Genomic DNA, 70,578 nt, shown 5'->3' on the forward strand with positions numbered 1-70,578 from the left:
GCCATAAAGGTTTGGGATACAAACCTAAGGATAAGAAGGATGCAACTTCTTAATTACCAGATGGTTCCATATAATTATGGAACTAACCCTAGGTCAAATGGTCAAGTCAACAATACTAGGGAGGTTATTCCTAAGAGTATTTTTGCAACAAACGTGACTAAGACTTCTAGGAAGTCCAAGAAAGTCACAAAGAATGTCACAAGGGAAGAAATCCCTAGAGTTGACCTAGGAGATGTGAACAAGGCTTCTAAGAAATCTAACAAGATCACTAGGAAGGTATCTAGGGAAGTTATCCCTAGTGAATACCTAGAGCATCCAAAGAGCACTAATAGGTTTTGGGTTCCTAGGAGCATTTTCTCTACCCCTTAGATGGGTTAGAGAGTGTCAACTCCAAATTGGGAGGGTAGTTAACCCAACTTTGATGAAGTTGACACTCGAAGAGCATTTTCAAGGTTATTATCAACCTTTGAAAATGAAGTGAAGTTTCATTTACTCTTTGGAAGAGTAAAATGTGTCATAATTTGAAAGTTCAATTTAAGTTAAATCGGCACAATTGGAAAAATCATAAAGAACTACCAAGTTGGAATTTTGGTATGTTCTTAAGGAGTAAGGACAAAAATTTAGAATTTGATCTCAATGATTACTCCTTGAAGGAGAAAATTGTGTTAAAATTTGAGGAATATACTTAATTTGAATTGACACAAATTAAGAAGAGCAAAAGAAATGTCAAAATTGAATTTTGGTATTTTCTTGGGAAATATAGTGGGCAATCTAGGGTTTACATTTTATTTTAGCTAAGGATTAAGGATACTTAAATAGATAATCTAGGTATTTCTTTTATGCTAATTTACCATGCGTTGTTTGCCCATGATATGTCATGACATCATATCTTGCACTCATGTTTTATTATGAAAAACACAAAAATACCATGTCATGTCATACATACATCATGTAGTTCTAGGAAATTTTCTTTTGAAAATTATTTATCTTTGATGTATGTCATATGGCATCATGCATAACTTTTAAATTCCTTGCAATCAAGGACAAATGACATTTATTCACAAATTACATCTTTGGTGGTTGTTCCTAACCTCAAAATGTCTAGATAGATATGCACGATCCTTAGATTAAGGCAAAACCAAACTTTACATCTCACAAAAGAACTATAAGGTGACTTGTATGTGGCTTCGTACACATTAAATACAAGTGAGATGTTAGGATGATGAACAAAACTCAAGATATTGATTTAGTGCATTCTTTTGAGTTTTAAGTTCATCAAAACACATAGTTATGTGTTTTCCAATCATTGGGAAAGCTAATGTACAAGTCATGTGCATCAAGCCCAAGGAACATGGTTGGATATTAGTTTTGAAAATTATTTTAAAATTCTTTTAGAAAACCTTGATGAAGACTATCTTTTGATAGTAATTATCATGGAAATGTTAGACACAAACTAGAAGAAAACACTAAAGTTTTTACAAGTTTTCAAGTTTGTGTCAATCTTGGAAAATAGAAAGTATTTTCATAGAAAACTCTTTTTTCTTGAATTTTCACGATTTTCAGAATTTTGTAGAATTTTTGGGGAGTTTCTGAAGTTGACTGAAATGGAATTTCAGCAATTTCAGAGCTTCAATCGATCACCCGATCGATTGGAATGCCTCAATCGATCGGGCGATCGATTGAGAAGGCATTTCTCGCGAGCAGAAGCTCGCTGGATCGATCCACACTAGCTGAATCGATCAGTGGATCGATTCAGGAAGGTTCAATTGATTAGGACCCAACTCCAATCGGTTGGGGATGCTGATTTTGGCTGGGAAAGCTTGCTTTCAGCATTCTAAACCATTTTTAGTCTATAAAACCACTCCTAACCCCTCAAAACACATTTGTATACATTTAGGGGGAGTTTTCATGATGAAAACAATGATGGATTGATTAAGGAAGACTAAGTAGAAGTTTAGATTGAGGTTTGGTTTCAATATTGAATTTTTGAACCTCAGAACTTCTAAATTTAAACATGAAAATTTATTTTTCATACACCTTAGAAGGTGTTAACCTTCTTTTAGCGAAAATGCTCACGGTTGGGCATTGGAATATAATAGAGAGTGGATATCTTCATTATTCAAGTGGTGTATGCTCACGGATGAGCATTTGATGGTAATGAAGGGTATGGGACCTTCATTTGAATCGTGTGTGAATATACCATGTGGTATATGCTCAAGAATGAGCGTTAAGAATAATGAAGGGTATGGGACTTTCGTTATTGTGTTGTGAACAACGAGTGAAGTTGCAAACAATGTTGGGTAACTCTTCATAGGGAGAGATTTTGATGTGTGCCAATAGGGGGAGAATGTGTGGTTAAGTTAGGCCTTCATTATCTAAAGAGGGAGTTTTGCCCTCTAAGAAAGGGAAGAATGAAGGAAACCATCATTCATGTATTGGCATGAAGGGAGTTGAGACTATGGGATTAGCCTAACTTACAAGTGGTATTGTCAAACATCAAAAAAGGGGAGATTGTTGGTGCAATATTCCCTAGGTCAAGGTTGACCTGGTTGACTGAGCTTGAATTGGTTCAAGCTCGAGTCTTGATGTTTGGGTTTCGATATTTCACAATACATGGAGACAAGACATGGAGATTGCAGGTGCAATTGTTCATGTGGAAGATTGTGAAGGAGAGTCAAGTAGGTCAAGGTTGACCGGATACTTGATTAGAAGTCCTGGTGAGTGAAGTCATGCAGTTGTGGAAGTCCTGGTAAGTGAAGTCAGGCAGTTGTGGAAAGTCCTAGTGAGTGAAGTTAGGCAGAAAGAAAATCTTGGTGAGTGAAGCCAGGTGAAAGACCTAGTGAGTGAAGCTAGGCAGTATGAGAAATCTTGGTGAGTGAAGTCAGGTGAAAGTCCTAGTGAGTGAAGCTAGGCAGAAGGAAAATCCTAGTGAGTGAAGTCAGGTGAAAGACCTAGTGAGTGAAGTTAGGCAGTATGGGAAATCTTGGTGAGTGAAGCCAGGTGAAAGTCCTAGTGAGTGAAGCTAGGCAGAAGGAAAATCCTGGTGAGTGAAGCCAGGTGAAAGACCTAGTGAGTGAAGCTAGGCAGTATGGGAAATCTTGGTGAGTGAAGCCAGGTGAAAGTCCTAGTGAGTGAAGCTAGGCAGAAGGAAAGTCCTGGTGAGTGAAGCCAGGCAGATGAGAAGTCCTAGTGAGTGAAGCTAGGCAGAAGGGAAGTCTTGGTGAGTGAAGGCAGACACGGGAAAATCCAGATGGGTTAAAGTTGACCAGACATCCGGTGAAAGTCCAAGTAGGTCAAAGGGATTGACTGGATACTTGGCACGAGAAGAGAAAGACCAAGTGGGTCAAAGGGATTGACCGGACACTTGGTGAGGGAGACTTAGCAGGTCAACAGTGACCGGATGCTAGGCATGATGGACCAACAAGTCATGGATGACCGAATATTGGTCTAGGGGGCTTTAGACTTGATTTTGGGCGAAATCATGAGCTGGATCGATCAGCCGATCGATTGTCTCATGCCTAATTGATCAACTGATCAATTGGGCGAGTCTTTGCGACAAGCCCCCTCCCAATCGATCAGTGGATCGATTGGGAGAATCACGCGATCACACAGAACAGCTCTGGATCGATCGGCCGATCAATCCAGAGCCTCTAATCGATCGGGTGATCGATTGGGAGGTTCTATTTTCGCACGATAAGGGTTGGATCGATCAGCCGATCTATCCAGGCAATTCCCAGGAGCACAGAGGCGCTCTGGATCGATCGATCGATCCAAAGCCTCCCCGATCGATTGGGAGCAATCCAATCGATTGGGATCCGACCGTTGGCTCAGGATATAGCTGTTGGCGTGCGTTCGTCTTCAGAAGGACTCACGATTCTCATCTCAGATCTTCACAGCGCTTCCACAGCTTCTCAATAGAGTTCTCACGGCCAGTTCTTGAAGTTCTTGGAGGTTTTTCCAAGTCAAGAGGCGGATCTACAGCAAGAAGAAGAAAGCTAGGGTTAGGATTTTCTTGTGCAAACTTGTAAGCTTTTGCTTATATTTTATTTCCTTTCCCTTTCTTCTTGTAGTGTGAACTTGTAGGGCTTCTCCGCCTTCGGTAGTTACCGTAAAGGAGTGTTTTATTAGTGGAGGGTGCGTGAGTGTGTGGATCCTTGGACTAGTCACCTTTTCTTGAGGTGGATACCAAGTAAATCCTCGAGTTAGCGTTGTGTGTTTATCTCTTTGTATTTTCCGCTGCATTTCATCACAAGAAACAAGCAACGACGAGCACGAGATCGCGCCGAGCTATTCACCCCCCCCCCCTCTAGCTACATTTTGGCCCCAACACCTGTCTCCACGAGACCAAGATCTAGTCAAGATCTCAACTTAGGTTTTTCAAATGGACTTAAGTTGGATCGATGTCTACAATTCCCTCAACGGAGAATGCGTCCTCACTAGATCTTTCCTCTAGTTGCTTACATTCACTTACCAACTACAGTTACTTGACTTGCCTCTGACCCACCAGGTCTTTCCACTAGTTGTCAGGTTCGTTGACCCAACTGGACTTTGGTCGGTTGTCAAGTCGCACAGACCCAACCGGACTTCCCGCTAGATATCAGGCCCTGCGGGCCTATCTGGACTTCGCACCAACTATTGGGCCTCGCGGACCTAGCTGGATTTCAGCCTGGTGTCAGGTCCCTCAGACCAGTTAACTCCTGCACACTTGGTAGAAAAGGTTAGGCAAACATCACATTTGGTTTAGGGGAATAGGAGTGGGGAATAGGAATGAGAATCATTGATTGTCATTGTTAATGTTTGGATTATAGGAATAGGAATACAAATAAGTGAATGAATCCTTGAAATTGGGTAATAACTCATTCTCATGTACCTCCCCTTCAATGAATCATTACCCTATTTTCATCAATCAAAATATTCTCTTATTCCAAAAATACCCTTGACCTAAAACTAAAATTTTCTCCCTTAATATCAAATATCAAAATTTATTTATTTATTTTTTCTTCATATCACTTCTCTCTCCTTATTCTCTCTCATCATTTTATCACACACTTTCTCTCTCCTATCACACTCTCTTTCCTTTTTTCTCATTATACTTTCTCTCTCCTCAATCTCTCCCATCACACTCTCTTTTCTCTTTTTTTTCTCATCACACTTTCGCTCTCATCACACTTTCTCTCTCCTCACACTTTCTCTCTCCTCAATCTCTCTTGTCACACTCCCTCCTTTTTTTTCCTCAACACACTTTCTCTCTCATCATACTTTATCTCTCATCATACTTTCTCTCTTCTCAATCTCTCCCATCACACTCACTGTTCTCTTTTTTTCTCATCACACTTCCTCTCTCATCATACTTTCTCTCTCCTCAATCTCTCTCATCACACACTCTCTCTCCCCTCATTTTTTCTCATTACATTTTCTATCTCTTCATCCTCCCCCATCATAATTTCTCACATTATATTTTATCTCTCATCTTCTCTCATCATGCTCTCTTCTATCACACTCTCTTTTCTCATTTTCTCTCATCACACTTTCTCTCTCTTCATTCTTTCTCATCACACTTTCTCTCTCATCATACTTTCTCTCTCATCATTCTCTTTCATCATATTTTTCTCTCACATTCATCTTTCTCTCACATCTAATTTCTTCTCTTATTTTCCTTTAAAGGTAAAAAAGAAAATATTGATTTATTCCGATAGAAAGTATGCAACTAACCAAACATTGCTTTTAAGAGTGATATCCATGCTCATACTCATTCCCATTCCACAATACAATGATTCTCATTCCGATTCTCATTCCCATGCTCATACCAAACACCCCCTAACTATAATTTTGTAAGGGATATTGTTAACAAGAAAAAGATAGTTCTTGAGTACATCCATACACGTAATATACTTATAGATCTTTTTACTAAGTCATTGACTAAAGAGTCATTTCAAGGATATGTGAAGTCTTTAGAAATTCAAAAAATGTAATATATTGTAAAGACAATTAGATATATGAAAATGTCATGATCTATTTAGTGTATATATCTATGTTACATTTGATTAAAGTCTCGATAAGCGTGTTGATAGGTTGAGATTGGTTTACTCACATAGGACAATCATCTCTATTTGTTAAGTATAAATAGAGGTAAGACTGTACTTATGAGACAACTTTTGTAGTTGTGAATAGAGATATACCCATAAGTTAAGGTCGCCTTGATAATTGTATCAAGACGAAATCATTTATGTAATGATTAGAGTAAGTGAACCCACTAATTACTGAATCTGCTTAAGGCCAGATTGAAATTTATATGTTGAATTCAGGATTAGACATTAGATATGTCTAGATCGAAATCTGTACGATATTAAATTTTGAAAGAAAAAAAAACATGTGCTCTTTTTAATAAAGAAAAAAACATCATAGCATATGATTCATAATATGTGCGCTATGACGACAATAATGGTAGTAGGAGAATGAATCCATGTTTCTCTAATATGTGAGACCCTGGAGATTATAAGTTAATCTCAATCTTACCCTAAGTGAATATTTAACTATCTACTTGAAGTTTTGATCAGTGTTTGCTACTTTAGCATGTTTCCTATTAGCTATAGGTGATTCAATTTATGAAGCATAACTAGGAAAACGACTTATTATAATGAATAGATTCTAGCTAAAAAGGAAGATTAATATTGATTTGCATCTTTGTCATTTATTCATTGATACCAGTTACATTTTGTTGAGTACATAAAATGTAATTATGAATAATTGTATTCATTGGAGATATTGAATATTCTCTTGACATAATAGTCATTATGAAATATTAGAGATATTTATGATGATATAAATGATTTAATCTATGATAAAGGTAAGATATTGATATCTTAGATTCATTCTATAGAGTAGCTAAGTAAAGTGTAATAACTTTCTTAGCAGCAATTGTTCATTATGCTTGCTGTCGCACGAATCATTTTCCCTGACGTATGAATTGAATGTTCTTCATAGTCTTTGTAACTAGATGCCTTTTTGAGGATTGACTTGGACGAGTGGAAAATGTTTGATGTTGAGGAGATGAAGGGACGCCCCTTCCCCTTTATCTTCCTCAAGTCTCCTATATAGGAGCGTCCAAGTGCATCAGTGAACAACACGAGTGGGATTTGGTTTGTGATATTTTTGACAAGGTTCCAAGGTGATCTTCTCGGCGACAGTGAGCCTCACAGTAGCAGGCATCTTCTCTAGTGTCTTCTCCGAGTTCTTCTCCTCCAAAAGATCATTGTAAGTCTTTTGTTCAGTACAATAGATTAACATGATAGATCATCAGTAGAGAATGTAGAGGATTGGTGTGAGTGGGACGAAGAAGAGGAAGAAGTGGAGTAAGGCGACGAAGATTGATTCAGTGATGTGTGGGAGGACGGTAAGGGTAGAGAAGTAGTAGTTGGATGAGGTGAGAAGGAGAGAGGGTAAGTCTGAGGCTTGGAGGATGATGGGGCTGATGGGAATGTAAGTGGTGAAGTAGGAGACAGAGGAAGGGTTGAGGGAGAGGAAGAACAAGCAGAGCGTCAACTTCGGGTCGGATCATAGAAGATTGAAGGAGTCGGAGTTGATCGACCTGAGTGAGTGCCGGTTGGAGTTGTCGGAAGTGACAGAGGAAACCACTGATGTAATAGAGAGCTTCAGGGCCGGCATCCTATTGGTGTTCGACGGTGACTCCCCATGGCACAAGCATAATGTTGCTAGATTTACAATGTGGTTGATCATTCTGATTCTTTTTGCCCTAGCGGTCGCAAACGGGGTGTTGAAATGACTGAAAAATTGGAAATGCATGTTGCCCGTTGAATTATAATTGTATTTGTATTAAGGATTAATTTCGACTAATGTATCTTGTGCTCCTTATTATATTTGTATTGAGGATTAGTTTCGACTAATGTATTATGCTCACGAGTCTAGTATTAATTCTGACTAATGTATTTTGTGCTCCTTGGATGATTGGATTGTCATTTCATTTATAGCTAGTAAGGATTAGTTTCAAGTAAAGTATTTTAATGCTTCTTAGAATGAGAACATTTTGACATGATATTTTTGAGTGAGATATACGCTAAAACTTTTACTTTTGGATGATTTAAAATAATTTATTTTGATCAACGCATGCATGACACGAATAATTTTGTTCAAAGTTATTTTTATCAAGATTTAGCTTATAGATTAATTTTATATTTCAAATTTCGAAGGATATAATTTTATGAAACGATAAAATGACCTCGAGCGCCTAGATTGAATCCAAGCATCTAGAGTTGAATCCAGGTGTCTGGATTCAATCTAGGCTCATGGATTCAATCAAAATATTTTTTTAATTTTTTATTTATTTTTTAGATATATTATATATATTTACGGTTCAAAATTTTAAGATTTAAAAGCTGAGTTATAATGAGTTTGAGTCAATAAAATTTTTCTTCTATAGTTCAATTTTCCTTCTTGGGTTAGTGTTCAAAATTAAAAATTTTAAATAATCACAAGATATATTATATATATTTAGGATTTAAAATTTTATGATTTAAGGATTAGGTTATAATGGATTTAAGCTAAGAAGATTTTTCTTACAAGGTTCAGGCTTCCCTCTTGGATTATCATGTTTAGATGTTTACGGGATATAATATTTCTTTAAAAAAATGTAGTTAAAAAAAAAATTCAAGCACCTAGACCACTATTGTAATATATATACACACACACAAGAGGCTCATTCTAATTTTAATTTTTGGATTTATCCATGCGTCCTACATGAGTTTTGAACCCTCATTATATGAGAGTTCTATCCTATCTCCTAAATTTTAAATCTCGTTATAGTAATTGGATTTGAGTATTTTTGGATTCATATATATAGAGATGAATATGATAAAATTCTATCCATATCCTATCCAATATATATAAATCTATCTGCCTCATTGTTATCCCCGGTGTTTGGAGGGCGTCATCCTTACTTTACCATAAAAAAAAACAGAGGTCGAACCGATGGCATGGCACAATCCAACAATAGAGTATTTAAATTCCTTTAAAGGTCATTTGATCCTATGAACTGACTCACCCTTTTCATTTTATTAGCTATGAAAACTTGCAGTAAACATGAACATAGGATCCCATTTGATTCAGCTCCCTAACCTTACTAATCGAGTTCAAAGGCAACGAGATGAAGCTTATTGCAGAAATTTTGATAGTCTCTGCTCAAGAGGATCTTGATCAGGTGAGGTAATTGATAAACTCGGCGGCAGTAGCTACTGCACCAGCTGTGATAGCATCCTTGAAAACCTTGTCTCTGTTGTTGTTGCTGACCGCAGAAATGAGCAATCCGGTAAGGGCTCCACCAAGCATTGCATTCTTCTGCAAAGAGTTGAAACTGGTTAAACACAATTCGGGAGCTATGATAGCAGATGTCGATATCCTAGTAATGTAGTCAATGTTGGTCCCAAGTGTAGGTGGAAAATGTTTGAAGCATTACAATAGACCTCATACTTGGGATGATAAAAAACTATCGATGCAAATTCTACAATCTCATCCCTTAAACGCTCAATCATCTCTTAACATACTAACAGTTTGATCATGTTGGACAGATGCCTAAGGTTCCAGACCAAAACTAATCTTCAGAACTCAACCGAATATGCCATTTCATAAAACCATATTTAACAAAAATAAACATGAGCTGGTCGGTAAGATGATTTGTGGATACAAACTTGAGGATTTCAGCATCAATCCCCCATGATTGAAAACCTTAATGCTAATTTAAGATGTGTGAACGTTTTCCTAGTTCGCTGTGTAGCATCATTATCTAGGCTCTTTCTATGATTGCCTATCTTGTATATCAGTACTTATCAATCCAGAAATAAAACCGCAAACGTCAGTCTCAAGCCTAGATGAACTAGGTTGAGGGTTGCATTACATAAACAACCAACATTAAAATTTGCCTAAAATTTTAGGTAAGACTAACCTTGCATGGAGGTTAATGAAAGGACAAAATTCATGTACCCCAAATAGTTTGGACACACACACATTGTCGATGATGGCAACTATGATGACGGCGACAACTTACCAATATAAATATGGCGGCGGGCTTTCGGCCATCCACTTAATCAAAAAGATATACATTTCCATAAATGTAAAAAACCTCAATGTCCATGCACTCCAGGGTTAATCGTGTGGAAGTGGAAAGTAAATCATAACAGAATTAAAGAAAATCATAAGTTATCACAGAAACAAGACTTCGACAATCTTGAAGGTTTGAATAGTTGTGCTTTGCTAACAGTGTATGGTATAGATAGACAACCTACCACAAAGCATTTTAGACTTAGTTCACTTTGTTGAAGCTCGAGTAATAGATCAAGAGAGAAAATATTAGGCGGAAACCACACTTGTATCATGATACCAAGGAACCACAATAAGATAGGTGGCAATCAAAAAATGATAACATGTTCTAACAATGGCAGACAACTTGCTCAGATTGTTGAGTTAGTGAAATAGATAGGTATACAGTAATATGTAACTTGGACATTATAAGATGGTGACTATTATCAAATGGGTGATGCAAATTCAGGAATCAAAACACAATATAAGAGAATCAACTAAAACCAAATAAATCCAGCATCAAGGAGTCAGAAATGTTACCCAATCTTTTGTACCACGGGCTCTTTCCATGCCATATTCCACTCCTACGTATACTCCAGCAACAGTTCCTTCAACAAAATGAATATCTATGACGAACAGACACAGATGTACAGCAAAATGAATATCTATAATGAAATGCAAGTAAGATTACCCCAGTAAGCTCCTTCTTTACACATTCTCTTAAGCTGCAATGGAATCACAAGGTCAGTGAAACTATAAAACAGTCCTGCTATTGGGATAAAGGACCTAAGGAGACACCAATTTTGCAAAACAAATAAATGAGGAAAGGTATTGAGAGAACTTGCATATTTAGTATGTGAAAGCTATTTATCAAAGTACTTTGATAGGTTTCGTAAACAATGCAACATAAAGAACATTAAACTTCAGTTGCAGCTAAATCTGTCAGGATTCTTTTTCCTGACAAACAAAGGAGTTAATTAGTGAGATAAACTAACCAAACTTGCATGCAATAGTTACATGCTACATGCATCAAGCTTTTTTCTAAACCAAGTAGAAGATATTGTTAATGGTGTGAAAAGATAGAAGATAAAGAGAGCCAAAACTAATTGGGCAGGTTAATACAGCAACAATTATTACCAAGTAGGAAAAAGACCAGAAGGAAGTGACAAAGCATCAAAATGTTATATTTTGATCATCTGAATTCGGATAGTTTTACCCAGAAGAATAATGCATTCATGCTTTTTTCAAAATCTTATTGAGAAAGAAAAGAAAAGGTGTCACACAAAATTTCAGTTGAGCATTATTCTATTTTCATGACGGCTTACTAACTTTATGCTGTGACAATATAAAGCATGCACCAAATGTCGCTGAACTTTAACATTAAAAGAATAGTATTTAGAACATACAGCATCCTCGATTTTGCCTTTGCTGATACTCCCTGCAAAATTTGTAATTGCATGTCACATTTGTCCAAATAATCAGATTGCACTTTGAAATGTAAGATATCTCCTAGTTACATTCAAGAGTGGGAATAAGGTCCAGCAAATCACTGTAGTAAAATAAGTCTTTCAAGAGTTTTCACTAAACGCATAAATATATAAAGGCGGAGAAGCTCGTTAATAATAAGTTGAAGACAATAGGACAAATCCACAAATTATACAGAACTATTCAATTACATAGCACTCAAATTTTCATAAATTCCTCTTCCAAAGAGGCAATGTTAAATCAAAGAATAGAAACAAAGCAAAGAATAATCGAAAAAACTATAGTAACTGAGAATCTTCATGGTAGATAAGGAACTTCTTATTATCTTCCTGAATAAAAATACACGAATAGTAATCCACACAACTGCAGAGCCTCGCCTTGATGATAAGTGCTCAAATTGTGTTCTCTTGTCTTTTTATGTGAATCATTAATAATGTCTAATGATACTTAATGGAGAGTCTATCCAACTTCTGACACAAAATCCAAAATATAAACAATCATGTAATAGGTGTGAATAAAAGAAGGAACATATCAAAAGCAACACAAATGCTAATTGGTCCAGCTGTTCAATTAGTTCGGCAATACTTCTTAGACAATGTTGCAATGGACAATCCTAGGCGAAGGTTATCATTAGTCTGTATCTACATTCCCTAAGGCTTCTAATAGTTTGTTTCGCTGCTCACGTACTAAGCTATGCAAGTTGAATTGACGGGAGTATAACAGGCAACAATGCATCAATTCTAGTGCAGATCTATTTTTTTTCATCACATTCACCTAAGTTCAATAATAATATCTGTATCTTATTTCTGATCACAGTAAATGAAAGTAAAATAATAGAATTTTCTTTCTGGTATCAGATTTCTGAGACACATTCCCACAACGGATCAAAGAGAAGAGCAACAAGGCAACCTTTATGCACAAAGTGAAAGGTTTCCTCCGCAGCGACCCTGGAGGCAGCTACCTGGATTAACAATCGAATCAGAAACGAAATCCATAGGAGCAAACGAACCGAAAGTGCGGATTCGATACTCGCCGTTCCGATCTTGAGGAAGCCGTCGACGGTGCGGTTGAGGAAGGGGTTCCCCATGTCGATAGCCACGTCGATCCTGGGGGAGCTAATGGAGCCGGAGAACACATTCCTCGGCATTTTCTCCGGATCTAATCGGCGATCGCTCGATGGAACACGAAGCGGAGGAGAGAGGGAAGAGCTCACGAGAACGATGAGTGACACGGGAAAGCAAATGGACGGAAGGGAGGAGCTTTAAAGAAGTGGACGAGATGATGGAATGACCAAAACACCCTCCACGTGTAATTCAATTCCCCCGTAAATAATTATTATATGAATAAAAAATGTAATATTATACATTCAATCCAACCATCATTAACAAACCCTTCTTATTCTGTTCTACTTTTCTTGCTTACAAGAAAACAAAAGAACTAAAACTCAAGGCGGATGGGGACCCACTTGGGGTGGGCTCCAGCGGCTTCTATTTTTTTTAAAAAAAATAATTTAATAATTTTTATTTTTTTTTAGTCCCATCACAAATTCCTTAATTGTTTAGTTCGACAAATTTTTAAATACAAATTTAAAATAATTTAATAAACATATTAATTCTATCACTTTTTTTTTTTTTCAAAAACACCGTCTCAAACCGATATAAAACGACTACTTTGATCAATTATGGAATTAACCAAACTTTTCTCAGTAAATTAATATATCAACGGCTTACAATATAATAGACGAGATTTATGATATTTGGATTTAATTAATTTATAAAAAATCAAAATCCAAATTTAAATGAATAAACCAAAAACAGTAATATATTTTTAAAAAAAATCAAATTAACTTCTAAATTCAATAAGTTAATTCAATTTAACCAACCCCAATTCCAATATTAATTGCAATTGAATCTATTGTAAAATTATAATCATACTGTTATATTCTTTGCATCATGATCGAACACAGAAATACCATAGAATTGTAATTGCGTAAGCCATGAAATACTCAACAATAATAAAGATATTTTAAAAAAAAAAAAACAGAATTAGAGGTTTATCTATCAATTAGTTTCGACTAAGTCTGGTACAAAAGCAAAGGAAAAGATGATAGAATTGACGAGTGCAAACAAGAAACTAGCAACATGTAACCAAATGAAGGGTAAACTTCATGGCCCAAGAGAACTCGAAGCAAACTAAACATACACGTCGCATGGAGAGCGAATGAAATCATCAGATTGTGGCGAGTCAGTTGCTATCTCGGCCGCAGATTCTGCAAAATGTGAAAGAGCATAGCAAGTACTTTAAGGTTTGCTCAAGGCTTACTCTTTTAGTAATGGTAAGAAAAAGCAATTGAGATCTGATTTTTCCACGCTCAGGCACGATAAATCAGGACGAAGATTATGGTTAAGCCGGATTCAAACGCAAAATTCATGCTCCGATCAGCTTGAAGGATATAACTTTTAAAACATTTGGCCCAGAGATCAAGCTCACTGTTGATGGTCTAAAAAAGACTAAATGTAGCAAATGGATGCCTCGAGTCACTTCTAAATTATAAACATCTATTTGTCATTTGATTCAGGTGCGAAGAAGCCATATAATAATTACCAAAGAGTAACCAACTTACTCGTGTGCTGCGAGTTAACACTTGTGGCTGTTTCCTTCCCGAGATATTGTGTTGCTGGATGATTTGAGGATTATCGTGCTTATAGAAAGCTTGTAAAGTCCTCATCATGAACGGCCTCACAATATTTACTTCCATTGCAGAGAGATTTTTTAGCTGTGTAACAAAAAGTAAGGAGAAAAGATATAAAGGAAGTCTGTTACGATTACAAGGCCACAAGGGAGGGCCTGTCCTCACCTTGGTAGCAGATTTGCATAAATAGTCTTGATCAAAAGACACAAATACTAATTTCTTTTGATAAAAATGGCATGAATACTTATGACTTGTCATCTTTTCATAGGAATGACTGAGAAAATGGTAACAGCTGCTTGATCACTTTTTTTCAAAGAATCTCTTCCTTTTTAATTTATTGGTGCAGAAGAAAGATTGTTATTGGTAATAAGTAACTGAACATGAAAAAGATATAAACTAAGATGCCTAAGCACAATCCTATCGTATTTATGATCTGTGACTTACAAGATGAAAGTGCAAAAAGAACTAAACATTTGGTTTATCATCCATGTGTTAGGTTATTACTTCCTAGGCGGTCAAAATTTTGTTAGAAAACCAAATTGATTTTAAGTTCCAAGTTAGTGTTCATTGCTTTCTCATAAGTAGACACTAACAAACATATGAGAAGAAAACAAATTAAAATGCCCTGAAATGGTAGGAATCAAAGGATTCAGTTTGCACATACCTTCACCGCATGTGTACGACCAGATATATTCTCTAAGCCAGATTCTACCTTATGAAACCTCACATCTCTAATATCTTCAATTAAAGATCTCACCTGCACAATTACGGCTAACAAAAGCGAAGAGAAAAACAATACCATATTGAAAAATGTATGCATGCATTCAATCTCACCATGTATGTATCTTGAACATCATCATGAGCACTGAAAATGATTATTAGGCATAGATAGAATGTCCAAAATGGCAACAAAATAAGGAAACAAAAAGTATACACGGGATCGACACATACTGGTCAAACAAAAGCTTTGAAATTTCAATGTAGTGAAAAGGCAATGGTTGAAATTCCCTAGGTGTCTCTCTTTCTGTTTCGAGTACTTGTGTCAGTTTATCTACAGATAAGAATCAGCAAGACAGCAACTTAAGCCAAAATTGTGATATCATTCAATAAAGCTAAGCTAATACAAAGAAAAACATAACAATGACAAATAAGAAGTTTAAGACAATCAGTGCTAACAGCAATATCTGGAACAACTAATTCACAGTCCACGAATATAAAAACTGAGATTTAGACAAAGCCAATATGCAAACAGGGATCAAGAGAGTTCAGCTGATTTTTGGAAACAAAAAAACAAGCTACTTTGGCAAAGCTATAAGTAGTTTGAATGGTCCATGAGACAATGTGTCTCAGTACAGGCAAACTTCTATGAGTATCACATTGTTTGATGCTCTAAGCCTCCAATTAATGGAATTGTATAGTCATCAAACACATTACATATGACACTAATCACAGATAATTTCAATAAAAAATGGCAGATGCATTTGGTAGTTAGGTAGAATTTGCATATTAAGTGCATTAAGGACACAATAAATGGATAGGAAGAATTTCCACATCAGTCAGTATGTATAAGAAAACAACCAGTAGACAGCATGAAAAATAAGAAATGACACTTCTGCTTTCTTTATATCCACTTGGTGCTAATTCATAGAGTCCTGGTAGATTGGTTAAGGTATTAGGTGCCAGCCAAAGACTATATCAGAGTAAAATAAAGTATAACGAGATGTAGGAAAAGTATATAAAAAACAATCAGGATCTACCAGATCGGCATGCCTATTAATCAAAAAATTTAATCAATGCATCTTCAAGAATGCTGCCTCTGCCAGCAAGGCACTAGATTACAGTGGAGGCTAACCATGGATATCATACTTTCCCAATTTTCAAGCACCACAAAAACAACAGAACCAATATAGATTGCCACAAACTGAAAAAAAACTCTCACCGACCGACATCCACTCTGGTGTGCGGATGGTGCACTTCCCACGCTTCTTCAGAGCTGCTGCTAGCCAAAGTGGTACTTTGCAAGCAATTTGCGGAAAGAAAGGGCCAAAATCTCCCTGTCATTAGAAGCGCATCGAAACCACCATGAACCCCACAGGTTCAGATTACGAAAAAACAATGACGAAGAAAATAGATAAGATTACACAGATCATGTTCAAAGACTCCATTTTGATGTTGGGAACAATCTCCACCATTTCATCCTCAGCCAAAAACTCCACCTAAAATCCAAAGCATGATAAAACATCGATCTATGTAATCGGATGTAACGAGGGATATACATACGGACCTCTGGAGCAGAGAGTAAGGAGAGCTGGGGATCGGACTGGCCAGCCATTGATGCTAAACTTAGCGGTTTTAGTCTCCTCGCGGACGAAGTAGGGTTGACACTGAGCAGAGTGGAGAGTAATCAACCGTGTGAATGAAGGGCACAAAATTGAAACCCTAGGTGTTCGTGCTATAAATAAATTATTCCTATAAAATTTATTGTTATTACTTTTTAAAAAAAAAGAGTTGTGATACGCTCAAGGAAAAAACTCGAGGAAAAACTCAAGGATAGAGACATGCATTCATGGCCCACCATTTCACTTTTTGTGGGCCACATCACTTTATGTGTCTATCCTTGAGATTTTTTCCTTGAGCAAATCATTTCTCTAAAAAAAAATATCATGAGTTAAGGATAATCAAATCTAAAATTCAATATAAAAAATATTTTAAATATGACCGAAATCAAAAGGGCAGTTGACATTTAACGAATCGTTCTATATATTTTATCTCGAGAACACCTTGGCTTTTATTATAATGATATGATGGTTCTTATTTTTCGATGTTACTGGCCATCAAGCACACATTTTATGTGTATAATATAATATATAAACATACGGTCAAATAATTAATACTAGTATAATTTATTCTATAAATACCTTAATTTAAAATTAAATTATTAATAATACCTCAAGTTATATGATGAGCATATTTTATATTACCAAAAAAAATCGATAAAATAATCGATAAGATATAGAGATGGATAGATGTGACTGTGATTTTTCTTAAAAAATCGATGAGATATAGATGGATTGATGTGACTGTATCGATATACAAAAAAATTGATATACAAAAAAATTGAAATAGATGGATTGATAAGTTGTGATATAAAAAAGGATAAAAATAAGAAAGCTGTAGCAAAAATGAGAAAGATAAGGGAGGAGAGAATGATGAAAAATCAACAAGGCTTGAGGCGATAAGAAGAAGAGATGCAAATAGTAAAAATTAGGTTATATATCTCTGAGTTACAGAGGATAAAACGTTGAAATTACTAATAAATCTTAAAATTATTTTTAATGTAAAAAAAAACATTAACATAACTTAATGTTTTACAAAATCAATTGAGAATTGATTATTAAAGAGTCTAAATTCTTAATTAAATAATTAAATTATAAGTAACTATTACAATATATATTAGCTACTTTGTAACGGTTAGAACGTGTAATAATAGTTAATATAACACTATTATAGTATTAGGGCATCTCCATTAAATAAATGATTGGGTTTACAAAATAAACCTTCATTTTTAAACCTACTACCATTGGGTGACATGAATTTTTAGTTTAAGAGTTTCCATCTCCTGCGGTGATAATCTTACTGTTTCTTGCGGTTTGGTGATGTGGCAAGTTCCACGTCGTCATCCGCTGCGGTGAGAAATCGCTAATGCGTAGAAACCTATTTCTCGCGTTTTCCTCTCCGTAGAACCCTAGCCGTCACTCCTCCCTCTCCGAGTCATCTCTCTCGTCGAAGCTCAGACGCAAGCTCTCTCTACGGCGACGTGCTAAGTTCTCGACCTCGAGTCGCCCTCTCTCGCCGAAGCTACGACTCTCTCTCGCAACGAGCCCTCTTCAAGCTCTTGCTCACTGTGAGCCCTCTCCCGATCAGCGAGATCTCCCTCGACGCAAGCCCTCTCCTTCCTGTCTCTCATCACTTGCCGACGAACTAGGGCATCACCCTCCGCCGAATCAGGGTATCACTTGTCGACAAACTAGGGCATCACTTACCGACGCAAGCTCTCCCTAAGCCACGATCAGCCCTCCGCACCAAACCTCATAGCTAGGTTTTCTCTCGCCTGGAAAATCATTCTTCGGTAAAAGTTTCTATACTTTCTGTTGAGTAATGATTTTTTTTAGGCTTTTCGCTGGAAAAATCCTCGTGTTCCTCTCCTCGTATCCCTTCCTCTCCGGTTACCCTAGACAGCCAAAGGTGAAGAAACGCGATCCTCTCCGCAAACCAGACCAAGGTTATCTCTCCACGCTACTCTCTAGTCGTGATTAGCTAGGTTTTCTCTCGTCGTGACCTCCCAGCTCCTTTCCCCGCTACGACTCCCTCTCCACCGACATACTGTTGGTACCCTGTGGTAGTTTTGATGTAATCGACAAAGTCAAGTTAGATCCTGTTAATGTTTAACTCATGTGTCTAAGTGTACAGGAGCTTAGAACCACATGAAGTCGAGCAGAAGACGTAGCTAGCGAGAAAGACGGCACGAGAGAAAGAGCCGATGGGCTCGATGCATCCGAGGGACGAGGTGCTGTGGAAGAGTACATCGGCAGACGAGAAGGACGCACACAGTGGTCCGAGGGATGAGAAGCCGGGGAGGAAGTCTGCTCGAGAAGAAGGCCGGAAAATAGGTTCAGGTGAGCCCTATTCCGGTTGGCCGAAATCACCCTAGCAAATGGAGCAACAGAAGAGCCAAAAAGGAGTTACGGAGCTCCTGGAGGCACCTTCATTGGAGTTAAAGGCGCCTATGCGCCTTTCAGTGGGAAGGCGCCTTCAACCCACATGGAAGGTGTCTTTAACCTTGATTGAAGGTGCCTTTAATCTAGCAGATTTGAACGTTGCCGAGGATAATGTTTTATCCTCGGCAGATAAAGTTTTATCCCTTGAAGGCGCCTTGAACCTCTATTGAAGGCGCCTTCAAGCTACGGATAAGATTCTACAGGGGCTACAAAAAGACCCCTAAACCTAGGAAATAAGTAACAACTTCTGTATTGATTTCCTAACTACTTTCTAAGCTTCCAAAGAGTGTAAGAGGTTTCTCTGCCTTCAAATAAGGAGATCTTTAGTGTGTTTACTTGCCTTGGATTAACAACATCCCCGGTTGTAACCAAGTAACTCTTTTGGCCTCATTTTTTTTTTGGTTGTTCATTTATTCTGCTTTTTTTCACTACTAATCTGAGTTAAAAGTTTAGGAAGATTTTTCTTATACAGCCAGTTCACCTCCCCTCCCTCCGGCCTACCTAGGTCAACAATTGGTATTAGAGCGAGGTTCGCTTCAGGAGCATACGAGATGGCCAAATCAAGCATCTACCCATCGAAATTCGAGGGGAATTTCATCAATTGGAAGAAGAAGATGGAGGTATTTTTCAAAACTGATTTTGATTTCTTTTAATAATGGAATTTAGTTTTGTAGCACCCGAAAGCAAAGAAAAATACCACTGGACCAAAAAGAAACATGCCGATTTCATGACAAACGGTAAAGCAGAGTTCCATCGGCTAAGTGTCTTACCACCACAAGAAGTCAACCGGATCGGAGCCTACGAGTCTGTAAAAGAGATCTGGGAGAAATTCCTGGAACTACACGAAGGAACCTCGAAGGCAAAACTCGCGAAACGAGATCTGCTCAAAATCATATCGGTAACATCAAACTGGAAGAAGGTGAAACCGTTGCACACCTTCACTCAAAGATAAAGGAGCTCATCATTGGACTCACAAATCTCGGATAAAAGGTAAGCAATCGAGATTTGCTAAGGTACGCACTTAACGCATTCCCTAGAAATACTGAATGGGCATCATTAGTAAATATTTATTATATATCTAAGGATCTAGATTCAACTACTTTAAAAGAATTATTTTCAACTTTTGAAGTCCATAAAATGAGATGTGCAGGTCTGAAGAAGGAGCATAACATTGTCTTAAAGGCAAAGGCGGACGAACAAAATTCAAAATCTTCTCTCGATGATAATAAAACAACACTGATGGTATGTAAATTTAAAAAGTTATTTAAGACTAAAAGATTTAATCAAGTGTAGGATAGAAAAAGAAGGATAAGATGCTACCACTGCAATGAAGAAAAACATGTGAAAGATAACTACCCTAAATTAAAAGACAAGGACAAGAGCAAGAACAAGAAGCCGACCCAAGCGAACAAATACAAGAATATGAAGGCGACGTGGGACGAAACGTCGTCCGAATCAGAAATTGAAGTCATCGCAGGAGATGAAGCAAGCTCGTCTGAAATGAGCATCGAAAGCATCAATGAAGGGGGAGCAATATCAGAAGAAAGCAATACTTCAAGGGGAGCTTCGGATCATGGAATCGACAAAGTAAGTCAGGTACGATCTCTTCCTCCTGACAAGTTATTTCAGTTTATAAAACTATTAACAAAAAATTATTGTAAATTATAAAAAGAAATTAAAGAATTGAAATCGACTCTAGCTAAATCTTGTTAATTAGAAGAATTTGATAAAATAAAAAATAAAAATGAAAGTTTAAAAAATGAAATAAAAAATTTGAAAAATTGTGTATGCTCAAATATTCAATATATTAGAAAATATAGTGAATTGAATTGGTACCTTAAATACCATAAGGGCCAGATTAGGAAAATTTCATAGAAATATATACCTAAGAAACTTTTAATTAACCCAGTAGGAAGGAACTTATATTGGGTTCCAAAATTATATTTGGATTGAATGTTTTTAATAATGGCTTTATAGTAAATTAAATATTAAATTTTTTTAAGAGCTTTGTCTAAAAAGTGGTTATTGTTTCAATATCCAAGAAGACCTAGTACCTCGCTACAGCCTGGAAGCTAATTATTAAAATAAGTATTTAATTGACTAATTGTTAAGCATTTAGAAATTATAAAATACCTTAATTTTCTGTTAAAAATTAATTAAATATATTTTTTTAATTAATTCTTATTTTTTTTAAACAGTTAGATTTTTTCATTTTTACTCTTAGACTTTTAAAAGTACCCCATTTTTAGTGTGATCTGAAGGGGGAGTAATAAGAGATTAAGTCTATGGGGAGAGTAGTACAACAAATTTTAATTTTTATACTTGTAAATTTTTTTTTTTGTAAAATATTTTTATAACTGTTTTTTATTTGTGGTTTATCATAATTTCACTTAGGTTTGATCACATCAAAAAGGGAGAGATTGTTGGTACCCCATGGTAGTTTTGATGTGATCGACCAAGTCATGTTAGGTCCTATTAGTGTTTAACCCTTGTGTTTAAGTGTACAAGAACTTTGGAACATAGAAAGTCGAGCGGAAGATGTAGCTAGCGAGAAAGACGACACGGGAGAGAGTCGAGACAACCTAGACATTTGGGGCAATTCCGCACTGTTGTTATGACCTAGACAAGGCTGCAATTCTCCCAATCCACTAGCCCGAAGAATGTTTTGATCGGAGAACGAATCATCATAGGTCAGTCCGCTGATAGGAACCCAGGGGTCTATCACGTGAAAAAATCGAAAGAGAAAGGGAAAAGGGGGATAGGGTGATCGCTTCGAGGGGATCGGCCTCCAATAATCAAACGAAATTGATTAATTAAAAGGGAAATTGCCTATCTTCCAAAGTTACATAACGTCTCTTTAAATAGAGACCTAAATTACCTTTTCAAAAAGAAAAGGTCTAAAAGAAAAATAAAATAAAACTACCTTTCAAAAGAAAATGTGTAAAAGAAAAATAAAATAAAAATACATTTTCATGAGAAAATGTCAAATTAAAACTTATCTAAAATAAAAAAGGAAAAGTCTAAAACTTATTTTAAAAAGGAAATAAAATTAATAGATTTATTTGAAAAGATCCATTAAAGGATCTTATCATTCCACCGCCCTTCAAAACAACCTTGTCCTCAAGGTTGTTTATCAATAAATTCTGGAAATTTTTCTTGAATGGTATCATATAATTCCCATGTTGCATCATCGATAGATAAATTGTCCCATTGAATTAATAGCTCAACCGTTGCTTGATTGTTCTTCTTCACAAGTCTCCTTTCTAAAATAACATAAGGTTGAAATTTAACTTCACCATCTGAATTCACTTCAAGAAGATGTTGTTGAGGAGTAAATTTATCGCCTAGTTTCTTCTTTAAACAAGACATGTGAAATACAGGGTGTATTTTAGAATCTTGTGGAAGCTCCAAGCGATAAGCAACAGGTCCAATACGTTCCATCACTTTATAAGGGCCATAAAATTTCGGTGACAACTTCATAGAGTTTGAACGACGAATTGAAACTTGTTTGTATGGTTGTAGTTTTAGAAAAACCCAATCTCCTATTGCAAATTCTCTTTCCGAACGATGCATGTCGGCCAATTGCTTCATTCTTGCTTGTGCATCGCATAAGTTATTTTTCAAAAGTTGCAATATTTGGTCCCTTGTGCGTAGATTTTGGTCGACTTGATGCACATTTGTTGATCCACGTGTGTATGAGCTAACTGAGGGTGGTATACATCCATAAACGGCCTCAAATGGGGTAATCTTAGTAGCTGAGTGGTAGGTCGTATTGTACCACCATTCTGCCCATGGAAGCCAACGAACCCACTCCTTGGGTCTATCACCAGTTAAGCAACGTAAATAATTCTCTAAACATCGATTAACAACCTCTGTTTGTCCATCAGACTGTGGGTGGTAAGATGTGCTAAAATTAAGTTTAGTACCTTGCAATTGGAATAATTCTCTCCAAAATTTACTTGTGAAAACCGGATCTCTATTAGTGACAATAGATCTTGGTAGACCATGTAGTTTGATTATATGGTCAACAAATGCTTGAGCAACACGGGCAGCAGTATAAGGATGCGATAATGTACAAAAATGGGCATACTTTGTCAGACGATCAACGACCACCATGATAGTACTTTGTCCTTGTGAAGTGGGTAACCCATCTATGAAATCCATGGAAATGTCTGTCCAAATTTGTTCAGGTATAGGAAGGGGTTGAAGAAGACCTGGTCTTGCTACATTTTCTCCTTTGTTTCTTTGACATATATCACATTCAGCAACAAAGTTTTTGGTATCCTTCTTCATTCCCTTCTAATAGAAAGCTCTTGAAATCCGTTTATACGTGCGTTGGAAGCCAGAATGCCCTACAATTGGTGAACAATGAAATTCCTCCAGTATTACTTCCTTTTCAGCTGAGTTTGCTGGAAGGAAGATTCTATTTTTATATCGTAAAATTTCTCCATCCCAAGAATAGTGGGGTTCTGGCGATGAATTTTGTAATATGTTTTGGATGAGAGCCTGTGCCGCTGAATTTTCCTTTTGCTCCTTTTTTATGTTCTCCAAGTTTTTGCAAGTTACTAAGGATATAGCAGTGAACTCTATTTGGTTAGGAAGGCGAGATAAAGCATCAGCTACTGTATTTTCTGTTCCCTTCTTGTAAACGATTTCATAATCATATCCTAAAAGTCTCTTGATCCATTTTTATTGATCCATATTTGAGATACGTTGATCCAAGATGAACTTAAGACTCTTATGATCAGTTCGTATTTGAAAGCGTCGGCCAAGAAGATAGGGTCTCCATTTTGTAACTGCATGTATGATAGCCAACATTTCCTTGTCATAAATTGACATCTGTTGATGTAGAGGAGATAGTGCCTTGCTAGTAAAAGCCAATGGTTGTCCTTCTTGCATAAGTACTGCTCTGATTCCAACTCCAGATGCATCGGCTTCAATGACAAATTGCTTATTGAAATTAGGTAGTGCAAGAACTGGTGTTGTCGTCATAGCCTCCTTTAAATTTTGAAATGCGTTTTCTGCTTCAGGACACCATCTAAATGCATCTTTCTTTAACAAAGCCGTTAGTGGAGCGCTAATCTTTCCATAATTTTTTACAAATTTACGATAATAACCTGTGAGACCCAGAAAACCACGTAATGCCTTGATATTCTTTGGGGTGGGTCACTCCTTCATAACTAGCACCTTTGAGGGATCAGTAGCTACTCCTTTTTTACTTACAATATGACCAAGGTATTCCACCTTAGTTGTCCCAAAGCTGCACTTAGATCTTTTCACAAAAAGAGAATGCTCACGTAAAAGAGTGAGTACTTTATAAAGGTGATGCAAATGATCTTTGAATGATGAACTATAAACAAGGATATCATCAAAAAAAAATCAAAACAAACTTGCGGAGATAAGGCCTGAAAATATCGTTCATCAAACTTTGGAATGTAGAAGGTGCATTAGTTAAACCGAAAGGCATCACTAAAAATTCATAATGACCATCATGAGTCCGAAAGGCTGTTTTTAGAATATCCGGCTGATAGATCCTTATCTGATGGAAGCCTGAGCGAAGATCCAATTTTGAGAAGAATGAGGAACCTCCTAATTCATCAAGTAATTCATCAATGATGGGGATGGGATACTTATCTTTCACCGTAATTTTATTGAGTGCCCGATAATCTACACACATTCGCCAACTTCCATCTTTCTTTCGCACAAGCAGTACTGGAGATGAGTATGGGCTTACACTTGGGCGAACAATACCAGCTTGAAGCATCTCTTGTACAATCTTCTCAATTACCTCCTTCTGTATGTAAGGGTAGCGATAAGGTCTAACATTTGCTGGTGCACTCCCCGGTATTAGAGGTATACGATGATCATGTGAACGTGATGGAGGAAGTCCCTTTGGCTCAGCAAATATCATAGAAAATTTAGAAAGAAGTGCCTCTAATTCTGGAGGGGTATATGAGGTACCTTTAGGATCCTTTTTGATGGAGAGTTGCATGAGAAAAATGGAGCAATCTTTCTTTAATAGCCGCTCTGCCTGATAACTACTGATTGATGTGATAGTATCTTGTCTCTTGCCTCTGATGCAAACTTCTTTTCCTTGATCTTGAAAGCGCATTGTTAGTTGAGAGAAATTCCATATTATGTCTCCTAATGTTCTCAACCATTGTGCTCCAAGTACAACATCGCATCCATCCAGGGGTAGAAGAAAAAGATCTGTGATTAATTCATAATTTGGTAAGATAATTTTAATACCTTCGCATTTTCCTGGACTTGTAAGTGATCTTCCATCCGCCACCTTAACATCAAATGTAGATGCTCGCTCTATTTTTTGTTTAAGCCTTCTTGCTAAGATTGAGTCTAGAAAATTGTTGGTGCTTCCTGAATCTATAAGTATCATTACTGGTTGCTTTTTAATGAATCCTTTTACCTTCATTGTTTGCGGAGTTTGTAGTGCTTCTAAGGCATGTACTGATATTGCCATAGAGTCATTTTGTACTTCGTTGATATTATCTTGTGTTTCACCTTCATAGAAATCATCTTCTTCCTCAGAGTTCTCTATTGGTTCAATCATCAGTATCCTCTTTTGCTTGCATTGATGACCACGGTGCCACTTTTCATCGCAATGCCAACATAATCCCTTTGCCATCCTTTCCTTGATCTCTTCTTTTGTCAATCTACGAGATGTTGAATAATGTGATGAGTTTTCACGAATTACCTTATTATTTCTTCTTCCTTCCTCATTGATCTTCTCTTCTTGTAGTCGTGCAAAGGATAAGGCAGCCTTCATGGTGCGGGGTTGATTCATTTTTACTTCTCGTCGTATATCAAGGCGAAGTCCTTCAATAAAAGTGCCCAGTAGTTGCTTTTCTGACCAATCACGAGTTCGATTAGAGAGTCGCTCGAATCGCCCTTGGTACTCTAGTACGGTTGAAGTCTGTCGAATTTTGGCCAATTCTCCATCAACATTCTCATAACCGGAGGGACCAAATCGATTAATGAGTTCTTCCTTGAATTCCTCCCATTTTGGAGGCCCATGGCATGCTTCAAGCCAGTCATACCATTGGATGGCATCGCCTTCAAGATTTATAGATGCTAGTTCTACCTTTGCATTGTCTGACGTGCCGTGGAAGCGAAAATATTTTTCAGCCCTTGAAATCCATCCAATCGGATCGTTGTTCTCCCAGCGAGGAAATTCCACCTTCATACATAGATGGTTGTGCTCTCGATCTTCATTTGAGTTTGCTCCTTGGTCATAATGTTGTCGAGATTGTTGATTTATTCCCTTTTTGATTAGTATGCTTGAGCTGGAATAGGCTTCTAAACGATCCTTCAATTCTTGCACTATTGTGACCAACGATGCCATAGTTTTTTCGAGTTTATTCATCCTTGTCTCGTGCTTAGCTTCAAATTCCAAAGCCCATTTGGCGTCAGGATGAGATCCTCCGGTTGCCATGACAGAGTGAATTTTCTTTTCTTGAAGTCGGGTTAAGACCATGCGCTTGTTGAAGTTGCTGCGAGATACTATAGGACGAAGATGAAATGAACTTGCTCTGATACCAAGTTGATAGGAACCCAGGGGTCTATCACGTGAAAAAATCGAACGAGAAAGGGAAAAGGGGGATAGGGTGATCGCTTCGAGGGGATCGGCCTCCAATAATCAAACGAAATTGATTAATTAAAAGGGAAATTGCCTATCTTCCAAAGTTACATAACGTCTCTTTAAATAGAGACCTAAATTACCTTTTCAAAAAGAAAAAGTCTAAAAGAAAAATAAAATAAAACTACCTTTTCAAAAGAAAAGGTGTAAAAGAAAAATAAAATAAAAATACATTTTCATGAGAAAATGTCAAATTAAAATTTATCTAAAATAAAAAAGGAAAAGTCTAAAACTTATTTTAAAAAGGAAATAAAATTAATAGATTTATTTGAAAAGATCCATTAAAGGATCTTATCATCCGCTCATCATGCCGCAGCGAGATCACGAAGCTGTAACAGTCCCTGCAAAACTTAATATCTCTAGATCATGAGCAATGTATAGAAGGTCCAGAAGAAGAATCCAACAATCGTCAAATCAACCACTCAGATTCCTAAAAGGCCTTTTCAAAGCTAGTAGCTGCACGCATCGAAACTCGATTTCCCACTAAGATCAAGCAAAACCTTAAGGATACCTCTTATGTGTTCACGGAATCACTTCACCTGGCATCGAAAACCCACAAAAGAAAAAAAAAAAGACGGCAACTTTACTTTGGAAAAAGCTACGGAACAGATCGAATCAAAGAGTGAAGAGCAGGAGGAGGAGGAGGAGGAGGAGGAGGAAAAGCTAACCTCTTTCCGACGCCGAGCTCGCGAAGAAGAAGAAGAAGAGCAGGCTCCAATGGCTTCCCCACCGCACCTTTTTCGGCGTAAGATTAATATAGGTTTTTTATCGGCGCTTAACCAGGCGGCGTAGGCGAAGATCATCCGTCCAAAGGGAATTCGACGACCCAAAAATCAAAATGCTCGTTGGCTTCCCTGATTCGATCGTGGTAGATCTCGTGTCGAACTTACCTAAAGTACCCACCGTGCCCATTCCCGCGTGGGGCCCGCGAAGGCAACAGAGTTGAGGGTCGAAGAGTGGAGTCCAGATCCTCTGCGCCCGCCTCCCGTGCGCCCTCTGCGCCCGTCGCTACGTGACAAAAAACCCACGCGCTAAGCACGTGCGTTTCTCCGCTCCAATAATAAAATCCAACTCCAACGCACACATATCGCTTCTTGCTGATCGGTCAACAGATCGATCAGCATTCCAGCAGGAAGCAAACATTAGTACTGGAATGCTGATCAGTCAGCAAGACCGATCAACATTCCTGCTGATCGGTCAGCAAGACCGATCAACATTCCTGCTGATCGGTCTGCTGACCGATCAGCATTCTTGCTGATCGGTCAACAGACCGATCAGCAGGAAGCGATATGTATGCGTTGGAGCTTGGTTTTATTACTGAAGTGGAGAAACGCACGTGCTTAGCGCGTGGGTTTTTTGTCACGTAGCGACGGGCGCAGAGGGCGCACGGGAGGCGGGCGCAGAGGATCTGGACTCCGAAGAGTGGGGTGGAGGAGGTGCTGAAACTCTTTTGTTAGCCGACACGTGAGATGCTGCTTTCTAATACTGCCATGTGGCGGAGATTTGATTAAAAGTATTTTTTATATTTTTATAAATTTAATTAAAAATTATTTTAAAATATTGTTAACAACAGTGCGGAATTGCCCCAAATGTCATAACAACCTACCACAAAGCATTTTAGACTTAGTTCACTTTGTTGAAGCTCGAGTAATAGATCAAGAGACAAAACATTAGGCGGAAACCACACTTGTATCATGATACCAAGGAACCACAATAAGATAGGTGGCAATCAAAAAATGATAACATGTTCTAACAATGACAGACAACTTGCTCAGATTGTTGAGTTAGTGAAATAGATAGGTATACAGTAATATGTAACTTGGACATTATAAGATGGTGACTATTATCAAATGGGTGATGCAAATTCAGGAATCAAAACACAATATAAGAGAATCAACTAAAACCAAATAAATCCAGCATCAAGGAGTCAGAAATGTTACCCAATCTTTTGTACCACGGGCTCTTTCCATGCCATATTCCACTCCTACGTATACTCCAGCAACAGTTCGTACAACAAAATGAATATCTATGACGAACAGACACAGATGTACAGCAAAATGAATATCTATAATGAAATGCAAGTAAGATTACCCCAGTAAGCTCCTTCTTTACACATTCTCTTAAGCTGCAATGGAATCACAAGGTCAGTGAAACTATAAAACAGTCCTGCTATTGGGATAAAGAACCTAAGGAGACACCAATTTTGCAAAACAAATAAATGAGGAAAGGTATTGAGAGAACTTGCATATTTAGTATGTGAAAGCTATTTATCAAAGTACTTTTATAGGTTTCGTAAACAATGCAACATAAAGAACATTAAATTTCAGTTGTAGCTAAATCTGTCAGGATTCTTTTTCGACACGGGAGAGAGTCGATGGGCTCGGTGCATCTAAGAGACGAGGTGCTACGGAAGAGTTTGCCGACAGATGAGAAGGGCACACGCAACGGTCCGAGGGATGAGAAGTCGGGGAGGAAGTCTGCTCGAGGAGAAGGTCGAAAAATGGGTTCGGGTGAACCGTATTCCTGTTGGCCGAAATCACCCTAGCAAATGGAATAGCAGAAGAGCCAAAAAGGAGTTGTGGAGCTACTGGAAGCGCCTCTATTGGAGTTAAAGGCGCCTCTGCGCCTTTCAGTGGGAAGGCGCCTTCAACCTTGATTGAAGGTGCCTTCAATCTGGCAGATTTGAACATTGCTAAAGATAATGTTTATCCTTGGCAGATATAGTTATATCCCTTGAAGGTGCCTTGAGCCTCTATTGAAGGCGTCTTTAAGCTACGGATGAGATTCTATAGGAGCTATAAAAAGACCCCTGAACTTAGGAAATAAGTAACAACTTTTGTATTAATTTCTTAGCTATTTTTTTGAGCTTCCAATGAATATAAGAGGCTTCTCCCCCTTCAAAGAAGATCTTTAGTGCATCTACTTGCCTTACATTAACAACCTCCCAGGTTGTAATCAAGTAACTCTTTTGGCCTTGTTTTTTTTGTTGTTCATTTATTCTATTTCTTTTTACACTACTAATCTAAGTTAAAAGTCGAAGAAGGATTTTCTTAAATAGCCAGTTCACCTCCCCTCCCTCCGGCCTACCTGGGCCAACACATACTCCTTCTCCGGTAAAAGCTCCTATACTTTTTGATCCTGTCCGTGCACTGAGTCGATGGAAACTGGGGACGTGTCGCTCTCTACTGCTCCCAGGTGATCTTCACAGCGACATAAGCCTTCGATAAACCTGCAACAAAGTCGGGCCGGGAAGGGATTCCCGGCGACGACCTTCCGACGCTCAAGTCAGGCAATGGCGAGAAGAAACAAAGGCAGAATAGAGACTGTGGCTATAGTAGATCAGGAGAAAAATCATACCTCCGTCGAAGTCCAGGGGTCTTTATATAGGACCCCGGAGAGGTGCATGCACGTTTCCTAAGGCGTGCACGTTCCTCAAAGCATACCTCAGAATGGTTGTGTTAGAAAAGCATGTCTGACGTCATACCGCAATTATCCGAGCATATCTCTGTCATGGCAGCGGAAACTTCCTCCGTACGATCCTTGGTACGGCCCGGCCGCCGACCATGCTGCTTGTTGGCGGCAGACGTGTTGAGAATGATATCACTAGCTGCCCCTTTTGTCCTCTTCTAAGCGCTTTGTCTATAATTGGGCCGGACGGGCGGATTGCACGGCCCCCCGGGTGCCCGGGTATACACACACCTCGGATCGGGCGAGTCGGCCGCCCGGCCACATACTCGGATGGGGCACCAACTAGTTGTTCTGCAGCTCAGCAGAGCAGCTTAGCTACTCAGCATAGCGGTTCCTCTATAAAGGAGCTTGTGAGCGTCGGAAGCTCAACCCGAGGTCGAGCTGTCTTCATGCCGGCCCAGGGTCTACTAAGGCCGGTCGGCCAGGAGACTTCCTCCCTGCTCAGCCGGACCTTTGACTCTCCCATGTCATTGACCCCTTCCTCCGTGGGCCACCGATCCTTACCACCGGATCACGTGTCTTCCCTTCAAGTCTAGTCGAAGGAGGCAACAAGTCCGACTGACTGGACCGTTGGCTTGGTGGCGCGCCTGCCACTCGGCTACCGACGTTAGTGTCTATCCGATCGGGGGCTACGCAAATGGGTGATGCCGATCGGCGCGTCACAGTTTGGCACTTGGCAAATTTTGTTTGTCGGTGGTTGTCACGCCGCTCCGACAGTGGTCAATGCTAGTATCCCTAGAAACTCCTCGGGATTTGTGCAAATCAATGCCATTAAGACTGAGCACGCAACCACGCCTGCATAATGGTGCTCATTAAATGTGACCTGTGAGCGGATGCCACGTGGTCGCGCAGCCATCACCGCTCGTTCGAGCTGTCAGGGCTGATGTGACCTTTGACTTTTCGAATTCGACGGTCGGATTCGCTCCTCGGATCTCGTGACCTGGATCAGAGGGCTCCGGTCGATTGAGCCCAACGTTTATAAGGGCATCTCCTCTTCCCCAGTCGCTTCGCGTTATCGCGTGTGCGCATCCGAGGGCTTCCACTTAATCTCGTTCAGTGTTTCGGCGAACTCATTTCTCGGCGCTCCGGTGATCCCTAGCCTCCTCCTTCGGTCATATCTTTGTAAGGCTCCCTCGCCCCTCTCCTTTCAGTTCTTTTACGTTTTTCTTTGCACTCTCGCCGCATTCGTGCCCCCCCCTTAGACACTGTTCCGGCCATTCTTCTCCTTAACCTTTGTCATCTCTTGCTTCGGCCCCTATCACCAATGGCCAGTTCCTCTCGCCAGTCCAACCTCGCCCCTGGCCTCTGATATACCACCACAGAGAGCCGTTCCGACGAGAGGGATGTGCTGAGCCTCACCCAAACCTTCGAACTTCCTTCTGACCATGAACTAATACTAGCCACCCCCTCCGATCGGTCACACGACCCTCCGATCGATACAGTTTGCTTTTTTCGGGACCAGTTTATGGCCGGTCTACGTTTTCCTATTCATCATTTTATCCTTGAGGTTTGCAACTACTTCCGCCTCCCGCTCGGCCAACTCGTCCCTAACTCCTTTAGGTTGTTGTGCGGGGTAGTTGTCCTCTTTAGGTTGCACGACATCCCCTTAGTCCCCAAAACTTTCCACTACTTCTATTATCCCAAACAGTCCGAGTGGGGCACTTTTCTTTTCCAGTCACGGATCAGTCTAGTTTTCTTTGACAAGATGCCGACCTCGAACAAACATTGGAAAGAGAACTACTTCTACCTTCGTTTTCCAGAACGGTCATCTTTCCGTACTAAATGGCAGACTACTGTGTCGAGCCCGCCGGACCTCGGTAAATACAAGAGCCAGCTAGATTACCTCCACGCAACCAATTTGCTGGCCGGGCAGAGATTCAACCTCCACAAGCTGCTCTACGAGGGGGTGCTGTACATATTCGGATTGAGCCTGATCCGAACGAAGCTTCCGAGCAGCATGGGTAAGCGTTTTCCTTGTCCTCCTTCCTTTTGGTCTAACTGATGTATTCTTCTTTTATGCAGATGACATCATGTGGCGTGCCAAGACTACTGATCGGATGAGGTTGAAAGCTGCCGAGGTAGAGGCGGCGGCAGCTAAGGAGATGGCCGATCGGGGAATCGAACCGGTTGGATCGCACGAGGGTGAAAGCGAAGAAGCTTCGCAGTTGGAGAGTTGGTCGTTCAGATCCCTACAACTGAAACGATCGGCGATGCTATCTCGTCTGCTGGACATCCGGTGTCAGAAGACGCGGGGCACTCAGCCGAGGACTCTCCACTAGTAATATGCAAACGGCGCCGGACGGACCTTCACACCCACTCAACTACATCTATGGAACCGGTGACAGAGCAGGTCGGCGCCCCCTTTGCAGCAATCACCCCGGCCCCCGCTTCAGTCGAGGCCATCTCTTCGGACCGAACTCCCTCCCAGCTTGACCTGCCTGTGGCTTCCCTTGGAGCGCAGCCCGTCTGCTCCCAGCCACGAGCTCCTCTTCGGCTTAGGCGATCTGGTATAATCTTCGCTCCGCTCGACGAGTCGTCCGGCCGCTCAGCCTCAGCTCAGTCGGATCCGAGTGACCGTCGGGTGGTTAAGGCCATCCTCCATCTCCCTACAGAAGATTTTCTATTAGCGGCTGATCGGCCAGTTGCCCCGGAGCATCAGATCACTAAACATGGACCGCTCGCCAGAATATGGGAGGATGCGAGGGCCCGAGTTGCCATGATGAATCCTGGTCAGCTCGGGGATAGCCACTTGCAGCAAGCTACTGGGATATGCCCCTCAACCTACTATATGGCTATTTAACTTGGTTCTTGATATTATTTCATTTGAGCGCAGAACTGGGTGGAGAACATCGCGGTCAGCAACCACCTGGATGTGATGGAGGAAGAGTTAAAGAAACTTCAAATTTCCGGAGGGGAGCCTGCTCAGAGGCCTTTGTATGCCACGCTTCGGTCTGAACTGAACAAGACAGAGAAACTACTTGCGACCGAGCGGCACAAGTCTTCTGGTCTAGAAACCAGGGTAGCTGGGCTTGAGGCCCAGGTGAAATCTCACGACCAAGAGATTAAGCTGGCGACCAACAGAAAGAATAGGGTCGTCTCCGATTTAGAAGCAAAGAATGTGCAGGCCCGAGCGCTGGAGCAGCGCGTTCAAGAATTGGCCAACCTGCTATCCACCGAGCGGGAAAACCGATCGGCTGTTGAAGCTAAACTTCAGGAGATAAGAAGGATCTCCAAGACGCTCTCGAAGCTGCCCGAGCTGCACTTAAAGAGTACCAAGACGGCGAATCAGGCCGCTTCGCAGTAATGAAACAGAACTATTTCCGCTCGGACGAATTTGGCGAGAAGTTTAGTGATTGGCTAGTCCTGGCCTTTGAGGAAGCCATCCGGGCGACAACTATCTATCTGAAGGCTAAGGGTCATCTCCCGGAGATGACCTCTATACCTCCCAAAGACATGGCCGGCCTGCTAGAAACCATCCCCGAGCCCATCTTTGATGTCCTGGAGTGAGGAGCGTCTTTAGCTTGTCTTTGTCTATGTTTTGAAGTTTCATCTGTATGCTCGTCGTTCCGTGAGTTAATATTATCCACTTTAATCTGACTTTTAGCCTACTTGTCTGTGTATTTTTAGACGACGAGTCAATATAAAACTCCTGATTCTGTTGATGTTACTTCTTCGAACGCATTCTTTTCTAGCGACATTCGGTAGTCTTCGGGCCGGGGGGTTTATAGTCGCCGGTCCGACTCTGGGATTTAACTTCGCCGCTCGACGATCTTCGGGCCGGGGGGTTTATAGTCGCCAGTCCGACTCTGGGATTTAACGTCGCCGCTCGACGGTCTTCGGGCGAGAGGTTTATAGTCGTCGGTCCGACTCTGGGATTTAACGTCGCTGCTCGACGGTCTTCGGGCCGGGAGGTTTATAGTCGCCGGTCCGACTCTGGGATTTAACGTCACCGCTCGACGGTCTTCGGGCCGGGAGATTTATAGTCGCCGATCTGACTCTGGGATTTAATGTCGCCGCTCGACGGTCTTCGGGCCGGGGGGTTTATAGTCTCCGGTCTGACTCTGGGATTTAACGTCACCGCTCGACGGTCTTCGGGCCGGGAGGTTTATAGTCGCCGGTCCGACTCTGGGATATAATGTGGCCGCTCGACGGTCTTCGGGCCGGAGGGTTTATAGTCGTCGGTCCGACTCTGGGATTTAACGTCGCCGCTCGACGATTTTCGGGCCAGGGGGTTTATAGTTGCCGGTCCTACTCTTGGATTTAACGTCGCCGCTCGACGGTCTTCGGACCGGGGGATTTATAGTCGCCGGTCCAACTCTGGGATTTAATGTCGCCGCTCGACGGTCTTCGTTCAGCATAAATTGTTCCTTTGATTTTACTCCCGCGACCAAAAGATACAACAGGATTGAACATTGTAAGTTACAATGGCACACCTTTCACCCAGCTCGGTACGGCTGGAGGTGATTTGCGCTTCACGGTCGCTCTAGCTTCCATCCATCTTCATCATCGAGGTAATAGGCGCTCGAATGGAACTTATCTACAATCTTGAACGGCCGGGCCCAAGGAGCTCCCAGCTTGGTCACGTCGTCGACCGGCTTGACTTTCTTCCAGACGAGATCGCCGACCTGAAAAGATCTGGGAATTACCCGTCTGTTGTAGCTTTGCTTCATCCTCTGCCGATATGCCATCAACTGAACGACGACTTTGGCTCGCGTTTCGTCCACCAAGTCCAGCTCCAAATGCCTCCGCTCAGCATTGTTCTCGTCGTAGACTTTGATCCGGTTGAATTCTTCCCCGACTTCTACCGGGACGACGACTTCTCCACCGTACACCAGGTGAAAGGGGGTCATTCCTGTTCCCTCCTTGGGCGTTGTTCGGAGCGCCCATAATACTCCGGGCAGCTCGTCTACCCAACTGCCATCTTCATGGTCGAGCCGAGCCCGGAGAACTTGTAAGATCTCACGATTAATGACTTCGGCTTGCCCGTTACTTTATGGATATGCTACAGAGGTGAAGGCTTGCTGAATGTCGTACCCCTCGCACCATTCCTTGAGCTGCTGACCCGAGAACTGCCTCCCATTATCGAAGATGAGTCGTCGCGGGATGCCGAACCGACAAATGATATGCTGCCATATAAATTTCTTGACCATTTTCTTGGTTATTTTAGCTAGTGGCTCGGCTTCAATCCACTTGGAAAAATAGTCCACTACTACTAGCAAGAACTTTTGCTGTCCGGTCGCCATTGGAAATGGTCCCACAATGTCCATGCCCCATTGATCGAACGGGCAGGACACCGTGGAAGTTTTTAATTCTTCCGCGGGACGATGTGAGAAACTGTGGTACCGTTGACAGGATAAGCATGTGGCGACTGTCCGGGCGGCATCCTCCTGTAAAGTCGGCCAAAAATAGCCGGCCAAAAGAATCTTCCTTGTCAACGAACGACCGCCCGGATGTCCGCCACATGAGCCTTGGTGCACTTCTTGCAAAATGTAGTCTACATCCTCCGGGCCGACGCATTTAAGCAGAGGCCTGGAGAACGCCTTTTTGTAGAGCTGGTCACTAATGAGGACGAACCGGCCAACTCTTCTTCTGAGCAGATGTGCCTCCGATCGATCGGACGGCGTTGTTCCGGACTTCAGAAACTCTATTATAGCCGTTCGCCAGTCATTTGGAAATGTGAGTCCCTCCATCCGATCGATGTGGGCGACCAAGAACACTTGCTCGACTGACTGCTCAATGACGATTAGTGATATCGAACTGGCCAGCTTAGCCAGTTCATCTGCAGCCTGATTGGCTGCGCGGGGGATCTTTTGTACCACCACCTCTTGGAAACCGGCCCTTAGTTTGGCGAAGGCTTCCGCATAAAGCTTTAGCCTAACGTTGCTTATCTCAAATGCTCTCGAAAGTTGTTGAGCGGCCAACTGTGAGTCTGAATGAATTAAAACATTGCTAGCTCCCACATGCCGAGCAGGCTGCAAACCTACTATAAGTGTCTCATACTCCGCTTCATTGTTGGTTGCTTTATAGTCCAACCGTACGGATAGGTGCATTCGTTCTCCGTGGGGGGAGACCAGCAGCACACCCACTCCACTTCCCTGCCGAGTGGACGATCCATCTACATACACCTTCCAGGTGGCTTCGGGCTCGGGATTTGTACCTCAGTGATGAAGTCTGCCAGCGACTGCACCTTGATTGCCGTTCGGGGCTAATACTGTATGTCAAACTCGCTAAGCTCTATGGTCTATTTGATCAGCCGCCCGAACGCCTCAGGGTTCAATAGAACTCGGCTTAAGGGGCTATTCGTCATGACGATGATCGTATGCCCCAGGAAATAGGGTCGGAGCCTTCGAGCGGCTAGAATAAGTGCGAATGCAAGTTTCTTAAGACCAGTGTAGCGAGACTCAGCATCCTTTAGAATGTGACTAAGGAAATACACCGGCTATTCTTCGCCGTTCTGCCGGACTAGCGCTGAACCGACCGCATGCTCGGTTGAAGATAAATAAATGCGGAGAGGCTCGCCGACAGATGGCTTAGCTAATACAGGTAATGAGTTTAGGTAGGTCTTCAATTCTTCGAACGCTCGGTCACACTCCTTGTCCCATTGGAATTTGGTTGCCGGGCGCAGGATCTTGAAGAAGAGCAAGCTCCGATCGGCCGTCCGGGAGATTAACCAGGATAGCGCTGTTATGCGGCCCGTAAGGCGCTGGACTTCCTTCAAGTTTCTGGGCGGTGGCATATCCTGTAGTGCTTTGACCTTGCTAGGGTTGGCCTCAATGCCTCACTCGGTGACTATGTAGCCTAGGAAACGACCACTTTTTGCTCCGAACAGGTACTTCTGCGGGTTCAACTTGATTCCGTACGCTCGTAATGTCTAGAAAGTTTCCTCTATATCTGCACAGAGGTCGGCCGCTTAGAATGATTTAATGAGTATATCATCAACATATACCTCTAGGTTTCGCCCGATCTGCTTCCGGAACACCCTGTTCATGAGTCGCTGGTACGTAGCCCCTGCGTTCTTCAGTCCGAACGGCATGACGTTGTAGTAATAAGTGTCGTCCGCCGTGATGAAACTGACCTTCTCTTGATCCTCCTGGGCGAGTGGCACCTGGTGATAACCCTGATATGCATCCAACATGCATATCAGTTCGCACCCGGCGGTCGAATCCACCATTTGGTCAATCCGGGGCAGCGGGTAAAAATCCTTCAGACACGCCCTATTCAGGTCACGGAAGTCGATGCAGACTCTCCATTTGTTTCCGGGCTTGGAGACTAGCACCACATTTGTGAGCCAGCTTGGGAACTGCACCTCGCATATGTGGTCGGCCTCTAGAAGCTTCTCGACTTCCGCCCGTATTATGACGTTCTGCTCGGCACTATAGTCCCGTTTTCTCTGCTTGACGGGCCGAGCATCCGGCCGGACATGTAGCTCGTGCTGCGTGACGCTCGGCGAGATTCCTGGCAGCTCGTGCGTCGACCACGCGAAGACATCATGGTTTTGTTGGAGACACCTGGTCAGCTCCTCCTTCTGGCTTGCCTCCAGGTCGGAGGCTATGAACGTCGTGGCCTCCGATCGAGCCGGATTAATCTGTACCTCCTCCTTTTCTTTATAATCAAAAGTAGGCAGCTTCTTGGTTATAGTATTTACCTCGATACGGGGGGCCTTCCGAGCGGAACTCGCCTCTGCTCGCACCATCTCCACATAGCAACGCCGCGCTGCCAACTGATCACCTTTAACTTCTCCTACTCGGTCTTCCACGAGGAATTTGATCTTCTGGTGGAAAATTGAGACGACTGTCCGAAACTCGTTGAGAGCCGGTCGGCCCAAAATGACGTTGTGCGCTGAGGGAGCGTCCACAACGATGAAGTTAGCAGTCCGTGTCCTTCTGACTGGCTCTTTCCCAAGCGAAATGGTCAACTTAATCTGACTGACTGGTTGAACCTTGTTACCCGTGAATCCGAACAAGGGTGTGGTCATCGGTAGTAGCTCCGACCTGTCGATCTGGAGCTGGTCGAACACTTTCTTGAAGATGATGTTGACCGAACTCTCTGTGTCAATAAAGATGCGATGAATAGTGTAGTTTGCTATTACCGCTCGGATGATGAGGGCGTCATCGTGCGGCACTTCGATTCCCTCGAGGTCGCATAGAACAAAGCTGATCGCCAGCCCGCTCGCCTTCTCTTGGCTGCATCCTACATCATGTATTTCCAGTCGTCGGGCATACGACTTGCGGGCTCGGTTGGAGTCACCACTGGTTGGCCCACCTATGATGATGTTGATTTCCCCTCGAGCGGAATTACTTCTATTTTCTTCCTCCCGAGCAGATAGTCTAGCTTGCTCGTGGGAGACTCAAGGGTTGGCCCTTGGCTGGTGTTGTTACTGCTGATAGTGGTGCCGCTCAGGAGAACGCCTAACTATTCGCCACTCGGCGTGCTGATGATGAGCTCGCCTGTCCGGTGAAGGTGACCGACGGCGATAGATCCTCGGCTCAGGTTGGCTGACCGGGGGAGACTCCGGCAGTCCCGAGTGTTGTGGGTGGTTGATTGATGGATTTTACAAAACATGGGCGTCCATACCTTGCCTTTTTGTCGAGGTCGCTCGGCCGCAATGTGCTGAACGACGGGCGACCTGGAATCTTGAGGTGACCTCATTCCTTTGGCACGTGGCCCTTTTGGCGGTTGCTGGTTGATGTGTGTTCTCCGTTCGGTTTGGGCTGGGGGCTCGCCCGACGCTTCCTTCTTTCGGGCCGCCTGCGCTTCCTCCACATTAATATACTCACTTGCCTTTTTCAGCATGTGGTCGTAATCGCGAGGCGGCTTCCTAATGAGCGAGTGAAAAAAGTCCTCGTCGACTAAGCCTTGTGTAAAAGCATGCATCATTGTCTCAGACGAGATTGAGGGGATCTCCATAGCTGCTTGGTTGAAGCGCTGGATGTAGGCTCGGAGAGTTTCTCTTGGCCCTTGCTTCATGGAAAAAAGGCTGACACTAGTCTTCTGATAGCGTCGGCTGCTGGCAAAGTGATGGAGGAATGTCATTCGGAAATCTCTGAAGCTCTTAATTGATCCATCCGACAACCTCCGGAACCAGCGTTGAGCCGAACCGGATAATGTAGTAAGGAAGACCCTGCATTTGACTCTGTCAGTGTATTGATGAAGAGTGGCAACATTATCGAACTTACCGAGATGGTCGTCCGGATCGGTTACACCACTATACTCTCCGATCGATATTGGAGCGTAATGCTTTAGGAGAGGGTCTTGCAAGATTGTCTCTGAGAACTGGCGATTGACCCGCTCGGGGGATGACTCCGCGCGTGGCGCTTTCCCCTTTCTGGCTTCCCGCACGGGTGCTTCATCGGGCGATCCCTGGTTGGCTAGGGCCAGCTCCGACGGGGTCTGGAGCAGTGCCCGATGGAATGGAATAGGGACGGCCGGCGCGTCTCCTGGTGTGCCGGTCTGCCCCTTGTTCTAAGCCCAGGTAGAATATTGTTCCGGTCGGTCCTCCATTGCCGCTCGGCCTCCAGAAACTGAGGCGGCCTGCTACGCTATCCTTTCGGCTTGGGTCTTCTGCTGTTGCTCGACCATCTTTGCGGCTCGTGCTTGGATGAGTGCCTCGAGCTCCTCGGGAGAGAGCGTTACCATGAGTTGGCATCCAGCTTCTTCCATCTTCTCGGCTCGGATTCAGGTGCGTTCCCACAGACGGCGCCAATTTGATCCTGTTCGTGCACTGAGTCGATGTAAATTGGGGACGTGGCGCTCTCTACTGCTCTCAGGTGATCTTCACAGCGACGTAAGCCTTCGATGAACCTGCAACAAAGTCGGGCCGGTAAAGGGTTCCCGGCGACGACCCTCCGCCGCTCAAGTCAGGCGATGGTGAGAAAAAACAAAGGAAGAATAGAAACTGTGGCTATAGTAGATCAGGAGAAAAATCATACCTCCGTCGAAGTTCGGGAGTCTTTATATAGGACCCCGGAGAGGTGCGTGCACGTTTCCCAAGGCGTGCATGTTCCTCAAAGCATACCTCAGAATGGTTGTGTCAGAAAAGTATGTCTGACGTCATACCGCAATTGTCTGAGCATATCTCTGCCATGGCAGCGGAAACTTCCTCCGTACGATCTTTGGTACAGCCCCGCCGTCGACCATTTTCTTGTCGGCGGTAGACGTCTCGAGAATGATATCACTAGTTGCCCCTTTTGTCCTCTTCTAAGCCCTTTGTCTATAATTGGGTCGGACGGGCGGATTGCACGACCCCCCGGGTGCCCGGGTATACACGCACCTCGGACTGGGCGAGCCGACCGCCCGGCCACATACTCGGATGGGGCACCAACTAGTTGTTCTGCAGCTCGGCAGAGCAGCTTAGCTACTCGGCATAGCGGTTCCTCTGTAAAGGAGCTTGTGAGCGTCGGAAGCTCAACCCGAGGTCGAGCTGTCTTCATGCCGGTCCGGGGTCTACTCAGGCTAGTCGGCCAGGAGACTTCCTCCCTGCTCAGCCGGACCTTTGACTCTCCCGTGTCATTGACCCCTTCCTCCGTGGGCCACCAATCCTTACCACCGGATCACTTTCTATCGAGTGGTGATTTTTTTTTAGGTTTTCATAGGTAAAAGCTCCATCTTTCTATTGAGTTTTGATTTTTTTTGTATTAAGGCATTCACTGGTAGACATTAGTTGTAGAAGATAAGAAACAAAAAGAAATAGTTAGTGAAGAGAGGATTAATGTTGATGGCATGGTCAAATAGAGAGAATAACTTGAACTAATTAGTGATCATTGTTATGTTTCGATAATAACTTATTAACAATCATCATCTGGTTGTGGAACACTTGCTAGTGTGGAATCATTGTTATGTTTCTTAATTATGTGTCATTTTCATTTACTTTCTTGAACTAGTTAGTAATCAAAGAAATAATACTAATGTTACCTTGGGAAGGTTCTCAACCTAGTCATTTCATTTATGCTGTGATAGTGGTTTAACATTTCACATAAGTCGACAATAGTTGTATGTCTAGTTAATTTACTAATCTCCATGACTAAAATAACTTGTTTAATCAAGTTTAGAGTTTAGAAATTGCATGTCTAGTTAATTGGAACAGTAATTTATTATGAAATAAATTATAGTTTTTATTTATTTATCTATTATCAAATATAATGTGAGGATGCCCAAAAATGGAAGAAAATAGAGTTGATAATCAGGATTTCATTCCCCAAGTTATAGATGATCGAAAGCCAAAAATTGGAATGGAATTTCCATCTCTAGAGCATACATATTCTTTATATAACCAATATGCACGAGAAATCGGAATTAGTTCGAGGCATAACACAAGCAAGAAAACAAGATGACAAATGAAGTGACATGGAAATAAATTGTATGCTTTAAAGAAGGGCATACAGATTGAATACGGAACAATAAAAATCCAAATCCTAATAAACTAACAAGGGAAAGAACACCTGGCACGGTTAAAATGGGTTGTAAATCAAATATTGCATTTGTTAAGAAACAGACGGGACCAGATTGAGTTGTCTGTAACTTAATAGAAGGTCAAATCATCCGCTCTCGACTCCATCAAATGTGCATTTGCTACACTCACATCGTAGTATTTCAGTAGCCAAGAAAGCATTGACAAAATAGTTTTCAGAGATTAATGCACTAACTTATCAACAAATGCGTTTATTAGAGATTGAATATGGAGGCCCTGAACGAGTAGGTTACATAGAAATTGATATTAGAAACTTTGAGAGAAATCTAAGGGATGAACAAAAGAGTATTGATGTTGAAACATTGATTGGGTTTTTTATATCTAAGCAAGAGAAGAATTCAGGTTTTTTTTTACTACGAGACAAATTTGGATAACAAATTTAGTAGGTGCTTTTGGGTTGATCATGTATCAAGAAGGGCATACAATGTATTTGGTGATGCAATTGTATTTGATACGACATATAACACCAATAAATATGGTTTAATTTTGACACCATTTGTAGGAGCTAATAATCATCAGAAGATAATTCTTTTTGGTTGTAGATTTCTTAGTGATGAGAAAACTGAGTCTTTTGTTTGATTACTTACAAAGTTCTTAGAAGCCATGCTTAAAGGTGCACCAAACATTATCATCACTGATCAGGATCCTGCTATTGCACAAGTTTTTCCTCAAACAGTGCATCAATATTGTTTATGGCACATATTGACCAAATTCTTAGATAAATTAGACCCTTTGACTTTTTGAAACCACTATCACAGCATAAAGAAGGTCATTGTAAATTCTACAACACCTGATGATTTTGAAAAGTGATGGGAAAAGACTATCAAGGATGTTAACTTAGAGAAAAATGATTGATTGTCCTTGATGTATGAATTGCAACACAGATGGGTGCCAACATATTTTAGTCATGTATTTTCTGTAGGGATGTCAACTAGCCAAAGATCTGAAGGCTCACATGCATTTTTCAAGAAATATGTCTTAAATAAGAACTCATTAATAGATTTTATCATACGTTTTAATAGAGCACTAAGACACCAAAGATACAATGAGTTAGTTGCGGACCATATTGATATGAATGAGCATCCCAAGGTTAATACAACTTGGCCAATAGAAACTCAAATGGTTAAACTGTACACAAAAAAGAAATGGCTGGAGTTTCAAAGTGAAATGATCGAGAGTTATAGTTATTATATACAATAGATATTTATAGGAGTTGCCTCAGCGGTTTTCCACGTGATGAAATTTCAAAGTTCTTCTTCCTTAAAATCAAGAGTGATCCGGTACAAACAAAAGGATTACATATTGTGTAGCTGCATGGAATTTAAGTTTAAAGGCATTCCATGCAGACATATATGTTAGCTTTTTTCCGTATCAACCAAGTGTTTCATTTGCCTGATATGTATATACTCAAACGATGGGCACGAGATGTAAAAGTTAGAGCAATATATGATTTAAGGGAGCAAAATGTCATTGATGATCCAGATTCAGAAAGGTATTTGATGTTGAGACACTCGAGATTATCCTATAAAACTTTAGTATTAGCTGATGATACATCTATGAGTAATGAGAGGACAACCTTCTTGGATGAACAATTCAATTGTATCTATAACAAAATGAAAGAGATGTCCATTAGTACAACATGCAATGATAGAAGTAAAAAAAAAGAAATCCATTGATGAGAGTCTTGATATTATTGATTCTTCTGTAGCAATAACTAAGGGATGTAGAAAGAGATTGAAATCATCAAAGGAGAAATCAACCTCAAATTCCAAGCTTTGTCATGAATGCGGATATCGAGGAGTGTCACATGATAAGTGTAACTGTCCCAATTTGCAATAAGGGTATGTGTCAATTCTATTTTACATTTTTATTATATTTTTTCTTACAAACACAAATTAATTTTATTATATTTTGTATATGGCAATGTGTCAATTATCAGATCAATTGAAGATAATAATTATATTAGTCTTGATGAAGCATATGAACTTGATTTGGGATCTATAGCAAGTATTATCAAAGTTTTATTTTGTTAAATTATAGTGGTTTATTGTTTATTGAGAAAATAAAATTAATAATTTTTTTTATTTTGTAGCTTCAAACAACATGCGATAGGATGTTGTAATTATCTATGGTTGGTATTCATCTATTTCCTTTCTAACAAATTGTCTTTCTCAATGAATTCCTAGTCTTTAACTAATTGTCTTTCTAACAAATTATCTATACATACTATCATACCATGCTTAGTACACCAATGGTCCACTTGGTTTACAGACTATCTTTTTTTCTGTTGTTTCTTGAGTACATATTTGTTGGAACTTGTTCCTCACAGTTTGATGATCATTATTGGGTTCTCTACCTACTTGATAGTTAGCATTTGAAGAATAATGTTTTTTTTTCCTTCAATAGTCTTAGGATGTTCTATTATCATATTTTGTATTGATATCCTTGAACTTTTTCATTGAATTTATTATGGCATAGTTTTATCTAACGTCATAGGCATATTGCTATATTCATGTTTACTATATTGCTTAGTCTTATTTGATTTTTCCAAGCATGGGAAACGGACCGCTCAAGGAAACAAATTGTCTAACTAATTGTCTTTCTTTTTCACTGAATTTCTAGTCTTTTACTAATTGTCTTTCTAACAACTTATCTATGCATACTGTCATTTTCCTTCTTGATGTATCTAATTTCACTTCAAACTGATGACAGATGAATGACAAGAATTCTGGAACCTCACGGAGGGATAATTGAATTGAATTCTTGGGTTCCAAACGAAGGGCAACCTGAGTGGAAGACTATTGTCATTATGCAATCTAGAGACGTTATTTTCAACCGTGTTGTCATGGGATGCTGATTTTGTTCTTATTTAAGGCATAATTGTATTTTACTTCTTGTAAGAAATATTAAAATGCTGGCTTGTAAGGAGGGGGCAAAAAAAATACTAATTTTGCCTAATTGACAATTCTACCATCTCAATTTGTATCATTACTTTTGAATTCCTTTTATTCACATCATGTTATCTCTATAAAACTATTAAGTGGATGTGCTCTGTGTCTCGATTGAATTAAACTATTACTTCTATTAAGTGTTTGCTCTGTGAAATCCATTAGTTCCATATAAATGATAAGCTAAAGTGAATTGTTACATCTTCCAATAAAAAGTGCAGGGTTTACTAAATGCTAAATATTGGAAAATATTTAACAGTTTAACTTGATCCAAAATCACAAGGGTGACAATTATGGATGGGAAAAAGATTTAGACTATGGGTTTTTAATGAAAGGACTACAAGCACTCACATGGGTCTTCAATAGTCGATTGAGATTCATGGCGAAACAAGTACTCAGACGGAGCAAGGAATTATAGCAGTATACAAGTTGAAATTATAATACCAATATTATTCAACAGTGTTTAATGATATAAACTAACAAACCAAGTTTGCGTCCAGAATTACAAACATTTAGTCAATTACATTACAACACCAATATTACTTAATACAAACTAACCAGATGAACTAACAACTAAATCAGGATTTTCGCTAAGAGAATCAAGTCCACCATCACTAATATTCAAATGAATTTCGGTACTTTGATTATTCCCAAATTATGTCCATGAGAAGCATTGTGTTCACTTTCAATTTTACAAGATGAACTAATATCGGTAGTCACCCACTTTTGTTATCCATGTTGTTCACATATGTAATACTATCTTCCAGGATTCTTGATTGATATAGAAACACATACAAATGTTCTTTGTTCGTAGTCCCTACATGTTACAGGTTGAAATCTCGTATTGTCAATGCTGCTATAACTTGATGATGCCATGAAATAACAACCTAATAATCAAATTTTCATTAATTAGATTATATCTCAATAGCTAACATTCTGAAAAGAAAGAACATTCTAGAGCAGAGGAGCAGAGAGGCCACAAAACTTTGAAACCATGCATTACAACCATTCAAATCAATGCTCCAAGTTGTCATACACTTGATGACACATCCATTAAATTTGCAAGGGAGAAAAAGTAATATCCATCAAACAACCAGTTGATTAGAAGAAGCTAAGTTTCACAAAGAGTTAAAAAAAAATTGTAAGGGAGAATTCCCAAGTTCAATCCCTCAGCTCAATCTCAAACCAGTCCTCTTTTTGATTTAAATCATCTATTAAGTATGTCACATAAAACAGAAAGTATGATTGAAATAAATTTCTTGCTATTAAATCAGAGAATAGAGATAATCCAAACATGAAGTATGTCACAAAAAAATAGATGGCAAAATGGGAGATTTTACAAGAGAGGAGGATTTTCCTGCAAAGAACCAAAAAAAAAAAATTAGCACTCAATAGAAAGTATAGAAGCTTATATCAGAGAAGGTTTTTCCAAGCGAAAGAAAACCTAGCCGTGCGGTTTGGTGCGGAGGGTTGATCACGGCATAGGGAGAGCTTGCGTCGACAAGTGATGCCCTAGTTCGTCGGCAAGTGATGAGAGACAAGAAGGAGAGGGCTTGTGTTGAGGGAGAGCTCGTTGAACGGGAGAGGACTCGCGATGAGCAAGAGCTCGGAGAGGGCTCGCTGCGAGAGAAAGAGTCGTAGCTTCAGCGAGAGAGGGTGACGCGAGGCCGAGAAATATAGCATGAGATTTATGCTATAATAAGTCTTCCACTACACGAGTGGAGTTTATAATTTTTTTCTATAAACCGATTCCAAAATCTTGGGTCGGGAGTATATATATATATATATATATATATATAAAGAGTTTATGCTCTCCCTTTTGACCGCACGCATGAAGATAATATGTAACAAGGGTCTACTGTCCTATTTAATATGTTTTTATTATTTATTTAATTTTTTATCAAATTATTATTTTTACATAAATAAATGTGCAAAATTTAAAATACTAATATAATTATAAAACTTAAATTAAAATATTAATTAATATTATATATAGTAAATGAAAGTATAAATAAAAAGAAATGAAATATATAAATATAAATAAATAAATTGAAAGTGTGGTGAGAAAAGTTATTGAAAAAAAAAATGATAATCGCACTATCTCTAGGATGATCAACCTGGTGCCACAAAATTATATATATATATATATAAAGAGTTTATGCTCTCCCTTTTGACAGCACGCATGAGGACAATATGTAACAAGGGTCTAATGTCCTATTTAATGTGTTTTTATTATTTATTTATTTTTTTATCAAATTATTATTTTCACATAAATAAATGTGCAAAATTTAAAATACTAATATAATTATAAAACTTAAATTAAAATATTAATTAATATTATATATAGTAAATGAAAATATAAATAAAAAGAAATGAAATATATAAATAAATAAATTGAAAGTGTGGTGAGAAAAGTTATAGGAAAAAAAATGATAATCTCACTATCTCTAGGATGATCGGCCTGGTGCCACAAAATTTGCGCACGACCAGTTCAGAAGTCCAGTATTCTTTGGTTACACTCCCCATTTGAAGGAAAATTTTTTATAAATAGGTCGTAGTTAGGGTTCGAACCGCGGGTATCTGGGTGACAATCTATATATCTTACTGTGATACCATAACCCCGAGAACGATCAGAGAAGTTATTGGAGAGATTTATAATAGTGGAGAGCAAGGGCGGAGCCAAGTTCATGGCTACCCGGGCTGTAGCCCGGGTAGCCAACGACGGCAAGAACGAAAATTACAAGACAAGAAAGGGAAAAAATGAGAAAAATTAGGGATTAGCCTGGGGCGGCGATGTCGGCGTCTGCGGCTAGCCCGGGGCGACGACGTCGCCGTCAGCGGCAAGCTTAGAATGACGATGTTGGCGATCTTTGTGTCAACGCTTGTGACTCATATCTTGAGATCAGCCCAGGTAATTGACCCGGGCTGGCTCCGCCATTGGTGGAGAGAAGTTAAAAAAAAAAGATTATATTTTAACTTTTGATATGGCGAAACGTAAACTTATATAAGTAGAGAGGTTTACAACTACAAATACTCTTATACCACTATTTATGATTCTATTATAATTTTATAATAGCTAATTAACTAATTATAACAGTTTAAAAATGATTTTGATCCCTTTAAAATGATTTAAATAAAAATTTAAATAATTTATCAAATTGATTGGATTATTTTATATATAATAATTTTGATTAAAATAAAATAATTAATTTTTTATTAGCTGCTATAATAATATTGAAATAAGATATATTTTTGATATGTTTTTTAGTTTTTCTAAAATAATATACTCTTTCTTTGGATAATTTACATAATTTTAAATATTTTTTAAATTTTTATACTTTTAAATATAATAAATAATCATATTTTATATTATTTTGGAAAAGATTATAATGTGTTTTAAATTATTATTATTATTATTAAATGATTTTTTTTTAAAAAAAACGGTCTATTCTATTTTTTATCTTAAGAAAATTGTATTTTAATATTTTATGTCAGTCATCATCAAAGTTACTGTACATAATAAATATAATAAATTTGGTTATAATTATTCTTAATTTGTAATCTATCATTTTTTGTGTGTTTAGTTAACAATATTTTAAAATAATTTTTAATTAAATTTATAAAAAAATAAAAAATACTTTTAATCAAATCTCCGCCACATGGCAGTATTAGAAAGCAGCATCTCACGTGCGGCACTGACACGTGTCGGCTAACAAAAAAGTTTCAGCACCTCCTCCACCCGCACTCTTCGACCCTCAACTCTGTTGCCTTCGCGGGCCCCACGCGGGAATGGGCACGGTGGGTACTTTAGGTAAGTTCGACACGAGATCTACCACGATCGAATCAGGGAACCCAACGAGCATTTTGATTTTTGGGCCGTCGAATTCCCTTTGGACGGATGATCTTCGCCTACGCCGCCTGGTTAAGCGCCGATAAAAAACCTATATTAATCTTACGCCGAAAACGGTGCGGTGGGGAAGCCATTGGAGCCTGCTCTTCTTCTTCTTCTTCTTCTTCGCGAGCTCGGCGTCGGAAAGAGGTTAGCTTTTCCTCCTCCTCCTCCTCCTCCTCCTGCTCTTCACTCTTTGATTCGATCTGTTCCGTAGCTTTTTCCAAAGTAAAGTTGCCGTCTTTTTTTTTTCTTTTGTGGGTTTTCGATGCCAGGTGAAGTGATTCCGTGAACACATAAGAGGTATCCTTAAAGTTTTGCTTGATCTTAGTGGGAAATCGAGTTTCGATGCGTGCAGCTACTAGCTTTGAAAAGGCCTTTTAGGAATCTGAGTGGTTGATTTGACGATTGTTGGATTCTTCTTCTGGACCTTCTATACATTGCTCATGATCTAGAGATATTAAGTTTTGCAGGGACTGTTACAGCTTCGTGATCTCGCTGCGGCATGATGAGCGGACTGACCTATGATGATTCGTTCTCCGATCAAAACATTCTTCGGGCTAGTGGATTGGGAGAACTGCAGCCTTGTCTAGGTCATAACAACAGTGCGGAATTGCCCCAAATGTCCTCTGGCACCAGCACGATCACGGAGGGAGATAATCCCGAAGATAGTGATATCTTCTATTCAGACATGGCCCTTAGCTACATTAGCAAAATGCTCATGGAGGAAGATATAGATGAAAAGATCAGCATTCATAAGGAGGAAGAGTCAGCCCTTAGAGCCGCAGAGAAACCCTTCTATGACATTCTTGGACAGAAGTACCCACCATCCCCAGATCTACCACTGCTTCAAGTTCAGCAAAGTTTGGCAAATCTCAACTATACAGACCATGGCTGTATTGGCAATAACTCTCTCTGCAAGTCTAGCAATCGCCATCAGTTGGGTTTGCAATCTAGTTCCTTTAGCAATTCATTTTGGTCTCCGTTGAACTCTTCGAGCAGTATCAGCAGCGAAAAGAAACCCGGTGTTGATGTTTTCATGTCTCCTAGTCTGTTCTTCAAAAGTATGCCTGCTTGGCAATTCAAGAAAGGAGTTGAGGAAGCAAGCAAGTTCCTTCCCAGTAATGATAAATTGGCAGTCAATTCAGATGTTTCATCATCTCAGCTACTGAGACGAGATAGACCAGTCAGTACCACGGCTAAGATGGACAGTGAAGAATCTCCCTTGCATGGCTCTAGAGGTCGAAAAAACCCAAGCAGATATGACCTCGACTTGGCTGAGGGGAGGAGTAATAAACAGTCAGCTATTTCCTTTGAGGGGGAAGTGAGGTCAGAAATGTTTGACATGATTTTGCTTTGTCAAAGAGGCAAATGCCAAAAGAAAATATCTGACTTAAGGGAAGAAAAGCAAAATGAAACTATCAAAATAGCACAGGATTGTTCCTCAAAAGGATCGAATGGACGGGGAAAGAAACAGACCAAGAAAAAGGTGGTGGATCTTAGAACTCTTCTCATCCTTTGTGCTCAAGCAGTGGCCGCAGATGACCAACGTACTGCTGATGAACTACTGAAGCAGATTAGACAGCATTCTTCTCCGGATGGAGATGCGACGCAAAGGCTGGCATATTGCTTTGCAGATGGTCTCGAGGCTCGATTGGCTGGTATGGGAAGTCAGATTTATCATGCCCTTGTGGCAAAAAGGACAACCGCAACCGATGTATTGAAGGCCTATCATCTATATCTCGCCGCATGTCCTTTCAAGAGAATTTCATATTTTGTTGCTAATCAGACAATCCTTAATGTTGCACATAAGGCATCCAAAGTGCATATCATAGACTTTGGCATTTATTTTGGGTTTCAATGGCCATGCCTTATCCAGCGTCTTTCGACTAGGGATGGCGGCCCTCCAAATCTGCGGATAACTGGAATTGATGTGCCACAACCAGGTTTCCGTCCCACAGAAAGAATCGAAGAGACAGGGCGTAGATTAGCAGATTATGCCAAAAGTTTTAGTGTCCCTTTTGAGTATCAGGCCATTGCTTCTAAGTGGGAAAATTTTCAGGTTGAAGATCTTCACATCGATAAAGATGAGGTTGTGGTTGTCAATTGCCTCTACCGCTTCAGAAACCTTGTCGATGAGACTGTTGTTGTAGACAGCCCCAGAAATAGGGTCCTGAACACGATAAGGAGGATGAACCCTGATGTTTTTATACATGGAGTAGTGAATGGATCATACAGTGCTCCCTTCTTCGTCACACGTTTCAGAGAAGCTCTATTCCACTATTCTGCTTTGTTCGACATGCTTGAAACAAATGTGCCGCGCTACAATGAACAAAGGTTGCTGATCGAGAGGGATCTCTTCGGCAGAGATGCTCTTAATGTTATAGCATGCGAAGGCTCGGAAAGGGTTGAGAGACCTGAGACTTTCAAACAGTGGCAGGTTAGGAATCTCAGGGCTGGATTTCAACAGCTCCCACTTAACCCGGACATCATCAAGAGAGCAAAACACAAGGTGAAAACTAATTATCACAAAGATTTCGTCTTCGAAGAAGATAACCGATGGTTGATTCAGGGATGGAAAGGTAGAATCATTTATGCGATATCAACATGGAAGCCCTATTGCGCTTAGCATCATAATCTGAAGCCTTTCATCAAGCTGTACATGCATTAGTCAGGAGATAAGTTACAATTGCACATACAAGCAATTCAACATGATTCATCTGGACCAATATATGACGAGGTACATCCTTTAAACTGACTGCCTTTCTATTGTGTACTTCAAGTGTCAGATAAGATTCAGATAGTGCCTTGCTAGCTATGCACTCTGATTGAACATATTATCCGTATTTCCAAAACCTAATTAACTTGTTAGGAGATGTTGACAACAGACCAAGAACAACCAATAAATTGTGGTGCTGCTCTTGTTGTTTGAACTATTAGAAATTGGAAAATAAATTAGTTAGCCAATGACTTGTTCTTGAAGTGATGTGGTAAAGATGCCCACCAGCAATTTTGTAGTTGTTTATGCATGGTGGATTGTTCTGTTATTGTCTAAAGCATATGCAGTTGCATGGTTGATGTAGGGAACATTGCATTAATAATAAGAATAATAAACTGTTTTTAATTGTGGATGATGGTGCACTTTGCTGGTTTTGTTTGCCATTCAGTGGATGGCTCTCACAATAAATAATTGGGCAAAAATAAGAAGGACGCCCCAAATTATATAAATTATCAAAGGGGGTTTCTTTTTCAAAAAAAAAAAGTTCAAAAGAGCATTTCGTATTTGACGTGTTATCTCAAGAATATCCCTTATTCCAGTGTTATTATAGCAACTATCAGTAGCTGCCACCATAATAACATCTAGAAGTTACATTATAGTTGCTCCAATGTGTAAGAGTTAACTTGTAGTTGTAATTAAAGTACAATAGATGATTTTTCACGTTGTTACACATACTTAGTGGCTGTTATACGTTAACAGTTATTGATAGCAGCTACACTTATAATTAAATTTTAAAATTTTGAACCTTAAATTTTAAATTTTAAAAATTATTATATCAAAATATTTTTTAGCAACTTTGTTAAAATTATTTAAATTTCATCAAAATTATTTTAAATTAATTAAAATTACTTTAAATGAATCAAAATCACTTTAAAATAATTATAAAAGCTACTACAACAGAATTGTATTAGATGTGAATACTTTCTATACGTTTTAGCAACTAATGGTAGCCACTACAATAATGTTGAAATAAGGAACAATGTTATAGTAGTTATTTTATAGCTTTTACATTTTATAGTATCTACTTGTTATTACAACAACTTTTGAATAAGAGGTATTTTGGAGATAAAACATCTATAGGGTGCCCTTTCGTTTTGATATTTCTTTTAATTTGGGGCATCTTTTGTACATAGGAAGTTTTGTGAAAGAGAAGATGCCCTACTGTTGAAGTGATATTGCACTTCTCCCACTTTTAAGGTGATATTGGTGTGTATGTGATAGTTATATTTATTATTATAGTTGATATTTTTTTTCTGTAATGTATAATACAAATATCATAAAATGCCTGGCTACTTTGTTTCCCATTTTTTTTACTTAGTTTTCAAATTTGATATTAAGGTTAAGCTTTTATACTTTTTGATTAAATTATTTAACTATCCTTTGCTCAATATTAATATAAAATTATAATCTACTCCTTTGACTTTTTATATTCTCATTTAAAAATTTTCTTTATCTTTATTTTATTCTTGTTCATTGTTCTAAAAATCAGCCTAAACGACCGTCTAGACGCTAAACATTAGTCAACCGTACTAAAAACATACTAGTCGACCAACCACGTGGGCATGAGATTTTCATTGTGGTGTTGTGAACAACATATGAGGTTGTGAACAATGTTGGATAACTTTTTAGTGAGAGAGTTTTTGATGTATACCAATAGAGGGAGAATGTAGGGTTTAAGTTAGGTTTTTGCCCCTCTAGAAAAGTTAGGGGGAGAATGCAAGGTCTGAACTATGCCTTCATTACCTTAAGAGGGAGTTTGCCCTCTAGGAAAGGGAGAAAATGAAGGAAACCCTCATTCATGCTTTGGCATGAGGAAGAAGTTGAGACTATGGATTAGTCTAACTTAAAGGAATTGCCAAACATCAAAAGGGGGAAATAGTTGGTGCAATATCCCCTGAGTCAAGGTTGACCAGGTTGACTAGGCTTGAGTTGGCTCGAGCCTGAGTTTTGATGTTTGGATTTCAATGTTTGACAATACGTGGAGATTGTTGGTGCAATTTCCCTCTGATCAGGGGTTGACCAGATTGGTGTGAAGAAGAGTCAAGTAGGTCAAGACTGACCGAATACTTAATTGGAAAAGTCCTAACTGGAGGTTAGGCAATTGAAAATCCTGATGAGTGAAGTCAGGCCGAGGAAAATCCCGATGAGTGAAGCTACGTGAAAATCCTAGTAAGTGAAGTTAGGTGAAAGTCCTGGTGAGTGAAGCTAGACAGATGGAAAGTCCTGGTGAGTGAAGCCAGGCAAAGGAAAATCCTGATGACTGAAGCCAGGTGAAAATTATAGTGAGTGAAGCTAGGTGAAAGTTCTGATGAGTGAAACCAGACAGATGGTAAGTCTTGGTGAGTGAAACCAGGCATGTGGAAATTCAGGTGGGTCAAGGTTGACCGGACACCTAGTGTTGGGAAGTCCAAGTAGGTCAAAGGATTGACCAGATACTTGGCACGAGGAAATTTAGATGGGTTAAGGATGACCGGACATCTGGTGGAAGTCCAAGTAGGTCATGGAGGACCGGACATTTGGCACGAGACGGTAAGTCCAAGTGGGTCAATGTTGACTGGATACTTGGCACGAGGAGAAAAGTCCAAGTGGGTCAAAGGGATTGACCGGACACTTGGTGAAGAAGTCCTAGTAGGTCAAGGTTGACTGGATGTTATGCATGAGATTCCAACAGGTCACGGTTGACCGAATGTTGGATTTGGAGACACTATACTTGGTTTAAGCAAGTCAAGGGGAGACCAATCGATCAATCAATCGATTGAACAGTGGTTCAATCGATCAGTCGATCGATTGACACTGTGCTACGACAAGCATCGACCTAATCGATCGACCCCAATCGATCAGTCGATCAATTGGGAGCCTTTGTCATAAGCACTAAACGCTTCCCAATCGATCAGCCGGCACCTCCAATCGATCGGCTGATCGATTGGGGGTTGGTTTTTCTCGCGCGGTCGCGAGAAAGCCTAAATCGATCGGTCAATCAATTCAGGCATTTTCTAAAGAACACAAAAGAAGGTTGAATCGATCAGCCGATCGATTCAGCCGGTTGATCGATTGGGAGGCGACTGTTGCGCAGGATAAAGCCGTTGGCGAACATCTTTCTTCATAATTCTTCCACTCCACTTCCAGCGATCACTCTCAGAGATTCAGGCCAGTTCTTGAAGCTTTCTTGGAGCAAAGTGTTGCTGCACTTTCAAGATCAAGAGACATTCCACATAAGAAGAAGAAGCTAGGGTTAGAGTTTTATATTGTAAATCTTGTAAGATTTTACTTGTATTTGCTTTCCTTTTTTTCTTCTTGTATTGAGAGTTTGTACAAGGCTTCTCCGCCTTCGGTAGTTATCGAGAAAGAATGTTTTGATTAGTGGAGTGTGTGTTGTATGTAAATGTTGGTCCCTTTGGAGGCCGGCAAGAGGGGAGGGGTGAATTGCCCTACAAAATAAAACTCGAACCTTTCTCGGATTTCAACTATATAATGAACACTTGTAATAAATAAATAAAAGAGACTAAGTAAAGAAAAGCAGACACCAGAGTTTTACTTGGTTTGCAATCAGGGGATTGCTAATCCAAGGAATGTAAGCGCACTATCTGATTCTCCTCTGGGCGGAGTAGCCTCTTTACAACGTTGACAGCACAAATGAAAAATAACAGAATTGAAAGCACAGAAAGAATTGATTACAAGTGAGTTGTCTTGAATGTACGGATCAGTACTTTATTTATAGTACTGGTCCGGGCGCCCCCGGGGGGGGGGGATAAATTTTATCCCCCAACGGTCAGCTTGCGATCTGGTCAATTATGAACCCCCGGGCGCCCGGAATGGTTTCGGGCGCCCGGACCTGTCAAGTCAACAAAGTTGACTCTGGTCCAGGCTCTCTGCTCCGGTTCAGCTCGTCTCAGTTTGGCTCGTCTTGGTCCATGTCTGTTCGCTCCGGCTCCGCTAGCTTGGGTGATCTCGGCCTTCCGGAATAGGGCTCACCCGAACCCATGTTCCGACCTTCTCCTCGAGCAGCCTTCCTTCCCGGTTTCTCGTCTCTCGAGCACCACGCACGCTCTTCTCGTCCACCGGTGTACTCTTCCGCGGACACCTCGTCCCTCGGACGCACCGAGCTGGTCGGCTCTCTCCCGTGCCGTCTTTCTCGCTAGCCGCGTCTTCCGCTCGACTTCCTGTGTTCCTAAGTTCCTGCACACTTAGACACAGGGGTTAAACACAACAGGACCTAGCTTAACTTGTTTGATCACATCAAAACACCTCGGGGTTCCAACAATCTCCCCCTTTTTGATGTGAGCAACCCAAGTTAAGCTAGGGTAACACATATGCAATAAAAATAATTTAAATTGCAATTAAGTCCAAAGATTTTGCAAAAATATGTACCTCCCCCTAGACTTAACATATACTTCTCCCCCTTGATCGCATAAAAAATGGGGTTCTGTCTAACAAGTCTAAGGTAAAAAAAACTTTAAGTGTAAAATATTTAATAATGTCTAAGTAAAGACACTCTTCAGAATTTTTCGTTCGAGAAAAATTTAAGTAAAATATTTTTTAGATAAGAACAGTCATAAGTGTTAAAACAAATTTAAGTTTGAAACTTATCTCAGCATTCCCAAAAAAATTTTTTCTAATTAATTAAAAAAACTAAGTTAATATTCTAAAATTTTTTTAAATATTTTCTAACACAAATTGAATAACTCTTTTAAAGCATTAAGTAATTTAAATTAATGTTTTTTCAGTTAATCAATTAACCTTTTCATTTCGATACTTAGCTTCCAGGTCGTGGCGAGACACTAGGCCTTCTTGGTTATTGGAGCAACAACCACTTCCTTAGACAAAGCCTCATAAAGAAATTAGTTGTTTAATTTCCTTGCTGAAAATGCTAAGTCTAATTTTAATTTTAAATTAAATAGGTTTTTGGAACCCAATAGAGGTTCCTACCTATAGGATTAACCAAGTATTTCCTAGGTATATAGATTTTTGATATATTTCTAATTTGACTTTGATGAAATCTATAATACCAATTTAAACCTCTATAATTTCTAAAAGTAGAAATATTTGAACCATTTGATTTTTTCAATCTTTCTATTTCTTCTTTTAGTTTTTCATTTTCAATTTTCAATTTTTCAAAATCCTCTATAAGACATGATTTTGCCAAAATTCTCTTTGTTTCTAAAATTTTATTTTCTAATTTGGCATTTTTATTTTCTAATTTATACATGGATTTAGTCATAGCTTTGATACCAAAGTAAAGTTCATCAGGGGGTAAGAGACATACCTCACTTACCATATCAGACTTGAAGCCTGAATCTCCCCCTGCTTCACTACTTCCATCTTAGGTCGCTCCCCCTTCATCGATGCTGGGTTCTGATGTACTTTGTCCTTCGTAGCTTGCCATCAGTGCTATCCCGACATATTCTTGAGCTTCTGATTCGGATGAAGAAGTGTCGTCCCAAGTTGCTTTTAGGTTGTGTTTCTTGGGAGACTTCCTTTTGACCTTTTTGAGTTCTGGGCAGTCTTCTCTTAGGTGTCCCTCCTTCTGACACTGGTAGCACCGCACCTTTCTTCCACCTTTTTTATTCTTTTTATTCTGCATTTTAAATTTATTAGATCTAAAAAACTTTTTAAAATTTCTTACCATGTACGCTTCTTGATCGTCTTCGGAGTCTGACTCGAGTTCATCCTTCTGAGTTGCGTTTAGCGCCATAGTCTGGGTTGTATCCTTTGTCGTTGCTGCACACCTGGTTTCATGCAATTCAAGAGTAGAAAACAACTCTTCTAAAGTACTTACCTCCAGGTCTTTTGAGATGTAGTAAGCATCGACGATTGATGTCCATTCCGGAGTTCTTGGAAACGCGTTGAGCGCGTAGCGTATAGTGTCCCGGTTTGTTACCGTTTCACCAAGGTTCTCGAGACCAGTAACTAGTTCTTTTACCTTTGCATGTAGACCGACTACTTTCTCACCTTTCTCCAGACGGATGTTCATCAGTTTGTTGCGGAGGATGTCCCTTCTAGCGAGCTTCGTTTCGGACGTGCCTTCGTGGAGTTCCAAGAACTTCTCCCAAAGTTCTTTAGCAGATAAATAGTTTCCGATGCGGTTGACCTCTTGAGGCGGTAACACGCTCAGCAGGTGATGTTCCGCACGGTTGTTTGCTACCGACTCATTCTGCTCCTTCTTTGTCCAATCGCTCTCTTCTTTTTCTTCTCCATCTTTATCTATTGGAGCTACAAAACCATATTTCATAATAAACCGAATTTCAAAATCTATTTTTAGGAATACCTCCATACGACGCTTCCAGTCTGTGAAGTTCCCCTCGAATTTTGGTGGAACAATGCTTGGTCCGGCCATCTTTGTTGCTTCGATCGGCGGTTAGTCCTCCTGAAGCACCTCGCTCTGATACCACTTGTTGGTCCCTTTGGAGGCCGGCAAGAGGGGAGGGGTGAATTGCCCTACAAAATAAAATTCGAACATTTCTCGGATTTCAACTATATAATGAACACTTGTAATAAATAAATAAAAGATACTAAGTAAAGAAAAGCAGACACCAGAGTTTTACTTGGTTTGCAATCAGGGGATTGCTAATCCAAGGAATGTAAGCGCACTATCTGATTCTCCTCTGGGCGGAGTAACCTCTTTACAATGTTGACAGCACAAATGAAAAACAACAGAATTGAAGCACAGAAAGAATTGATTACAAGTGAGTTGTCTTGAATGTACAGATCAGTACTTTATTTATAGTACTGGTCCGGGCGCCTGGAAGGGGTTCCGGGCGCCCGGGGGGGGGGGGGGGCGGGGATAAATTTTATCCCCCAACGGTCATCTTGCGATCTGGTCAATTATGAACCCCCGGGCGCTCGAAATTGATCCGGGCGCCCGGACCTGTCAAGTCAACAAAGTTGACTCTGGTCCAGGCTCTCTGCTCCGGTTCAGCTCGTCTCAGTTCGGCTCGTCTTGGTCCGGGTCTGTTCGCTCCGGCTCCGCTAGCTTGGGTGATCTCGGCCTTCCGGAATAGGGCTCACCCGAACCCATGTTCCGGCCTTCTCCTCGAGCAGCCTTCCTTCCCGGTTTCTTGTCCCTCGAGCGCCGCGCACGCTCTTCTCGTCCACCGGTGTACTCTTCTCGTCCCTCGGACACACCGAGCCCGTCGGCTCTCTCCCGTGCCGTCTTTCTCGCTAGCTGCGTCTTCCGCTCGACTTCCTGTGTTCCTAAGCTCCTGCACACTTAGACACAGGGGTTAAACATAACAGGACCTAGCTTAACTTGTTTGATCACATCAAAACACCTCGGGGTTCCAACAGTAAATCCTTGGATTAGTCATCTCTTCTTGAGGTGGATACCAAGTAAATCCTATGTTAGCATTATGAGTTTGTTGTGAAGACTATCCGCTGCAAATCATCATCACGGAGCAAACAACCAAAGTGCGATGAACTATTCACCCCCTCTCCCCTCCTCTAGCACCAAACGACCCTAACATTAAGCTTTTATACTTTTTAATTAAATTATTTAACTATCCTTTGCTAATATTAATATAAAATTATAATCTACTACTTTAACTTTTTATATTCTCATTTAAAAAAGTTTTCTTTATCTTTATTTTATTCTTATTCAGTGTTCTACAAATCAGCCTAAGCGATCGCCTATGCGCTAGACGTTAGCCAACTGTACTGAAAACATGCTAGTCGACTAGCCTAGGTGGTCTTGGCGCTCAGGCAAGATTAGACAACCTTGGGCGCTGATTAATCGGTTGAATCGTCTAGGGGCAGTATAAATAGTGTAAGATTTTCATGATTTGTTTTAGTTTTGACCCTTAAATTTAAAACTCAATTAAAAAAACTGAAATTTAACCTTGAGTTTATGGCCGATGATGATATTGAATTTATGTCCGATGAAGAATAAGTTGTCGAAAATTATGAAGAACAAGAAGTAGAATAAATTTATGATATTTTATTAGCCGTGTAATTTTGAACTTATTTTAAATTGATATTTGATGCGATTGTGTTGTAGATATATAATGTGATTTATTATGTAATTTATATTGATATTGTGGAGTCCGTCTAATGATGCTTAGTTCCCGTTTAGACAACTTAGGCGTTGATCTAGCGCCCAACTAGTGTTTAGTGAATTTTAAAACTTGTTCTGTTTTTACACTTACATATATTCATATAATTTTAAAATTTTTATTACATTAATGATATCTAAGTGATTATGAATACTGAGTTGTTCCAATTCAGTTAATTTAATTGTTTTACTATTATTTTAATTTGTTATATTTTATACCAATAAATTAGTCAAGCGATCGTCATTTTTATTTTACAAATATTTTTTAAAAATATATTTTTGTATTTCTTTTTTTTTTTTTAATTAAAGATGAGCTTACAAAGTGAATGGTTGTTATGCCAAATAATTTTTTTATTGGGTTATCATCTAACAAGTTTCCTTTTTTCTTTTTGAAAATGAAAATTTTTATTTAAAAATATATCAAAAAAAAATTATAAACAATTTTAAATGTCCAAACACAACCTTCGACGAGCTCGGGTGTAGTCAACTATATTTCGCCTCTCATTTTATGGCTCGGTTAGTATATCAAACAAGATCTCGCTTATCAGGTTTATACATGCATATTGAACATCTTCCTACATCCAACTATTACATCGAAAATGGAAGTAAGAACATTCTACCATAGCAGATATCGATATCCTGATCCAATTCATATCGAATTTCGATATAATTTGAAGTTGAACTTGCTTGCATCTGGTTGTTCACTGCTCACAGGATGCTGGAAAAGATATTCATATCAAGATAAGAGGAGACAGGGCTCCAAGATCGCGTCGAAGATGGAGACCGCGTCGAGAGATTATGATCCTCTGACAATGCGGCTGAGACGACTGGCTTCCTCACCAACAAGGGCACAACATCTTCCAATAGGCCTTGTGATCTATGCACGACATCTTCAAGTATACAATTCTGCATTCTGTCGTCTGCAGCATTCTTTGTACTCCGTTCAAGTTCATCGTTTGGCCCTCTTTGGTCTGTTCCTAGCGACTGATACATCGGAACATCAGGCTGTAGGATTGTCGTGCACTTGGGCTTCTTCGCGGTGTAGGTGAAATAGTCCTGGGTCTGAGACAGCAGGAATTGTGCAGTATAATGGAGGTGGAGACCTTCGTATGTTACGATAAGCATCTCGGGATCTTCTGAGGACCTCTCTACTTGCTTCTTGGCACTGCATCGCGGGTTAGTGCATTTGTAGTAACTCCTGCACTCAAGTAGAGGAAGCATCAGACAACTTGCTGCAAGTGGATATGAGTAGAGTATTCAGTTAAAATTAAACCGACCGAATTGAATAAATCACACATTTTAATCAAGATTTTACTCTCTATATGCAAGTAAATGTGGCAGATACAAGCACCAATGTGATTTCAAGTCGAATTAGCAACACAATTTCAAATTGTTGGCGTGAGGCATTCTGAATTTGGGTGCTGTAAAGGCTGATCGATACCTAAAGCATTCTGCTTTTACGGTGAGCAAACAAGGGACGCATATCGTTGAATTTATCATTGAATTTCTACCTTGGATTGGGACTGTTCTTGATAGATTTCTGACCATATTTTCTCCACTTGTAGCCGTCGTCAGCCAGCCCGGTACCGCACATCTTCATCCGCAGCGTGTACTTGCTGTCCAACTTGCTCGCTAAACTCATCTCCGGTGTCGAAACCCTGCAAGAGAGGATCGGGATCAAGCTGACCGTCTCACCCGCAATTGAATATGTCAGCATGTAAAAACCGCACCTGCAACACATTTCAGCTGCCCGAAAGGCTGAGTCCCCCGGACCGTGCCCCTCCCCCGCGACAAATATAGAACGAGTGTTGTCGTTGAGCCACTCCGCGACCCAATTGGCCTCCGATTCATCTCCTCCTTTTGCCATCGAAGAATTGAGCAAACGGCGCTCGAAGCATGTGAATTTTCTTTCAAAGAATGCTAGGCCTTTTAAAGCATGAGGATTCACTTAAGTGGACTTGTGGACAAATGTCAACCACTAAAGTATACATTTGATGGGCCGTATCCAACTAATGCATGATCTTTGTCATGGATAAAGTCAACTAATGCATGATCTTTGTCATAGTTAAAGTCAACGTCACCATGTAAAAGTCTCTTAGCTAATGGAGGGGTTTTGATCACTTCCTTCAGGCACAGCAGTGGGGCATGTTGCTTCTACCTGCTGTACTTCATGGGGCAACCACCACACTACCGAAAAAGTTTCGGTTTCGATAATTGTATTAGCTTAGGGCGCGTAACCATCTCTTTGGCAACCGGAACATCGAGAGAAAACGATAAAGAGAAGGTTGAGTGAAAGCCATCACGGACCCTTACTTTCTTCGATGATTGTTATGGGCACCTACGGTCTTTGGTTCATTCAATTTTCTAGAGATTGAGAATATGCACCTCTGTGGGTTATATAGTTTTCGAATTATATTGTTTTAGTTCAAATTTAGTTGATACATTTTGCAAAAAAAAAAATAAATAAATAATCTGTTGGTGCAGGGATTTTTTTTGATCGAGTTGACTTTTTTTGAATGGTAAAGAGGACAGTTGAAGTCAAGCGTCATAGGTTATTTATTGAAGTGCGGGTTGTCGGTGAAAGCAGAAGAAGAAGGTAAGTCAACGGCTGGTGGAGCCGGAGTTGGCGTTTACCTCGGGTGGTTGCCTGAAGGTTTGTTTGTTTGCGTGTTTACGCGCGACCGTGCAGCAGGTGTACTTTTTGTCCCCTTTCGATTTTCCATTATTATTATTATTTATTTATTTATTTTCTTTCTCTTTTAGAAAAGAGAGTTTCAAAATTAATAAACAATATGTGACGTCATTGCACTTGATTTTAAAAAAAAAAAATTGAAAAATGTTGAGAAATAAAAGAAAAACTTAGAAAATTGAAGAAGTTGATTGCTTCTGTATTTAAATATGTATGCCCATTGATTTAAGTATGATATTTCGATTTTTTTAATGCAAATGATGCATTTTGTTTATGTAAATAGTTATTTTAATTTTAATGAATTTTCATAAAATAAATATTTTTTAAATTTAATCGTACATAAACTTACATATTACTTACTTCGTCTGATTGAGGTCAACAATTAGTTGAATAGGTGATCAACAATTGTTTATTGTTGGTTGATTAAATACTGAAACCCAAACCCAAGACGACTGGTTACACCTTTGCCATCAGGCCCTCCCCCTTCCAATTTACGATTGATTGCGGGTGGAAAACTATCGAAAAAAAAATCCTAACCCAACCTAATCTAGGTCCTATTTCATTAATTTATAACTTGAATCAGAATATTTGAGCAATCAGAATATTTAGCAAGAAATGGTAAAAAATAAATTTTCCTTCATGCAGGTCATATATGCTAGTGATTTCACCTCTGATTTCTATCAAATCAATTTTGCTTATTTTTTAAGAAGTTTTCAGCTCGATTCTAAATCTTTTGTTTGAGTTTTTCAAGCGGTCGATGGTTAGAAATTTTACCCGCTCGATTTAGTTGTAATTTTGACAGTTTTAAAGTTCAATTCCATCTTAAATTGGTCAATTTACATTCTATCTTGAGGGGAGCAGCCACTTATTTAAAGATGGGATCCATTCAAATCAAAGGTCCAGATCAGTGGACCATCCTCTGGTCCGCAATTTGCGGACCAGGAGATCCCTGCTGCTATCTTGAGTGAGAATTTTACTAAATTAGTTTAATTTTTAATTCATATATCATATTAATATTATTTATTGATTAGTTTATTGTTGTATGTTAAAGTTTGTACTAAGTTTGACATTGAAATACTCATATGGAAGATGATTATAAATCTAATACATTAACAAAATAACTTAATTAGAGTTGAGCACCATTATCGATAATGCTACAATATTTTCAAGTTAAAAATCTTAATAGTATATTCAAGGATGGAGGAGTTGAACTTCTTAAGCTTAATTATTCTTTGGAAGTTAAAAAAAACTTTATGCTTCTTAACATTGATCACATCTATCAACTTATTATGAAATTCTATCCTCTTAATTTCGGTACACAAGATTTTATATTCATTTAATTGACAGATTGATTAGTTTTGTTTTAATTCTTTCCATTTATACAACAACAATGGAATTATATATATATATTTTTAATTATAAAACTTGTTAAAACAACTTATTTTCATAATAAGATGGAAGAAAACTTTCCATTTATATTTATTTATGGTCATTTGCATTGAATAAGAATTCATATTTTTACTCCATACTTTTGAATTATATTAAATATTTTTTTTCATATTTTTCAAAAATTAAGATACACATATTTTTAATTTATATTTTTAAATTAATTAATTTATTATATCAATTATAATTGACGATTGAGTCCTAGATAATTTAAAATTCTGACTACATCCCTAGAAACATGTCAAAGAGGATGGGGTTAGTTTTACAATTAGTCATTCACCTAATGGAGTAAAGTTGGAGTGATCCATAAAGTGGGCCAACTCAAATGAGTGTAACGGATTGGACAAGCTAGGGAGGGATCATAATTTAACATAAATCTCTCTTCATGTTCCAAACTAAATTTTTTATAATATTATTATTGGAAAATAAAATTAATTTTTATATTTAATAATGGAATAATTTTTTATAATTAAAACATTATGCTCTCAATTTTAGCATATTGCATTATCTGTTTACTTTAGAAGATAAAATAAGGGGATGACCAAACTGGCCCTTTCAGACTAACTCGATCAACCTAAGATGTTATTAAAGATATCGACCTATCATCCTTATTTGCTATCTCCATTTCACAAATTGGCTCCTCCAACAACCATCATCACTCCTGTTTTTTTTTTTTTTTCAACTGTGAAGACCCTCTCTCCACGATCTTCTTATTTGGGTGACGAAAATAAAAACTGAAAAAAGATTTTTACAATGGATAACTTTTCCTTATTGACTGTGTAAAAAAGGTTGACTTAGTTTCCTTTCATTTGGTAGGCAAATGGATTTAAGAATCCATCCTCGAAACATTTTTTAATCCGTGCAAAGCTAACCGAAATCAATTTCCTACATCTCATGTACACTCAAATTTCTCCCAACCCAACTCATGATCAGGCCTAACACGGTAGCGCCACCTCAGTCAGCAACTTCATGCGAGGTTGCCTCGCGCGGGCGTCGTCAGCAGCAACCCTGTGCGCGCGAGGTCGAATCCTCTAATCCATTTTTTTTATATCAAAAAATAGTCCATAATATAATTATAATCAAATCACAATCACAATTTGATATCAAATGGTTACGATCCCTCTCCGAATTCACCTTTCTACTCATATTATAATTTGGGTCGAAATGGAAAGTCAATCCTCCACTCAACGCCCGATAACCCGGCCACCCACCTACTGTTCTGATCGTCTATCCCAACTCAAACTATAATCTGAACAAGATGGTGAATCCAAAGAAAAATCATAACCAATTACAATCAAATTACCAGCACAATTTAATCACAATTATACTGTAAACCATCCCCTATCCAGCATCCTAGCTCCACCTCGGGCACATGTGTGAGGTCGCCTCATGCAGCTGCGTTTCACTTTTGAGGTTTTTCTTCTCATTTATTTCCGCTGCCTTTCCCTAGGGATTTTTGTCCAAGTCCACGTTGCATGAGTTAAAAAAGGTAGATTGTTTATTCAAAGGATCTAGTGACCGCGACTTCAATTTGGTATTGAATTAAAGAATTGCTCTCTTCGCATGGACAACTCAGAGGATAATCACATCGCATTGCTCGTAGATCGTCTAAAGATATACAAGGTCTCGGTCGGTATTACTAAATGGTGCAGTATCACAAACTCAAGGGCATCTAACAGAACATGGTCGTGGATATGGCAACATACTGCAATTAAAAGAAGCGAAAGGGACAAGGAAAAAAAGGCCAAGAAACAAATTTGAAGGTTTAGCGTGTACCATCTTGACAAGAACGCAAATAGCTTCCAGAATTGCAAACACCACAGTTCGTTCATGCTTCCAGTTGACAAATTCAAGAGAGCGAGAGGAAAATCAGAACTCAAACTCGCCATTCGCCTGAGAAAAGAAAAAAAATAGGTGTTCGATGTGAATTCACATGCCACATTAAGCTATGAAAAACACTAATGTAGGGCAACATAGAATTTACACAAACGAAGGAACTTATGAAATAAACCTGCAGTTTTGGGGTTCTTCACTAATGATTTTTCGCAGTTCGGATCCTCTGTCCCGAACTGCCTCTGTCCCCATGTCCCACTGCCGATCGGACGGTCCAGATTGCATCTCAAGGATGCATTGCATATCACAAGAATATTGCACACATCTTAAAGATGTCATGATTCCTTGAGATGCAATCTGGACCGTCCGATCGGCAGTGGGACATGGGGACAGAGGCAGTTCGGGACAGAGGATCCGAACTAGATTTTTCGTCGGATGTTTGCATCCAAAATCAACAACACTGTGCTAAATCTCCTTAAAGCTAGAAAGAAAAAGACTGCTAAAAGGAAAAAATAAAGACCTTGAAACCTCATAAAGGCCACATTTGAAATTGACTGTAAATTATGAGAACAATGTTGGAGACCTCAACTTGCTGAGTGTGACATAAACCATCAATCTTCGTAGCATCATTATTATATTATGAACTAATGGATGGAACATAATAGAATTCAAGAACACAGGATTGTCAACATCTAGACCAATAAGGCACGAGCATTTCAATCATGATAATTTTCTCACAAATCACGATTAAAAGAAAACATTATGAACTAGCACTGCTAAATTACCTTGTTAAAAAGAAGATCCCTGTCATTGAGATGCATTATGCCATTCTTAAGGGTACACTTCCATCTACTTTTTGTCCGAGTCACCTATAGAGACCCAACGACCAACATTAAAATTTACAAAATTATTTGTTGATGTTATTAATATGAAAAGTTACCAGCAACTACCTTATCAAAGAGAGCTAGAACCAAATGCTGAGCATTTGGCTCATCATCATCTTCATCATCATCCAATTCGTCATCATCGTCATCATCTTCATTGAGGGGTGGCTCATCATCTTCTCCTGCTTCGTCTTTATTTGGGTTTGGTGTAGCAACAGCAGGAGTCGGAGCACGTAGTTCAGCTGGATGCAAAGCAAAAGGGGAAAATATCATATCCAGGTGTCAACAAGTTTCACATTAGATATTAGAAATTACCATGGTCTCCAGGTGTATTGTAGTCTTCAGTAGTCACACCTTGGATCGGAAACAACTTCGGGAAGAAGAAAGAAAAAAAAACATGATGTAAATAGACGATAAGGAAAAGGAAACATAGTTTATATAACTATCAATGGTATATCGAATACATCATCATATTCATCCTGTACTCCATCACACTGAGGAAGTACTGTTGGTTGTCTTCTGTTGGGAATGAGCTTGGAAGTTGTCGATCCTTGCCCATGCCTAGGTGATGGCTTCTGAAGTGGGTTTACCTGATGGCAGACAAAGAGAAAGATTTGTCATAAATTCTAGTATCAAAGAAACAGAAAGATAGAAATCTTGTATTTTTAATAAATCCACATAGATTGGACAAAAATTCTTATTATGAACACTAGCATTAAAAAACATAGAACTTTGTCAAAAGTAAAACAAATAACTCTACTTCCAATTTCCAAGTGTGTGGAAACTATCCTAATAAAGAGAATTTATACCAATTATTGAAAATTTTGGTTTTCTTGACCTAATATTTTGATACATGGTCAGAGTATCTTTAAAGTGAAGTGAACCATAAGTTGTCAAGTTGGCAAAAGTCTCGCCTCTAACGCCCCCGCCAACCCGTTCCAGGGCCAATACGGAGGAGGTAAATCACGGATGGCTACTGACCCTTGAAATAGTGACTGGCGCATGAGGGAGGCATCCATAAGTTGTCAGATAATCCCAGTTAGCCTCAGACTATCCCTGGGGTGATCAACCCGGCCCCACGGAAATTTCCCACCGGCCACCAGTATAAATCGGGAAGTGCACATGATTGTCAGTCCAAAAACTCAGCATCCTTTGATTGCGCCCCCCATTTGCTCTTATTTATCATTGCCATGACTAGACAGCATCAGGCCAACTAAACAAATCCCCACAATATGGCAGAAATTCTCTCTGATATTGATTGGCTCAAGAGCAACTCTAGACACTCGAACACTCACAGCAGGAGCTAAGCTGATCATTAACTGAGATAAGAAAAGAATCAATTCTTAATTTTTGGTTTTGACATGAAGTTAAAAGAGTCGCTTTCAGATAATTGAGTGCATATTATTATGGATGCTTAAGTTGATTCAGCAAACAATGGTTTAAAATATTACCATACAACTCATACCAAGAAGTACATATTAGCCCAACAAAGGACTGGCACCGACACCCCTCAACTTCAGGCATTCATGGGTGTATTGTGCATTCAAAGTGGTACCGATCAAAATTTCTGAGCGGTATAATCCCATGTCCATTGGGCCTTGGCTCAAACAAAAAATGATTAACTTATAGTTTTATTTCTTTGTATATATAACATTGAATTGCAATAGTCTATATAACAAGAATTTGTATTTTAAAGATAAACAATGGAGACAAAATCAAGCACTGAGTAGTGAAAATTAAAAAGTTGAAAGCATATATATTAGATGATCAGTGGAAGAATTGCTTAATGGTATAAAGGAGAGGGGAGCTTTAAATGATGGCTCTATTAACAAGATAAATATTTAAACAACCTATGTGCTGGAATACAAATCAGAGTGCGTGCTATTGATATATGCTGGAATGGACAATAAAAAGCATATGTGTTGAAATTACAAACTCAAAACTCAGCAGGAAAGCACATGGTACAACCTACTGAAGTAAAGAATCAATCAGACATTATCTAATTCCTATTCATTCAATCGGAAATATAATTAATTATTTTATTGTTTTTCCTTAAAAAAAAAATTGAGACACTTGACACCAAACCATGTGAGTTGAAACATATCACTCCATACTAACACTTGCTACAGTACAAGAAAGCATGGACCAGTATTGGTATTGGGTTGAGAAATTTTAAACCGTGTTACTTGGTAAGTATGAAATACAAGATGACACTAATTGACAAAGGGGGGAATCTTCATTGTGTTTGATATTTCTGTAGTTTTAGAATGCCTAGTGACAATGTTTTTCAAGTTTCAGTCAAACAACTAATACAAATGAATGAAATAATAGACCATTAAGTAAAGGTGCCTTTGGTTTGGCTCATATCAGGAATAATCAAAAGCCGATTCAATAAAGACCAGTGTATAGCCTGTCAAATCAGCAGTGCAATCCCTCAAGGCCTCAACAAAAGTTATGATGAGTTTTACCTAGAATTTATTGCATCTCTTATCAAGTATAACATGCAGTGTGCCTCAAGTACTAGAAAAAGACAGCCTAATAGCACAAAGCACCATGCGCATTCTGGAAAGTATGAGTGCATATAATCTAACCCTTGGTGGAGAACAGATTGCTACCAAGGATTGGCTCAAATCACCAAAGTTACAAAATGTATGAGGAACTATATCCTGAGAAAAGACACAGCTATGCTAAATGAATAAAATTTAATATGCACCTAAGAATAAACAGTTGAAACCAAAGAAATATTTTATCATAGTTAGTACCATGCCATTTTAAGGACACAGCATTTTGAAATAATGCACAAGCAAATTCCATGGTTACAGCAAATTCAAACAGCCAAATAAAATGCCTTAGACATTTTTTGAAGAAGATCAATCTTACCCCATGGTCCACACAAATTGGCCCAGTAAAATGAATAACAATCATGCCCCTAAATCACTGCACTTAAGATTAAACTCTTGCATTCTTTGTAACGTCCCAAACAACAAGCCCTAGATTTTCACATCATTGCTTTTCAGACATCTAAACGTATTGTTGGAATCAGAAAAACCACTGCTTAGCGTAATTAATTAAAATTATCCTTTTAATTGATCCCAACAATTCATGTTTGACAAAGACAAATTGTTGATCCGACAAGACCTAAATCTATGAATGCAAGACCAATTAATGAGTAACAAAAACATACCCATCTTGTGATTGTAAGATAACGTGAAGGATGTTTCAAATGTGTAGCCTTAAGAAACTCATGCAACCATCTCTCGTGTTGTCCTCCATAAATGGGGAAAGTACAATGAAAGCATCATGTATTTGACTGTTACCTTGCTGGCCAGTTCTTGTGATAGGCTCACATAAACTATTTAAGATAAAAGTATGTGTAGGGTAATGTTGAAGGGGAGCCTTGGTGCAATGGTAAAGTTGTTGCCATGTGATCTTGAAGTCACGGATTTGAGTCGCAGAAACAGTCGCTTGCAAAATGCAAAGTAAGGTTGCATATAATAGTCTCAATGTGGTCGAACACTTCCTAGGACTCCGCACTGGAGCTTTATGCATTGGGGGCTGCTCTTTTTTTTTTTGTGTGTGTAAGGTAATATAGTGCCGTGACTAATTAATTTAACACCAAACCAGGACAAACTCGTCTCCTATTGAGATACCAGGAAATTATTCTCCAGCAAACCAACCAAATTATTAATAAGATATCCTTGTCTATGATAATAATTCAGATTATAGTGACATTAGCACAATAGACAGCAGAACCTAATGCAATAGGATTTAAAGGAAAATGCAGTTTGACACCCAAAGTTTCATTGGACTTGAAATTTATTAGGCACAATGCTTTTTATCTAATTCAGTTCCTTTGATTCAGGTTTAAAATCTCAAACTAGCACTTACCCAAAATCACAAGTTTTTGAGTGAGAATTTCAACACACTTGTAGTATGATCAAACTTTTAGAATACATATATAGTTGGAAGTTTTTAAAGAATTTACAGTGTTAATAATTTTAAGGAGAAGAAAACCTTAATCAAGATGCCAAATGAGATTCCAACAAAAATAGGCTAACTTGAGAAACCAATCAAACTTTACAGCAATTGAGTAAAATTTCCCTATGATTTACATTAATTAAATTCAGTTATATCTTAAACAGGCATCAAAGTAAAAGATTTACAACTCAAAAATGCATCTACCTGGAGCAGAGAAAATTCTATTGAAATGTCCCCACTTCCATCTTGTTGTGGTAAATGACCTCCTGGGTTAAAGCGGGATGGATGGTCATCTCTTTTACGTTTCCCAGAGGAATTCATGAAAAAGTCCTTCATTCAATATGATAGCTAGTAAATGATAGATATCAAACATATACAACCACTCACAATTACAAAAAAAAGAAGAGCAAAATGACACATTAGAACCTACACATAGGAAAAATATCAACAATCAT

At 39.5% G+C, this 70,578-nt stretch overlaps 6 protein-coding genes across 11 annotated transcripts in view; 1 reads left to right on the top strand and 5 right to left on the bottom strand.

Moving 5' to 3' along the window:
• Positions 1-8,713: 8,713 nt before the first annotated feature.
• On the bottom strand, positions 8,714-12,832 carry LOC122056670 (outer envelope pore protein 16, chloroplastic-like). Its single transcript, XM_042618724.1, has 6 exons — positions 12,608-12,832; positions 12,484-12,535; positions 11,496-11,527; positions 10,781-10,814; positions 10,630-10,697; positions 8,714-9,351 (listed from the first exon to the last, which is right to left on the bottom strand). Exons 1-6 carry the CDS (start codon positions 12,719-12,721, stop codon positions 9,211-9,213), a joined length of 441 nt encoding a protein of 146 aa, XP_042474658.1. The 5' UTR covers positions 12,722-12,832; the 3' UTR covers positions 8,714-9,210.
• A 780-nt stretch (positions 12,833-13,612) lies between these two features.
• Positions 13,613-27,525, bottom strand: LOC122056671 (DNA replication complex GINS protein PSF2-like). Of its 3 annotated transcripts, XM_042618728.1 has the most exons (10): positions 27,367-27,479; positions 27,210-27,237; positions 16,551-16,650; positions 16,408-16,482; positions 16,206-16,320; positions 15,218-15,317; positions 15,101-15,131; positions 14,931-15,023; positions 14,198-14,350; positions 13,613-13,843 (listed from the first exon to the last, which is right to left on the bottom strand). In XM_042618728.1, the coding sequence occupies exons 3-10, from the start codon at positions 16,596-16,598 to the stop codon at positions 13,826-13,828; spliced, it is 633 nt and encodes a 210-aa protein (XP_042474662.1). In that variant the 5' UTR covers positions 16,599-16,650; positions 27,210-27,237; positions 27,367-27,479; the 3' UTR covers positions 13,613-13,825. The 3 variants fall into 3 exon arrangements, with proteins under 3 accessions (XP_042474662.1, XP_042474661.1, XP_042474660.1); XM_042618727.1 differs by lacking the exon at positions 27,210-27,237 and having other exon boundaries at positions 27,367-27,525; XM_042618726.1 differs by lacking the exons at positions 27,210-27,237; positions 27,367-27,479 and adding an exon at positions 21,627-21,672 and having other exon boundaries at positions 16,210-16,320; positions 16,410-16,482.
• A 7,113-nt stretch (positions 27,526-34,638) lies between these two features.
• LOC122054978 lies at positions 34,639-35,016 on the bottom strand. Its single transcript, XM_042616383.1, has one exon. The coding sequence runs from the start codon at positions 35,014-35,016 to the stop codon at positions 34,639-34,641; it is 378 nt and encodes a 125-aa protein (XP_042472317.1).
• A 13,476-nt stretch (positions 35,017-48,492) lies between these two features.
• On the top strand, positions 48,493-51,594 carry LOC122056672 (scarecrow-like protein 9). Of its 3 annotated transcripts, XM_042618729.1 has the most exons (3): positions 48,532-48,620; positions 48,746-48,773; positions 48,944-51,594. In XM_042618729.1, the coding sequence occupies exon 3, from the start codon at positions 48,976-48,978 to the stop codon at positions 51,097-51,099; it is 2,124 nt and encodes a 707-aa protein (XP_042474663.1). In that variant the 5' UTR covers positions 48,532-48,620; positions 48,746-48,773; positions 48,944-48,975; the 3' UTR covers positions 51,100-51,594. The 3 variants fall into 3 exon arrangements, with proteins under 3 accessions (XP_042474665.1, XP_042474664.1, XP_042474663.1); XM_042618731.1 differs by lacking the exon at positions 48,746-48,773 and having other exon boundaries at positions 48,493-48,620; XM_042618730.1 differs by having other exon boundaries at positions 48,527-48,620; positions 48,746-51,594.
• Positions 51,595-59,814: 8,220 nt separating this feature from the next.
• LOC121968407 (probable WRKY transcription factor 49) lies at positions 59,815-61,868 on the bottom strand. Of its 2 annotated transcripts, XM_042518795.1 has the most exons (3): positions 61,024-61,838; positions 60,805-60,951; positions 59,815-60,491 (listed from the first exon to the last, which is right to left on the bottom strand). In XM_042518795.1, exons 1-3 carry the CDS (start codon positions 61,158-61,160, stop codon positions 60,002-60,004), a joined length of 774 nt encoding a protein of 257 aa, XP_042374729.1. In that variant the 5' UTR covers positions 61,161-61,838; the 3' UTR covers positions 59,815-60,001. The 2 variants fall into 2 exon arrangements, with proteins under 2 accessions (XP_042374729.1, XP_042374728.1); XM_042518794.1 differs by having other exon boundaries at positions 60,805-61,868.
• Positions 61,869-65,035: 3,167 nt separating this feature from the next.
• LOC122056673 (transcription initiation factor IIA subunit 1-like) overlaps positions 65,036-70,578 on the bottom strand; it is a 6,815-nt gene continuing 1,272 nt past the window's right edge. Inside the window, exons 6-11 of the mRNA XM_042618732.1 lie at positions 70,328-70,453; positions 66,610-66,735; positions 66,461-66,515; positions 66,212-66,387; positions 66,047-66,130; positions 65,036-65,321 (exon numbers count right to left, since the gene is read on the bottom strand). Of these exons, the coding sequence (XP_042474666.1) occupies positions 65,298-65,321; positions 66,047-66,130; positions 66,212-66,387; positions 66,461-66,515; positions 66,610-66,735; positions 70,328-70,453 (591 nt within the window). The 3' untranslated portion in view covers positions 65,036-65,297. The remainder of the gene's footprint in view (positions 65,322-66,046; positions 66,131-66,211; positions 66,388-66,460; positions 66,516-66,609; positions 66,736-70,327; positions 70,454-70,578) is intronic.

The sequence above is a fragment of the Zingiber officinale genome, chromosome 3B, assembly GCF_018446385.1.
Source record: "Zingiber officinale cultivar Zhangliang chromosome 3B, Zo_v1.1, whole genome shotgun sequence".
Taxonomy (NCBI): Eukaryota; Viridiplantae; Streptophyta; class Magnoliopsida; order Zingiberales; family Zingiberaceae; genus Zingiber; species Zingiber officinale.

What these genes read in the sequence shown, in the direction of transcription:
- LOC122056672 (XM_042618731.1), top strand. Translation starts at nt 48,976, where the DNA reads ATGATGAGCGGACTGACCTATGATGATTCGTTCTCCGATCAAAACATT.
- LOC122054978 (XM_042616383.1), bottom strand. Translation starts at nt 35,016, where the DNA reads ATGACCCCCTTTCACCTGGTGTACGGTGGAGAAGTCGTCGTCCCGGTA.
- LOC122056671 (XM_042618726.1), bottom strand. An exon ending in GCACACCAGAGTGGATGTCG is followed by an intron (nt 15,318 to 16,209) that starts GTCGGTGAGAGT and finishes TCTTATCTGTAG; the next exon opens with ATAAACTGACACAAGTACTC. An exon ending in GTCGTACACATGCGGTGAAG is followed by an intron (nt 14,351 to 14,930) that starts GTATGTGCAAAC and finishes TTTGTTACACAG; the next exon opens with CTAAAAAATCTCTCTGCAAT.
- LOC122056670 (XM_042618724.1), bottom strand. Translation starts at nt 12,721, where the DNA reads ATGCCGAGGAATGTGTTCTCCGGCTCCATTAGCTCCCCCAGGATCGAC. An exon ending in CTTTCACTTTGTGCATAAAG is followed by an intron (nt 11,528 to 12,483) that starts GTTGCCTTGTTG and finishes CAAATTTTGCAG; the next exon opens with GGAGTATCAGCAAAGGCAAA. An exon ending in TAAAGAAGGAGCTTACTGGG is followed by an intron (nt 10,698 to 10,780) that starts GTAATCTTACTT and finishes ATTTTGTTGAAG; the next exon opens with GAACTGTTGCTGGAGTATAC.
- LOC121968407 (XM_042518794.1), bottom strand. Translation starts at nt 61,160, where the DNA reads ATGGCAAAAGGAGGAGATGAATCGGAGGCCAATTGGGTCGCGGAGTGG. An exon ending in AAGAACAGTCCCAATCCAAG is followed by an intron (nt 60,492 to 60,804) that starts GTAGAAATTCAA and finishes ACTTGAGTGCAG; the next exon opens with GAGTTACTACAAATGCACTA.